Source organism: Xenopus laevis, chromosome 1L, assembly GCF_017654675.1.
Source record: "Xenopus laevis strain J_2021 chromosome 1L, Xenopus_laevis_v10.1, whole genome shotgun sequence".
Classification (NCBI taxonomy): Eukaryota; Metazoa; Chordata; class Amphibia; order Anura; family Pipidae; genus Xenopus; species Xenopus laevis.
The window spans coordinates 69,278,794-69,350,882 of NC_054371.1; the positions used below are offsets into that span (position 1 = coordinate 69,278,794).

General features: G+C 37.5%; 1 protein-coding gene across 3 annotated transcripts; it reads left to right on the forward strand.

The window, feature by feature from the left end:
- Nucleotides 1-7,435: 7,435 nt before the first annotated feature.
- On the forward strand, nt 7,436-42,525 carry ankrd50.L (ankyrin repeat domain 50 L homeolog). 3 transcript variants are annotated; one of them, XM_041589960.1, is made up of 6 exons: nt 7,436-7,623; nt 8,329-8,443; nt 10,932-11,792; nt 21,751-21,980; nt 29,527-33,068; nt 39,592-42,525. In XM_041589960.1, the coding sequence occupies exons 3-5, from the start codon at nt 11,248-11,250 to the stop codon at nt 33,063-33,065; spliced, it is 4,314 nt and encodes a 1,437-aa protein (XP_041445894.1). In that variant the 5' UTR covers nt 7,436-7,623; nt 8,329-8,443; nt 10,932-11,247; the 3' UTR covers nt 33,066-33,068; nt 39,592-42,525. The 3 variants fall into 3 exon arrangements, with proteins under 3 accessions (XP_041445894.1, XP_018106646.1, XP_041445897.1); XM_018251157.2 differs by lacking the exon at nt 8,329-8,443; XM_041589963.1 differs by lacking the exons at nt 7,436-7,623; nt 8,329-8,443 and adding an exon at nt 7,692-8,189.
- The last annotated feature ends 29,564 nt before the right edge of the window (nt 42,526-72,089 follow it).

Below are 72,089 nucleotides of genomic sequence, written 5' to 3' on the forward strand. Positions count from 1 at the left end.
ATAGGTACAAAATAAAAGATTTTCATTCTATTGCTTTTAAGAAACAACACAAACAAAAACAGAGATGATACATATTATATATATAATCAATCATATAATACATTACATAATATATAATATGATATAATACATATTGATCCTGAAATATAGGGAATTCTTCAGTGCCTTTGTAGAACAGTTATGCTATATGTTCTTTTTTTCTCCGTTGTGCCATGTGCAATCTATGGCTTGTACTATGTTGTGAAAAATTGTGATTTGGAGGGAGGTTATCCAAGTGAAGTTACAGATCACCACAGTTCAGCAGGGGAACTGTGACCATTATCAAAACCGTGAAAACAGAATTGATGGATTCTTTAATAAATATGCTTCTTTGCTGTCCATCATTTTTGTATACTTAAGGGGGTAATTAGAAGATTGCTTGTTCCACTAGCAGTTCTCGACATATTTCAAGTAAGCAAAGGGGACAAATGTATTCATTTTAAATTTTGCCATGACAAAATCTTGATTCTTGCAATACAGTTTTTTACACTTTGCTGTCAGAGACATAAGGGTAATTTACAGCTGCAACTGCTGTTTACTCTAAAATGGCCACAGTGGTTGTTCAAATTAACGACATTCATTACAGAGACTTGTGTCCATGCTTGCTCCTTGCACCTTCACACAGTGCTATTGTGTCCATCTCCTGTTCTGAACTGAGCACAAGTAAAAGTTCTAGAATCTACCTTAAACAATGTATATCAACCTAGTGGCTCTGGTTTCAACCCCTAATAGCAAAGCCTTTTGAAACGTCAATTTGTTGGTGCCCCCCCCCCTGCGGCCCACTCCTGCATTGCTCACATTTGTAATCCCCCCTGCATTGCCTGCCCTATGCTCTTTGTGTGTGCCATTCTCTGCCTGCCCTATGCTCCATGTGTATGCCATAATCTGTTTGCCCTATGCTCATTTTGTGTGCTATATTCAGCCTGCCCTATGCTCCGTGTGTGCCATGCTCTGTCTGCCCTATGCTTCCTGTGTGCCATACTGTGCCTGCCCTATGCTCCCTGTGTATGCCATACTGTGCCTGCCATATGCCCCCTGTTTGCACCATACTCTGCCTGCCCTATGCTCCTTGTGTGTGCACCACAATCTGCATGCCCTATGCTCCCTGTGTGTGGCATACTCTGCCTGCCCTATGCTCCTTGTGTGTGCACCATACTTTGCCTGTCCTTTGCTCCCTGTGTCATACTGTGCCTGCCCTATGCTCCCTGTGTATGCCAAATGCCCCCTGTTTGCGCCATACTCTGACTGCCCTATGCTCCCTGTGTGTGCCATACTTTGCCTGCCCTATGCTCCTTGTGTGTGCCATACTCTGCCTGCACTATGCTCCCTGGGTGTGCCATACTCTGCCTGCCCTATGCTCTGTGTGTGCCATAGTCTGCCTGCCCTGTGCTCCCTGTGTGTGCCATACTCTATCTGCCCTGTGGTCCGTGTGTGTCATACTCTGCCCGCCCAATGATACCTGGGTGTGTCATACTCTGCCTGCCCTATGCTCCTTGTGTGTGCCATACTCTGTCTGCCCTATGCTCTGTGTGTGCCATACTCTGCCTGCCCTGTGCTCCTTGTGTGTGCCATACTTTGCCTGCCCTGTGCTCCATGTGTGCCATACTCTGCCTGACCTGCTTGATAGGATTTGTTCTGGGGGGTTTGTTAGCATTTGCAAATTGTTGTTAGGGGCCCCTAAGTGCTGGGGGAGGGCATATGGATTTAAGGGTATGTTTTGATATCATTTAAATTTCTCGCATATGAGGAATGAGAGATATCTCTGCAGTGAGCACCGACCATTTGGTTTTTTGGTGTGCTATAATCATTAACAAGGTACTGTTTTATTATTACAGAGAAAAAGGAAATCGTTTTTAACGGGTTTCCAGATAATGGATCCCTTACCTGTACTAAGTCATACTGTTTGCTAGGAGACGATTTTAAGTACATTACAGACTAAAAATGTGAAAAGGCAGTGTAAGAACAATGTACAATAATGGGCCTTGGCGTGGCACATGAGTTTACATATTTTGGCCTAATTTTTTGAAACAATTATCTATAAAGGCAAACTGCGCGTTCATAATCCTTCTCCTTTTCATATAGGTGGGGTTATAAAAGGTAGAGTCTTTTGGCAAACTAACAAAGAGAGGCAAAAGTAAGAAGGTAGACTACCCTTGTGTAGTATAAAAAAATGATCACACAGAAAACAAAAAAAAAATGATTTGGTGTAGTGCGGACTGCAGGACCAAAAGAGGAGTGTTTGCAGTAGAAAGGAATGATCAGTATTGTTGACAGAGCAAAAAATAAATAAATAAATAAATAAAAAAGCCTAGCAGAAACAAGAAATAAAGTAGTCTGGATTTAACAGCAAGTATATTATTGGCTGCTTTAGTAATAGCTGTGTCTATAGAATAATGAGAGCTGACACCATAACAAGGAGAGAGAGATAAGGTGATGTCTGTATACATGCTGTTCCAGTAGCTTGGAAAGGATTGGCCAAAGGCATACTGGGTGATGGCATGAAAGGAATGTTGGCTCTGTGCCACTGAACTGAATTCTAACGGTTCTGCATTGGCTGGGAACAAAGGCTGAAGAAATTCTAATTCAATTCCTACTCCTTCTATCCTTGCTCTGCTCTGCTTAGTTTAAAGTAAATATTTCTTTGTGCTGCTGAGAACATTCTATAAAGTTAAGAACCTTTCTCTGGTACCTTGAGATCTAAATGGTCATCAGTAATTAAAAGCATAAAAGGTTAAACAAATTCTAAACTAAATTCAGATTTTTTTCCTGATGTTCATCTTCAAAGAAAGCATCTTCAGAAATATTAGGAGCATATAAACTTCTATCCTGATGGTCTATAATGTTTTATATTGCTCTTTTTACTGCTCTATTGTTCAGTGACAACCGTGTGTTTTTTTGTAATGGCAGCATTATTCTGCTTTATAAATGCCATGGGGTCAATATAACTATGCTTAGCCCCGTGTTCAGAAGGCATTATAGAACCTGCTGCTAAGACAATAAATATCATAACCACCAGAGAGATGGGTGTAAAGCTTCTTCTTTATTACACAGCCATAGAGCAAGCAACCATGTTATCAGGACAGATTAATAACAATAATATTTGTATGGCTCTTTTTGCCTGTAATACTCAAGCCACTTAAAAATTGCTAATTTATGAGGTACTTCTTACAGAACTCGAAAAGCCTGGGTGATTGATATAATCTGAAAAGCTTTTAAAAACGCCCAAGCAAGATGCCTCTTTGACTATGCAGATAGTATGAGTACTGTGTGATAGAAAGCATGAAATCCAAAAGAGGTTAGTGAGAATCTAAGTACCTTGAATTCTCCTCGCTATAAAAAATGAGAAAAAAAAACGTATTGTGAATATGACGTAACAGCAGTTCTTCCAGGTAATTAGGGCATTTAAAACCAAGATAGATGATTTTAAAGATATCCCTCCATTCAATTTGGAGCCAGTGAAGGTAAATTAGAATTGATGACATGTTTCTGAGATGGAAAAGTTGTGTCTTCCATCAAAAATTCGACTTTTCGAGGTGATTTTTGGTAAAAAAAAATCATTTTTAATCGTGTTTATTAAAAAAAAAAAAAAAAAAAAACATTTTCAAGATTTATTATACCCTGACCCTGGAAATAGCTCGAATCAGAAAATGCACCATCCAAAACCTGTCTAGGGCATGTAAAAGTATATGGTAGAGATCCCTTGAACCATTTGAACATGTTAATAGCCTTCATGATGTTCGAGTTTCTTTTGGTGGGTTTTGCACGAAAACGTTATCAATTCAAGCGTTTCGAGTTTTTTCCCCACGGGAAAATCGATTAATTCGAGTTTTCGGGTTGTTAACCCCGAATTCGCTGATTCTGGGTTTTTTCCCCCATTCAAGTTTTTTCGTAAATTAGAAACCATTTAAGTTGTGATTTCATTCAGGTTTAAAAAAAGCTCACATAGCTCTAAAATTCAACTTTTGATAAATAAGCCCCCTAATGTTTAAAGCAGAGATCACTTTTTGGAAACACCCAGGCTGTGCATTTGTTCTGACAAATCTAGAATTATGCCCCCAAGTTTTGACTGACTGTGCTTTCTTGTGCTTTGCTCTCCAATTACTAGTACATCTGCTTTGTCTGGGTTCAGTGACCAAAAAGGATTAGGATTGAGAATTCTCCCTTGTTTCAGCAGCCTGGCTTCGAACCTAACAGCGACCACCTTTTCCATTAGCTTTCCTAGAAAGGAAAGGTTAAAAAATCACCTCCTCCAGATCAAATGATGTCAAAATTTAGGCCTATGGCACAGGTGAAAAACAGCAGCGGTCAAAATATGTAATATTAGTCTAAAATCACCCTGGCTGATGCACAGAGAACAATGACAGGATACACAAATGCAAAGGCAGGTTTTAATGAAGGCATGGGAAAGCGAAGACTTCCTAAATCAACACCAATGCATTTTCAGCAAACTAAACTGAGGTGTTATATACAGTATGAAGCTGGCAGTGCATGTATCCTGCTGTGTGTTTTTGGACATTATACATGAAGCTGCCATGTGTTCCAGGATGTATGACATTAGCACCATATTTATCTTGTCCTGTGTTCTTGGGTATAATACAATATACATGACGCTGTGTAACATTTACATTTATAATGAAAGGTGTTCCAGTGTTTACATGAAATCTCCAATGCATTTATCCGTTCACGTGTTCTGTGTTTTCTTAGCCTGCCTAAATGCTTTTCATTACATAAAGTGTGACAATAGGACATACCTCCCAACTGTCCTGTTTTTAGAGGGACAGTCCCTCTTTTGACAATGCAACCTGCAGTCCCTCGTTTGTACTGGAAAGACCCGATTTTCTCTGCACTGAACAGACAGAAAAGGAAACAATGTTTTTAATTTGATTGCCTTTTGGCAGAGTGCCCAGAACAGCCACAGCTGCAGATAAGATACTTTTGTAACAATTTTGAGATACGCAAATAAGTAATTGTAACAATATAAGATTACCGGTCTTTTGGATGAAGTTAGACTCACAGCTTAAAGGATCAGTAACATAAATTAAAAGAAAAAAAAATTGTTAGTATAGAACTTAAAAAAAAACCACAAAAACAAATTAAACATTTAAACTGCTAAGTCTTTATTAAGAAATAACTTACCGAAACTCCGCTCCTCTTCAGAAAAGGCGATGATCCATCATGCGGCGCTCGATTTCTCCTCCTTGGCTATCTCCTATAAGGAAAGCAGGGAGGAGAAATCGAGCGTCGCACGATAGATCACCTTTTCTGAAGAGGAGCGCAAGCAGAGTTTCGGTAAGTTATTTCTTAATAAACACATAGCGATTTAAAATTTTAATTTGTCCTTGTGGGTTTTTTTTTTCATACTATACTAATGAATTTTTTTGAAAAAATTATGTTACTGGTCCTTTAAAAACCTTTTTAACGGGATCTCTCATAGTTAAATAACATACCATAATATAGAAAACTATTGGGTGTTTTGGTTAGTGTTTTTTCCTACACCTATCTAAATGGACTCACTACTCTTGCATAATAATATTGGTACATCTTAAAACAATTCTGGCCAGACATAGTTTATGAACAGATAGGATCAGTCTTTCTTAGTTTCATTATTCAACAGTAAAAGGGCAATTCACCTTCATTAGTAAAACTGTAATAACTAAAAAAAAAAAACACAGAAATATGTTCAGACTTTCATAAACTGCCAAATTTTGTAAAATGAACATGGTAATTAGGCAACTTTTTTGTCCCTCTTTTTATTTCCAAAATGTTGGGAGGTATTCAATAGGATAGGGGTAGGCAACCCACGGCTCCGAAGCCTCCTGTGGCTCGTCCCGTCACGTTGTCTATACAGCTCTCACACCTGCTGGCGACTTCTTAAGTGTGCGACCGCGGTTGTGCGAGGGCTGTATAGATGTCCCAGGAGTGACAGGCAAGACCGAGCCGCAGCAAGATGATATGTCATGGTCCTTACTGCGGTCACACACTAGACAAGAGAGGGAAGATCAGCATGGAGCTTCAGAAACAGAAGTCACATTTAACAGATGAGAACACTAGCATTTAATAGGGCTATTCAGTGTTTAATTTATTTCAAAGTAGGCCTGCACATACACACTGCACTTCTGTTTGTTATAGGGATGCACCGAATCCGGGATTCTGCCTTTTTCAGCAGGATTCGGCTGAATCCTTCTGCCTGGCCGAACCGAATGCAAATTAGGGGCGGGGAGGTAAATCGTGTGACTTTTGGTCACAAAACAAGGAAGTAAACAATGTTTTCCCCTTCCCAGCCCTAATTTGCATATGCAAATTAGGATTCGGTTCGGTATTCGGACGAATCTTTCTCGAAGGATTCGGGGGTTCGGCCGAATCCAAAATAGTGGATTCGGTGCATCCCTAGTTTGTTATATTCTGTTGTTGTAACAGTTAGAATTAAAGAAAGGTTAAAACTTTTAAACGTTTATAAACTGTGTTATGTTTTGCGGCTCCGGACTATTTTTCTTTAGTGGAAGAGGAGCAAAATGGCTGTTTTGATAGTAAAGGTTGCTGAGCCCTGCAATAGGAGGACATGGCTGTTTTGTCTCCCTCCGTTTTCCATTTGAAGGCAGAACGGGGAAAATGTACCACAGATAGTGGTTTCCTTCGCCCTTTTCACTCACCTGCAGAGGTTTAAAGGGGGAGATTCATCTTCAATTAATCCTAATATACAATAAAACCCCCATTTTACATTTTTTCTTAGAAAACGAAAAAATTGGAGTAAAATCCAGGGAAATTCATTATGCATTATCTATTGATGGGACCGCGAAAAACAAAAATGTTAAACGATGGGAAACTTGTAAAAAAAGAAGACCAACTGCAAATTTCTCCGAATATCCATGTCTACAGCATGTTAATGTGAATTTACTGGTGATGGCCTATCCACTAGAAGGAAGGAGAGTGCTGGGGGAGCCAAGCATGTATTGCACTGTTTGCTATGAAAAAATGTCTTCTTCCCAAAGTTTAGGGGGGGGCTAAAATATTTTGCTGTGAGGCCTTGCCTTGCTAAGTACATCTACCTAGTAGGTTTGCTCTCGTACAGAGTATAACAGAGAGAAGAGCGAGGCGAGCCTATTCCATACACAGACACAGCAATAACACCTGTAGCTAAATGTAGTACAGACATTCTGCTGACTTAGCGGCCACTTGCACTCAAGCAAGGTTACCTCAGGTCGCCAGGTCACGTGACGGCGACTATCATCGAAGGACAAAACTACAACTCCCGTGATACCAGACGAATGGGAGCTGCCAGTCGTTACAACCCGCACCTTGGCTGGAATCGTCGTGTTATGACGTCATCTGCGCCTCTGAAGCTCCGCCTTCTCCACGCTGCGTGTCCTTCTCCCCCTCCTCTTTCTGTTTGAAGGCGGAGAGGGGAGGAGTAGCTGAGGCTGCACTGGCAGACAGAGGACTGAGAAAAGAAGGGGAGACAAAGGCTCAGAGAGCCCCACATAGGGAGGGGACCGAGGACACCTAGGGAGCAATCGGACTCCGACCCTACGCGACACTATTTCGGCGCTGTACCTGGCTCTGAGGCGCATCTCGGGCTGTGAAGAGGTGGGCGAATTCACAGCGGACATGCTTAAACATGTATAGGCAAAGGGAGAGAGGGAGGGGGGTCTTTAGCCTGGGGCTCTCCAGATGTCCAGACCTCCAACTTCTTGCTTTCACAAGTAGCTCATGGGTGCTGCCGGGAATTGCAGTCTATCCAGTCTGTAGGAATAGTTGTGTGTCTGGGGCTCTCGGTTACTTCCTCCTGAGCAGCACTTTGTTTGCTAGCAGCTCAACGTCCAGCCTGAATATGTACCTCTAGGAGGATGAGGGAGGAAGCTCGGGACACTGTGTGTGTGACATTCTCTTACTGGGAGCCATGCTTCACTCTGGAGATGTATTTAAAACAGATCTTGTGTGCCCCGGTGCATGATGGGACCTACATACCCCTTGTCGCCTATAGATCCTCTTGCTGTCTGGGTGCACACAGGGATGGGGAGCTGGCAATTCAATTCATACAAGAGGCTGCCAGACTGCTTGTCTTATAGGGGGGAATCCAGCTGTGCTGAGTTAAATCCTTAGCTATCTTCTTTGCTGGAAGTTGCAGTTTAACAAGAGCCGGAGGGCTGCAGGTTGGATTTCCACTACACTTCATAGTGCTTCTCTTTTCTGGGGTGGGGTCTTTGGCCTTGTACTGCATGTTAGGGGCTGTCTCTTATTGTATGGCTTTATAAACCCCCCCCCCCCCTGTGTTTCTCTGTGTATGTGCAGGACACGGATGGCTGGAGCTGGCCGGTCTCTGGGCTCGTGGAGGAGGAAGGGTGCTGCTTGGGATTGTACAGCAGCAATGCAGCACAAAGACTAGGGCTGTACTGGGGAGGAGGAGGTAGAGGGTCATAAATACCCAGAGCAATGTGCAAAAATCCTGATTTAGAAACCACTTCCACCCCATGCAGAGAGGAAAGAAACCGGCAATCCTCTGTATCTTAATGTTATCAAACTATATTTGCCATGGGATTTGTAGTTCTAAACAGCTGGCTGCTTTTGATCTGCATTATGTTATAAATAAATGGCTGGGGGGGGGGGTGATGTATACCAAACTGGTGGCTTGTAAGGCTTTGTGATTTTATGCTTACATTATTTTCTATTTGTGATTAGACTTCAGGTTAGCCAACAAGTACTACAGCTTATGCCATTTGTACATAACCTGTGATGTAATAAGTAAGGTTCATGTATAAACTTCTAAAGACACTTGTTTTGCTTAGCTATATATAGTGTGTCATCTGCATTTTTATTAAGTTCTAAAAGGAGACACCACAGTTTAACATGATGTAGTCTAAAGGTAACTTGCCATCCTTTAGAACTGCAGTTCCCTATGTCAAGAATTCAATGCTAAGATTGGTAGTTTACCTTTGGAGCGCCTATTGATATTTTTCCTTTTTCTAGGCCAATATACAGTAGCATGGCTTTTTGCACAAAGCCTTGTATATTGTAACACCTCACAAGGTCAATAAATTATTCTCAGTAGGGGTTGTAGTACATGAAATGCAGCTTTTAGGGTTTTCTTTCTGGAAAATTCATGGATCTAATGATGTATTGATTCTTATTGATTCTCTAAAAGCGTGTTCTATAAAGGCATTCTTCCTTAAAGGTGCAGTACAGTATCAATTTAAATTATAAGTCTTTATATTGTGTTGACATATTCCTCTATACTTAGACTATACATCATTCACATCAGATGTTAATACATTTATATGTTCATGTTTATTCATTGTTTCTTAACCTTGGGTCACTAGATTGCATAATAAGCAATTCTTACATCCTCCCACGTAGAATCAAGGTACCCTGGAATTTGTAGTTTTGCAACATCTCGGTACCCAAGGTTAAGAAGCAGGCCTGCATATAATGTAAGGCACAAAGGTTGCAGTAACCCATAGCAACCAGTAAAATGTGTGCTATTAACTAGGAGGCCAATAAATGCTACCTGCTGATTGGGTGCTATTGGTGACTAGACCTGTAGCAAATGTTTGCACCTTTTTCATGACATAAGCCAAAGGGTTTTAATTGAACATTATTATTTACTTGACAGATAAGTACATTGTTGTTTTTTACATAATCCTTTTTTTGTGCTGTACTTTATATTTATATTAGCAGCTTTCAAATATACAGTGCCTGACTGTTTATATTTTCTACACTACTGATTTTGACAGAGTTAAACCACTTGCACCTGAAAAATAAATAACAGCATGTGGGGCTTCTCCCTATTTCAGTGGATCTCCAATGCTTTTTTTTCAAGGCCAACAGTAGTACAGTTATTAAGGATTTTAGGGGGTTTGCGTGCATGGATCTGGGAAACGATTGTGTCAAATCAGTGAAAACATATCTTGGGGCATATATATATATATATATATATATATATATATATATATATATATATATATATATATATATATATATATATATATATATATATATATATATATATATTGACCAGCAACACATAGATGTATTTAAATGTTACATGAAAAGCTGACGTGACGTTTCGGTCCACACGGGTCTTTCTCAAGGCAACCATGTTAAACCCCACACTTGTTTATATAAACAATGCCAGGAATTGTTAGCCACATATGTGGTATATTAACTTCAGTAAGTTTAATAATAGTGTGATTTTAGGCTTTAGTCACTGTGCAAAAAGCACGCACTTTTATAAATTCAGGTATGGTATTTGTTATCCAGAAACCCATAGACTCCATTTTTTTCAAATAATCCACATCTTTACAAATTATTTCCTTTTTCTCTGAAATAAGAAGACAGTAGCTTGTGCTTGATCAAAACCAAGATATAAGTAACCCTTATTGAAGGTAAAACACTTTTATTGGGTTTGATTCATGTTTAAATGATTTTTTTAGTAGCCTTAAGGTACGGCGATCCAAATAACAGAAAGACCCTTAATCCAAAAGCCCCAGGTCCCAAGCATTCTTGATAACAGATCCTATACCTATACACCAATAAGCTCTTTACTTTTGTCATTGTGCCTCCTTGTGTAGGTGCAAAGGGTTAAAGGTCCAGTGTAAATAAAAGGCTTTATATACAGACATATACTTTATGTCTGAACCTGCAGCTGAAATCTTTTTGACACATTTGTATGATTCAAATGCAAGTATTTAACTGATATAGCGGCTGCACTCCAGCCAACGTTCATTCCCTTTCTGTAAATAGTCATTGTATTTACTGCACAACCAAGATGTGGCAGCCACGCATGTTGAACAACAGCAAAAATGTCATAAGATAGACTAAATGTGTCTTCTTGTATGTGATTGTCATTTGAAATAATGTCATCTTTGTTGCTTACTAACTTGGCTATCCCTTTTTAGTTTTTCCAGATGTGCTGTGCTCTGCTTGTTCTGAAAGAATGCAGTTATATGGAATCCAGATGCAGTCATGAGAGTGCTTGACTTTTTTAGCCATCTGAAAAGCATTACAATTGGATGCAGGCAAGATATCACTATCTCAGCTACAGATTTCTCTTTTGAGTACGCTTTCATTCGTCATCGTTAAATGGGGAAGAACATTCAGAGTCCTATTCAAAATAACTAAAGATTGACGTGTACAAGAAGGATTAAATGGACCCTGCATTCTACATCCGCTTCTTTTTTAGAATATGTCACTACTGGAAATTAAAACCATCCTATGCTTCAACGTTTCACTGGTTTCAGATCATTTTCTTGTGAGTTCACAAGTTGGCAACCTATAGCCAACATGGCTCAGACCAGTTTACTGCAAGGGAAACCTTTCTACTGCAGGGAATGGATTTTCCATAAACTTCAGCACTGCCTGCAGGAAAAAATAAACTGCAGCAGTAGCACAGCCAACAAACATTCACTTGTGGCTAATTCTGGGAGCAATGGCGGCAGTACAGGAAAAGGCACAGCATGGGGTTTATTATTTGTTGGGGGCCCTGGAAGTGGAAAAACAGCACTTTGTACAGAGCTGCTGTGGCCAAGTTCACCTGCAGGTTTGCAGAGAGGAGTACACCGTCATGCTCTTGCTTATCATTTTTGCAGAGCGCAGGACTCTGACACACTGTGCGTTGGAAGCTTTATTAGGAGTTTGGTTGATCAGATCAGTCAAGGTGGACTCATGCCAGATTATGAAGACAAGTTAAATGACCCTTCTGTTCAGAGCCTGTTGCAGCCAGGAGAATGTGAACGGAACCCTTCAGAGGCCTTTAAAAGGTATACTATTTGAAATTTTCAAAAAGACATGTTAAACCTTCCTTATTCTTTGAAATATGCACCTCCTACATTTACATATTTAACTTGAGCATCACAAAAAAAAATCAAAAACCCAGTTATAGACAGAGTTTTAAAGTTAATCATCCATTTTATTTGAGTTAAATACTTTGGGTAACCTGGTAGAATATAACATGGGATAGCTTAATTGGTATTTATTTTGTAGAACATTTGCAGACACATGAAATGCAATGAGAGGTTCAATAATGCAGAAAGAAGCAAATGGTTTGGTTTAATATTCATTCCCTTTGAACCAGTTAGAATCTGAGAATTAGCCCGGGGTGAAGATGATGTAAAAAAATGTACTTTTTGACAAAATCCTCCCAAAATGGTTGGAAAAGTGCAATTAGTAATTAAAGTAGCCACTTATCGGGATATATAGGGATACTATCATGGGAAAACATGTTTTTTTCAAAATGCATCAGTTAGTAATGCTGCTCCAGCAGACTTCTGTACTGAAATCCGTTTTTCAAAGGAGCAAACTGATTTTTTTTTATATATTTAATTTTGAAATCTGACATGTGGGTAGACAAATTGTCAGTTTCCCAGCAGCCATCAGTCATGTGACTTGTGCTCTCATAAACTTCAGTTTATATCACCCCCATTCCCCCCCAGCAGCCCATCAGCAGAACAATGAGAAGGTAATCAGATAACAGCTCCCTGTCATATATTAGAACAGCACTCAATAGTAAAAGCCATGTCCCACTGCGACCCCATTCCATTACATTGCGTTGGAGAAACAATAACCTGCCAGAAAATTCCATAGTGCCTAGCACTGGCTCTTTCTGAAAGCACATGACCAAGCAAAATGATCCGATATGGCTGCCTACACACCAATATTACAACCAAAAAAATACACTTGTTGTGTTAAGAATTACTTTTTAAATGGTAGTAAATTATTTGCAGTGTAAACAGCGTAATTAAGAAATAAATTAAATTATCCCCCCCCCCATAAGATATATTGGATCTAACTGTCAATGAGATCCAAAAAATGAACACCCAGCTGCTGCAAGAAGCCAGAATGAAGAGCAACAGATGCTGAGAGGGAGATAGTGAAAATAAATTTGATTATTTGAGAATTGTTATTTGATTGTATTTAGAAAGTTTCTTATTTCAGTATGATGAAGCTTAGATTACATTTTTGTGATAGTTCCCCTTTAAGCCTTACTGCATATGCCCATTCTTTTTGTCACTTTTTTGCATATCATTAATCCTTTTGGCATCCAATAGGATCAATGTTATGCAGGTGAATGAGGGCGGTATGGGCATGCGTACTAGTGCATAAAGCCCCTCTGTCCTTACAGGTGTCTCACCAGCTGCTGATCTGTGCATCTGCTCTTCATCCTGAGAATTGGTTAGTGCAGATTCAAACATGTAATGTGTGCATATACACAATACATACACCTGCTGGACATTTACATACAAATGTTCACATTTTCAGCTGTGAAAAGACCATAATAACCAGTTTGACTTTCTTTTTTTTTTTTTAGCCTAGGCAGAACAAAGTAAATTGCTTATTGGTTGCTGTGGGTTACCAGACTGTAGGAAAACGGTTCTATTTTTGTGATTTCTTTTTGTGACTCTTTCTCAAGAGTCTGCATTATTTTTAGAAAGGATGATAGCTTTTTTTTTATCCCACTTTCACTTTGAATGTCTGTTAGCCCCATTGATATATATTATAAAGCTTAACTAAAACATTGGTTCTTAGACTGTATATGCACGGCCCTAAATGCATATTACATGTAACTTAATTACAGTGCAAACAAGAAGTGAAATTACAATAAAGAAGACTTGAGTTTGACCTGTTACAAAACATCAGAGCAGCCAGTGATTAAAAACTGTTCAGCAGTATGATAGCAACAATTTATTAAAGATGTGGCAAATTCATAGTTTAGATTGACCAAAAAGATTTGTCTGAATACAAAACCAAATAGTAATTTGCATATGCAACATTGATGAAAATGAAAACACTTCCACTGTTTATAAATGATATTGTAACACTTCCAGAGCTTTAATTCATCTGGCTTTAATGTTTTTGGTTCAGTTCTGTTGAACATACAGGATTTGGAAAATACAGTTAGGTCCATAAATATTTGGACAGAGACCACTTTTTTTTCTTCTAATTTTGGATCTGTACATTACCACAATGAATTTTATAAGAAACAACTCAGATGCAGTGGAACTGCAGACTTTCAGCTTTAATTCAGTGGGTTGAACAAAAAGATTGCATAAGAATGTGAGGAACTAAAACCTTTTTTTTTACACAATCACTTCATTTCAGGGGCTCAAAAGTAATTGGACAAATTAAAAAACTGAAAATAAAATGTTCATTTCTAATACTTGGTTGAAAACCCTTTGCTGCCAATGACAAGCCTGAAGTCTAGAACTCATGGACATCACCAGATTCTGGGTTTCCTCCTTTTTAATGCTCTGCCAGGCCTTTACTGCAGCGGTTTTCAGTTGCTGTTTGTTTGTGGGCGTTTCTGTCCGAAGTTTAGTCTCCAACAAGTGAAATGCATGCTCCATTGGGTTCAGATCAGGTGACTGACTTGGCCATTCAAGAATATTCCACTTCTTTGCTTTAATAAACTCCTGGGTTGCTTTGGCTGTGTTTTAGGTCATTGTCCGTCTTTATTATGAAACGTCTCCCAATCAGTTTGACTGGATTGAGCTGGATTTGAGCAGACAGTGTCTCTGAACACCTCAGAATTTATTCAGCTGCTTCTGTCCTGTGTCACATCATAGATAAACACTAGTGTCCCATTGCCACTGGCAGCCATGCACGCCCAAGCCATGACACTGCCTCCTCCATGTTTTATAGAAAGAGATGATGTGGTATGCTTTGGATCATGAGCTGTTCACTGAATTAAAGCTGAAAGTCTGCAGTTCAACTGCATCTGAGTTGTTTCATTTAAAATTCATTGTGGTAATGGACAGAACCAAAATTTGAAAAAAAAAGTTGTCTGTCCAAATATATATGGACCTAACTGTATACACCTCTTTTTGACATAATCATAATCTCATTCAGTTAGGACTATGTAGAAAAGGTACACAAACAATATCTGAACTGCTAGATAAATGTTTATTTTGTATACAATATAAATGTATGATTTTTAATTTTTTTTTTTACACAAATGTACCTGATTCCACAGACTGAAGGGAACCGTGAAAACGCCAATAAGCTATTTCTCAAGATCATTTATGCTGAGAGTGTAATGCATCCCTCTCCGTCAGTTTGAGGAATTCTGGAATTTGAAGTCCCCTTGCTTCCATAGTGGATGGTGCACAGATTCTCAGGGAAGCAGTAGAACTTCAACTGCCAAAATTAGGGATGCACCGAATCCAGGATTTGGTTCGCACTTCGGCCAGGCTTTGGCCTTTTTCAGCAGGGTTCAGATTCGGACGAATCCTTGTGCCTGGCTGAACTGAAACCCTAAAAGGTCATGAAAATTAAAATTTAATATAATCTTCATCATATTGAAATAAGAAACTTTTTAAGTACAATCAATTAGATATTCTGCATTGTTTCTGAAACAATCAAGTTTATCTTCACTATCCCTCTCTCAGCATCTGTTTATCTTCATTCTGTCTTCATCCAGCAGTTGGGTGTCAGATATATTCTCTTTTCCTAGCAGATGAATTCGAGCTCACTCAAATAACTGATTCCAGTACAAACAAAATCTAACAAAATAACTGCCTTTTGCACAAATCCTGCATGTAGAGAGACATGATTTCTGGTGATTTTAATAGAGTGAGCTCTTATACATCTTCTAGGCAAAAGGAGCCCCCCTATAAGATTTATTGGATCTAACTGTCAATGAATATCTGACACCCAACTCCTGCATGAAGAGAGAATGAAGAGAAACAGATGCTGAAGGAGGGATAGTGAAAATTAACTTGATTATCCAGCCGTAGTGTCAAATGTAAGCCTTGTTAGTGTGTCCATGTTGTACCACTGGGATGGCAGACAGGAATTGTTGGATTTATTTTTTGCTGGAAAAGAGGATAAAGGGAAATCAAATGTATGCCTGCTTGTTAGTGTTCTGGTAGCTGCTTTAGGGCATGGACACACATGCGTGGTTTTTTAAAAAGCCAATAGCCGCGTAATTATGCTAACCTAGTGTGCCATTGTCTAAACTTGAAACCACTTAGTGTATCTACGCAGTGGTCGGCTTTTTAAAAACCGTGCCGCATTTCCACGCTGTAAAACCGCAGTGTGTGTCCGGGCCCTTAGCAGGCAGTATTGGCTGACAACCATGAGTGGAGAGACAGACTTGGTCTGGTTTTTTTGTCCCTTGAAGGAGAGTCTGAACCCTTTGAAGTCAGGGTATAAGTGTCCATCTTAAAAGCACAAGATACTGTATGTAAGTTAGACTAGGTAGGTGAGTAGCCTTTAGAGCAGGAGCGCCCATACTTTACTAATGTGGGGTCTACTTTTAGTGATGATGTCCCATTATGATCTACATCCATAAAAGCATTGTTAGCACTCTGCTCCATGGGAAATATTACTGAAATATATTGATTTATGATAGAATTTATATTACTATATTTAAGAAATAACTATTTCTTATGTTACAATAAATATCTGAATAAAAAGCATAAAGCAGGAGGGTGATTTAGACAAGCTGTTGACAGTGTCTTGAGATCTACTGACCACCAACTAAAGGTCTACTGGTAGATCCCGATCTACCTTTTGGACACCCTTTTTTAGAGCAGGCGCCCCCAACTTTTTTTCACCCATGAGCTACATTCAGAGGAAAAAACAGTTGGGGAGCAACACAAGCATGAAAATGTTCCTGGGTGGCACTAAATAAGGGCTGAGATTTGGAAGCCCCTATGTGGACTGGCAGCCTACAGGAGGTTCTGTTTGGCAGTACACCTGGTTTTTATGCAACAAAAACTTGCCTCCAAGCCAGAAATTCAAAAATAAGCACCTGCTTTGAGGACACTGGGAGCAACATCCAAGGGGGTTGGTGAGTAACACGTTGTTCATGACCCACTGGTTGGGGATCACTGCTTTAGAGACTGTTCAGTAACCCAGTACCCAGAAATCCGGTACAGTGTTTTTTTCTATGGACTACCCGATGAGTACGGTTATATTATAATAATGTTACTAATATTGTTTCATAAAGCGCCACTATTTAAGAATCTTTAGCACCCATCATTTATTCATAAATTATTGTTCTAGTTTTACATCTGATTGATTTACACATGCAGGTATCCATAGCAAAAAATCAAAAGATCTTATCTTTTATATATAGCACCAACATATGCCACAGTGCTTCGTGTCGATCAGACTCCTGTAAGGTAAAAATGAAAACAAATACAGTAGAACCCCCATTTTACATTTTTCAAATCCAGGGAAATGTATTATGCATAATATATAGTTGGGACCACAAAACAACAATGTTAAATGAGGGAAAACTAAATATCGGGATGTAAAATGGGGATTCTACTGTAATTGATTTAATTGATGATATAACGTCTGGAAATATGTCTTCACAAGTATTATATTTGCACTTCTGAACTGGTGCTTGAGTACCATGTTCAAAGTAAAGTAAAAAAAAAAAAATACTGAGGGATGCCCTGTGGTCCAGATGGTTACCTGTATACCCTAGACCACCGGCACTACTTTCCTTTAACCCATTCCGTGCCAGGAATTTTCCACCGATTGCTTTAAGAGTTTCAGGTAGCCTAGTTTAAAACCTGGTAATGGAGATTCTTTGTAGTTGGCAATCTGATGTCTTGCTTGCTGATGACATATAACCAATATTGCTGGCAGGGAAAGGATTCAGGACTAAACTAAGCTGAGGGCACTTACAGCCATTTTATTGTGCTTTTGGGTGTCCCTTGGAGCAGCTTGGGTGCAGTACAGGTATGGGATCTGTTGTCTGGAAACCCATTATCCAGAAAGCTCAGAATTATGGAAAGCCCATCTCCCATAGACTCCATAATAATCAAATGATCCAAATTTTTAAAACGGATTTCCTTTTTTGCTGTAATAATAAAACAGTAGCTTTTACTTGATCCCAACTAAGATATAATTAATCCTTATTGGAAGCAAAACCAGCCTATTGGGGTTATTTAATGTTTACATGATTTTCTAGTAGACTTCAGGTATGAAGATCCAAATTACAGAAAGATACCTTATCCGGAAAACCCCAGGTCCAGAACATTCTGGATAACAGGTCCCATACCGGTATAGTACTGTACTTAATTGTCTGATGAAGGGGCCTGCCCCCAAAATGTTACATTTTTGGTGATCAACATAAAGGGATACTGCCAGACAGTTGGGTTTAATAGATTGTCTGTTTGTTTTCTCATGCTAGATGATGTGTTTGAGCTAGGTGTCATTTTATTTATTTTTTTATTCAAGCTGGCCAACTACCTCAAAGTCATCCCATATCTGGCCAGTCCTACGCTCAAATTGCGTCTGATTCAGTAAGAATTCTAGCGCTTCATTATACATTTTACACAGGGACTAAGCTTTGTGCGCAACTTACTTGCTGCTTTCAAGGTTAAAACTCCCGAGCATGGTTTCCAATAAAGGGGAAATTAGCCTGTTGATTTTGTCCCACCGTGTGACCCTAGCCTAACTCTTTCACTCTCAGTGGTAAGCCACCCATAGATTTTTCAGACAGCTGTACAGTAAATGTTTATAAACTATTCAGACAATAGTTGAAGGCACTGCCATTTTTCAGCTGGTGAAAGAGCAATCAACCCATTCTGTACAGCATTTGTTTTAATGCAATGGCCTGTCATCACAGACAATATGACCTGTCACCATTGCACAAGCTTAATTGATTGATTATGGCTTTCACATTTTGTGATCAGCATATGTGTGAATTTCAAGTCCAATTTTAATGTCAGACAAAATGCTGATCAGAACTAAATATAACCACCAGCACAACTGACTGAGGCTTATTCAACATGGTTGGATCCTGTTCTGTTCTGGCCTTGTCAGTTTGGTCTGGCTGACTCTTGGCTGATGGAATTTTACATCTCTTATGTATTTTCTCTTAAGTATCACTGTATAAACTAAAGCTTAAAGGGGTGGTTCACCTTTAAAGGAGAACTAAATGTTAAAAATGCCATGTTTTATATAATGAACTTGTTGCACCAGCATAAAGTTTCAGCTTGTCAATAGCAGCAATGATCCAGGATTTCAAACTTGCCACAGGGGTCACCATCTTGGAAAGTGTCTGTGACACTCACATGCTCAGTGGGCTCTGAGCAGCTGTTGAGAAGATAAGCTTAGGGGTCATCACTAATTATCCAGCAGCGAATGAGGTTTGTCTGTAATATAAGCTGATGCTACAGGGCTGATTATTAAATTGTGATGCTAATTGCACTGGTTTCTGTGCTGCTACTAATCAGCCTTATCAGCTGGGGCAGTTTTCTGCTGATAGGAGCATTGGCCCAGGGTATCCGAGAAAACATTCATACATGACTGAATTCAGAATCCCAGCACTTATATGTATCCGTGCTAACCAATGAGCCATAGGTTAGTTTATACTAGTGGTGCACATGCTTTCCCAAAACCTACAGGTTGGGCAAGTTTGGGACAACAATGTACTCTTCTGGTGGGTGGAGGGCTCTCTATGGTGACTCCACTCTCCTGTCCTATCCCCAGTGACGTCATTTTTCCTACCCATGACCCAAACCCCTCTGGTGAAGTGTCTGCAATGCTATGTCCATCTGATATCAACAGAGGTGACAGATGTATAAATCATGAGTTGGATTTAAGTACGAAAATTTGCACAACCATATATTGATGGTAAAGTCAAATCACTAAATTGCATAGCTTTGTTATATTGTTGTTATAGATTTACTTTGCTTCAATACAGACCTTTTATGAACACGTGTAGCAGTTTTCTACAATTAGGTTATTGGTTCCCCAATACTTTGTCAGTCTAGTAATCTTTAGGGGTTATGTAATAAAAGGTACAATTTTTTCCCTGGTGCATACAGCCCAAGATTTGCCACGCTCCGTGTGGTGAATTTTTTGGGCCCTGTATAATTTTGTTGCCACACCCCTTAATTACCATGTGCATTTTACAAAATTTGGCAGGTTATGAAAGTTTGAACATATTTCTGTGTTTTTTATGTGTTATTAGTTTTGCTAATAAAGGTAAATTGCCTTTTAAGATGCAAGTTACAGTTTCTCTAAGAGACCTGCTTAACTTAAATTGTTACAATTGCTTCTTTACTTATCTAAAATTATTACAAAATTATATATAAGTGCACCTGCCATGTATTATGGGCTCTCTGCAAAAGCTACTTAAGTTTTAAAAACTTTTTCTGGCTGTTTAGTGCAGATGATCAAAGAGAAAGTCCAGGACATTTCAGTAACATTCGGGAGGTTGAGCTGTCAAAATCGGGATTGGGAGGTATGCAGGTGCAGTAATCCATAGCCACTGGTTATGTGCGGGCCGGCCCCATTCACCTTACTTTGCCGGCTTCCAACTCCATTGAGAGTTTTTTATAGACTCATGGTCGTCTGGTTCTATGACGTCATAGCTGGCCGGGCGCAGGTCTATAAATATGGACACATGCAGGGTTAGTGTTGGGTGTATGTGGTGGCCGGGGGAAAGGTTAGGTTCAGGCGCGGATCGACTTTTTGTGAACTCGCACATCACTAACCGCAACCAATCAGCAGTTAGCATTTACTGGTCACCTATTTGAACGCAAACATTTTATTGGGTTATAGGTAACTACACCTGGGCAAATAGTGTCTTTTATAACATCTCCATTTATTTCTTATTTCATATGGTTTTTGTTGCTGCAAATACATTAGAACATCCGGTGAATAAGGCTGGTTAGCACACCTGCCTTGACAGTTTATGCTTGCTGCTTATTTTAAAAAAAAATACTTGTGGTTAGCATTGCTGAAGTAAAGAAACCAGTTAGACCTGCATTTTTCAGAAACTTTTTTTTTTTTTTTTTTGTCTTTACATCTTCGGAGGCCCTAACATTAGGCAGCAGTTTGCATATGGTGTAAAGTAAAAGAATCACAGTAGTCCATGCATATGGTCTCTCTCAGGGATTTACACCAAATATGACCTGGTAAAGAAGAGATTCCAAATTGAGTGGCAAAGCCCCTCTTTCATGTATTTTATCGTAAAGATTTAGGCTGTGGCTACACTTGGTTATTCTCTCTGTGCAGGCACACAGTGCGGCCGAAATCTACTACATGTGCCTGACACTAGGCCAATGCAGTGGCTGCTATGGGTTGCTGCCCAGGTGCAAGTTTGCCCATTCTTGATAAATGACCCTAACCCCCCTTTGTACTAATAGGCACAGAGTTTGCCCAGGAGGCAGAGCAGTAACCCAATAATATGCTTACGTTTAAACAGATGACCAGTTAATGCTACTTGCTGATTGGTTGCTATAGGTGATAAGAAATGTACCAGAATTTGCTCCTGATATTACATAACCCCACTTGTCTTTTAACATGTCAAATTGTGGGCATCTCCTTGATATAACCATGTCTCTTGATGCATCTTTATGATTGTTAAAGCAAACTCGTCTCAGTTTGAGCTTCCCATAGATTCATTTGATGTGTATATTTAAACCACTTTTGTACCACCCCTTGTGCACTTTGTTTGATTTTACCGAATTTTGTTACCTCATGGACAACTGATTTTCTACACAACCGAGAGATTATTAAGGATTTATAATATATTGGGGTAAGGGCACACGTTTAGTTAATTTAGTCGCCTCTTCTTTGGGCCGTCCTGCTGCACTGAGCACTTTGTTTTCCTAAGTCGCCCGAAGTTTCCTCATGAGGTAACGCCGGGCGACTAAATCTCCCCAAATCTTAGCATGGGCCCTTACCCTTATATTACATGGCTTAAGTGAACATGATAGAAAATAAGTTCTGCCTCTTTTTCCTCCACAGGTGTGTTCTTCTACCTCTTCTGGCCATGAAAGCCCCTGCTCAAAGTCTTTTCATGGTTGTTGACTCTGTTGATGAAGGCTGTAACGTTGTTGAAGGAGAACACAGACCCTCAGGTTTATCTGGAACAATAGCAGATCTTTTAGCAACTCACCATGAGTTTTTTCCGCCATGGCTACTTCTCATCTGTTCAGCACGCAAGCAAAGTAGAACAGTGACAAAAATGTTTACAGGTAAGTACAGTTGCAGTTAATAACCACTAGATTAGAAGTTTTTAACCTTTGTGCCAGGACCCAAAAGTGAATCACCATGCTTTTTATTAGGTATGGATCATTAGCATGAGCATTATCTTCCTCTTGAAATTACTTTTATCTACAACCTAAACCGATATAAATAGAAGAAAATGTCACATATTTCAATGCGATACAACATTAACCCTAAACGAAACTTGTTAAAGGAACAGTAACATCAAAAAATTAAAGTGTTTTAAAGTAATGAAACTATAATGCAGTGTTGCTCTGCACTGGTAAAACTTGCTTGCTTCAGAAACACTACTATTGTATTTTCATTACTTTAAAACACTTATTTCTTTGGTGATCCTTAATCTGGTCCTATTAAGAAACACTGTGCTAAATTAATCTTAAAGGGCATCTTTCACCTGAAAATTGTTACCTCCGCTGTTGGAGCAAGACTAATAGAGACCCCACTTCGGTTAGGGAAACAATATTTTTTTTTTCCCCCCAGAAGGGATCTGATGTTACAGACAGCCATGTTTAGAGGCACACCAGTCATTGTTTGCAGAGGATAATCTAGTGAAATAAGTTGCCAACACAGATAAACCCTATGTTTAGCAATAATCAGCTGCTCCTTATTTTAAAACATAGCAAAAGCTGTAGATTTAGGTTTGTTTCTATAGAGCTAATTATTTTCCTTTAAACAAATTACCCTGTTTTACAGGCGTGGAGCAAGTTGAGGGAAAACTAAGCGATTTTGCTTTTTAATAGTAAACATTTGGAAAGTAGGGCCTTTTAATGAAAATATTCTCTTTAATTCCAGACATTTTCACGTGATTATGTAAACAATTTACAATTTTGAATTTGGCAATTTTCACAGTCAGGAATATGAATGTATTTTAGGTCATCTTGTCACTCAAAAGGAGCCAATTTCATGTGTGCAACAGAATGTCCTGCGTGCCTTACGCAGTACACTATACTATATTTAAATACATTGAAATGTTTTATTACATTCAGACACGAAGTAGAAAGAAATGCATTGAAACTGAAGATGCAAATTTCATTTAACGGTCAGGCTGCACCAGTGTTTCTCTGCTGTCTGAAAAACAAACCGAGGATACAACCCCAGTGCCATGGTAGTTGGGCAAATGTCAGATATGGCCTTTGCTGAATCATTTCTCAGATTTGAAGCATTTGTAATAGAACAGGGGTAATAGAAAATGAGAAATGTACTTATGTGCCTGATGTACAGAAAATCAGACATTCCATGCTTTTATTTAGGTTTTTGGTGGTGAGGCTTGAAAGTAAAAATTGCATTATGTGGACAAGCTTTAGATTTGAATATATTGATTTTAATAGAATCTGTATTGATTTTTTTTCATTAGCTTAGTAAAACAGGGGTATTTCCAAATTGTTGCTCAGTAAAACCAAAAAAGTTTCTTCCATGATCTTTCATTTCAGTAACATTGGTGATTATTAAAGTTTGAAATTGGTGATTATTAGTTTGTATTGCCAAAGGATACATAAATTCTCTTCAGAAAAATATTTTGGATTGCTGTAAAAGATATTTGAATGTATCTGAATGTCATATGTGAAGTTACTGACCCTTTAATACCCTTATGCTCCCATTGAAAAAAAAAATCAGACATAGTTGAGTTCAGTGTTTTGTTTTTCTTTTTTCCTCATGCATATTGTTGTATTTTAGTTACAAAATAAAGGCACGGTCTGTCTGGAGAAAACCAGATGACATGTGAATCCTGCAGAGCTATGTAAAATATGTATTGTAACAAAGCAGCCCGTAGCTCACTCAAAGGCTCCTTTGGTATAACTGAAATGCCTTGGGCTGTGCTTTTTTTGGTTACTTTCTATAGTGGGCAAAGGTCACTAGTCAAGTTTTGCAGAGGAATGAAAGTGCTCAGTTGTAAGTCTGTGTGTTGTAGAAGAAGGAAAAATGGCTAGAATTAAACTTGTGCCATTTTTTCATCAAGGATTTACAAATGAATGGAACCAATGTTTTAGCTGTAATTTTTCTTACAGTACTTCCTGTAGACATTTTCTCACAAACTGGCATAATTGCTTTCTGAAAGATTGAATGTCACATGTCTGTCTCACTTTATTTCTCTCTCTTATTACCTTTGTCTTTTGTTTATTGGTGTCCACTTGGGCTGATAAGTCTTCTCCTTTGGATAATGACATACATCAGGGCTGTCTAGCTGAGGGCCCGTGGGCTGGATGTGGCCCTCCAAACAATTTATATAGCCGCCAGTCTGCTCAAAGACTCTATTGACATCATTGTATGACATCATCATTTTAATTTAATCTGGCCACTGAGCATGCTAAATGAGAAATCTTCTACTACATGTAACGGGTGGTCAGCACTGCCATGGAGGTATTATTATTATTTTCCTGTGGCATTGTTGCTATTTGATCCCCAAATCAACCAATAAATGCAAAAAAAGATTGCACAACTGCCTACTTGTTATCCAGATAAATGCCTCCAATGACTCACCAAGACTGTGCTCTCCAGTCTTTTTTTTTTTTTTTTTTTTTTTTTTTTTTGCTTTGTTTTAATTTGTGGTTTGCCATCATCACATTTGCATTGAAGTGTCACTATGATAATAAATTAACAAATCACCACATTACCCTTAAGTGCTTAAACTCATTGTTCCCTTGCAAAACTGCCAGATTAGAAGTGTTGAAACGTTACAGAATGAGCTTGAATGCTTTCCCAAAAAGCACATATTGCGTGTATAGGTTTATGTGTTTGGACCAAGAAGAAATGGTAAATCTCTACAGCTCAATGTGCAAAAAGGGGTGATTTCTTTTGTGAAATGTAAAACTGACTCTCAAGAAGCCAACAGAGCAGTTCTTAATTAACCTATGTCCACCTTTTCATCTTTAGAAACTGCTTAATCATTGCGACATTTTAAAAAAAAGAAAACCATATGTTTGTTGTGAATATAGTTAAATACCCAGTAGTTGTGTGGATCTGGTCAGCAGTAAGTCAATCTAATTGCTGCCTACTAGGGAACAAAAGTCAACTCCCTTATTTATATTTAGAAATCTTTTTTTTTTTTTTTTTTTGGCATGATGGTTTTGTTACCACAGACAGACTAGGGGCATGTTTACTACCATTAGAGATAAATACCTCCAGAGATCTCCGGAGATGATGCCCATAGCAACCAAACAGATCTTTGCTTTTGTTTTCTAACTTGTAGGTCACTGTTTAACTCTAATTGCTGCTTGGCTACCATGGAGAACATCTCCGGTGATATTTATCTCTATTGTTAGTAAATACGCCCCTTTTAAAATTATCAAGTATTTTTGGAGTGCAAACATATCGCGCAGCACTGCTTAGAATCGATGCACAATTGCTACTTTCTTTACCAGTCCAAATCTGCAACCAAAGTCCCCCGTGGCAGGTTTTTTAGCCTGCACCAGGGCTGATCCCCTCTGATAACCTTACAAATGGACTCTGTTGGACTGGTGACATCATTGAGGGGAAGGGGGTTTGTGAGAATGCCTCATCAACAGGGTGGGTCCTACGTTTTTTGCACCAGCAGCTGAAAACCACTCCTAGAGCTTAGGCTGAACCCACCTGAGAGGTTTCCTAGATTTAAGCTCCAACTCCAGTTTTTTTCTTTTTGGAGACATTATGTAACTTCTCAAGATTGCAGCCTTTCCAAGTATCTTGAATCTGTGAATATAATGAAACAAAACCAAGTGGCTCTTCCAGAGAGTTCTAAGGCCATTGCAGTTCCCATAGTGCCACAAACCTTAGCTGGTATAAAGTTTATACAGTGAAACAACATCTTTTCCAGTTGTAATAACTTCAAACAACTTAAAAAAGTGCAGAGAACAAACATCTGCCTGGTTGCTATAAAATTCTGCACCTTTTATGTGCACCTGTAATGAAAGTCATTCTCCAAAGAGCCATTTGGGCTAATGTGTGAACAGCTTGATTTCGTATGGCCATTTTTTTAGCTGGGTTACAACATGGAAATATGCATTAGCCCAGCACAGTGCAGGCTTCTGTAACTCCGTTGTATTTACAAATACTTGCCTCAAATTCTACAGAAGTTGTGAGTGATGTTGCCACTCTATAAGTTGTAAACAATTAAACTGTACTTTGAGGGGCATGTTAACTGTAATGTAAATACACCGTAAAGTAGGTCTTGTGATATGCAGTGGATTTGGGACAAGTTGGTGCTGGAGTTTTCCTTGAAATATATTTGTGGAATTTGTTTTTTTTTTTGTAGCCCATCAGAATTATTCACTGACACACATAAGTGAAGAATGCTTCTGTAAATGAGTTGTGACTTTTTAGCATATTACTGTTTTTTTCTCATGCTCTTAATAGTTGCCAGTTTTCCACAAAAATGTATAGAAAAGTCAGTATATATTATTTCTTCTTTAGGCTGGTGTTCATAAAATTGTGTCCCAGTATGCCAGTATTCTCAGTTTCTACCAGGGTGGAGTAATGAATTAAACGGCCACTGACCTGACCAAAATTGCATAATAATCTTCCCTTTGAGCTGAATTAGGGTGTTTTAGCCTCAGCCCTTCTTGAGATTGCTTTCTGGTTACATGCGTGAGACATTTATCTAATTTATGTTGTGTATTGGTTTTCCCTTTGTGAACATGATGACCTTTCATTTAGTATTCCATGTGAAAAGGTAGATGAAAGGGTAAGTTAAAATGGAATGCTCCCAATGGAATGCTCTTGTTTTCAAGAAAGGTTAGACAAAAGACTTTGTGGTAATAAAAAACGGCTAATAGTTAGCTTGGCATTGGGTAATATTTTAAAGGGACAAAATACCCCAAAAAGTGACACAAGTTAAACCCAGTGATTATAAGTTTGTTGTTCTAAATGTACATTTTTATAATATAAAACCTGTGGTTCCGGAGTAAGTGAAAAAAGTAAACTAGTAGAATCCTGCGCGGGTCCTTTTTTTTTTTTTTTTTTTGAAAACCGACCCGTACACGCAACCCAAAATTTGACCCGCATGTTCCCGCTACACGACCCGCGACAGACCAACTAACCTTCCGACACTGGGGGCATGCGAAACCGGAAGTAATATCACATTTGCCCAGAAGTGCCATCACTTCGGTGTCGAATCTTCCTAAAAAAATTTTTAAAAACTGGAAGAACGACAAGGGTGGGTGGGAGAGATTAAGCCCTCACCTTTGTTGAGTACCCAGCCGGGTTACCTGCGGATTGCCCACACAGCCAAGGATTCTGGTATTTTTGCTTGAAACCCGACCACTTTACAGGTGTTCTAGCATGTAGTTTCTAGATTGCTTTCTAAGAACTGTTGGGGAATGAAAACTAGTGAGATGATGTTAAATTATATCTCCCAACATCCCACCAAAAGGCATGGGTGATCACACAAGGAGCAACTTTTGGCACAAAAATACAACAATGTATATGTTTTTGAAATTTGCTTCTTCTGTCTGCCTCCATTGCCTCTGTGTTGTTTAATGGAAAATACAAACTCATACCATAAAGATGGTGTGCGAACTGAAGTTTCTTCTAAACGTGTCAATCACCAGTAATGGGGCAAAGAGGGGAGAGGAGTAGGTAGTAAATATGCTTTTTATTACAGTCCTGGATAATAAACAGTAATTTAATGCTAATCAATTTTTCATAAACATATTTGCAAAGTAACTGCTACAGAAAACCCTATTCATTTTGCTGCCTTGCAATGCCTTGCACATTCTGTTACGAACAAACCTGTAAATAATATTCTTTACTATTGAGGATGACTGGATGCTGCTGCTGCAAAAAAAAAATTCCTTTAAAATAATTCAAAACAAATAAACATTTTTTTTGCTCTTTAGTATAGTTTGATAAAACATTGTTTAATTATATTAACTTTAAAGGGATCCTGTCATCGGAAAACGTATTTTTTTCAAAACGCATCAGTTTATAGTGCTACTCCAGCAGAATTCTGCACTGAAATCCATTTCTCAAAAAAGCAAACAGATTTTTTTATATTCAATTTTGAAATATGACATGGGGCTAGACATTTTGTCAATTTCCCAGCTGCCCCTGGTCATGTGAATTGTGCCTGCACTTTAGGAGAGAAATGATTTCTGGCAGGCTGCTGTTTTTCCTTCTCACTGTAACTGAATGTGTCTCAGTGAGACATGGGTTTTTACTATTGAATGTTGTTCTTAGATGTACCAGGCAGCTGTTATCTTGCGTTAGGGAGCTGCTATCTGGTTACCTTCCCATTGTTCTTTTCTTTGGCTGCTGGGGGGAAAAGGGAGGGGGTGATATCACTCCAACTTGCAGTAAAGAGTGATTGAAGTTTATTAGAGCACAAGTCACATGACTTGGGGCAGCTGGGAAATTGACAATGTCTAGCCCCATGTCAGATTTCAAAATTGAATATAAAAAAATCAGTTTGCTCTTTTGAGAAATGGATTTCAGTGCAGAGTTCTGCTGGAGCAGCACTATTAACTGATTCATTTTGAAAAAAATGTTTTTCCCATGACAGTATCCCTTTAACTAAATTTGTAAATGTATTTCCTACTGAAAGAAGTAGAGTGAAACTTCCAATTTCACATACTCTTATTTTAAGTTTTCCTGCATTTTATACTTTTTTTGTGGTCCACCAATGGGTAATGCTTTTCCCTGATTTTAAACCATGTTTCCTTGTATTTTACATACACATTTTGTAGAAAATGTGTTTTTGGATAATCTAGATCAGGACTGTCCAACTGCAGGCCCAGAGACTAGATTTTTCCAACTTTGTGCCCTCTATCCTGCAGTTTCAAATTCAACAGCCATAAATGTAACTAATATGCAATATATTTTTTTGAACTATTGGAAAAAATATAAATTAACTGCAAATATTTCTAAACTGCTTTAAGAGCCCTTTCCTGGAAAACCGGTTTATAGACTTTCCCTGTAAAGTGGTAGTAAATATACCGCTTATTACAATCCTGGATAATGTGTGATGGTACATGATTAATTTTTGGATGATTTATCCAAGTAGTCCATGAAGTTTGTTCTATGATAAAATTATTTGTGACGGAGGCTGTACTTTAAAAGAGATTACTTGCCAAAGATGTATCTCTCTACTAACTGTGCTTGCAATCATAAGCATTTTGTGTGGATGTAGTTTGATGTATTGTAAGGATTGTTTAAACTAATAAGGAATTCAGAATACAGTAAGGTTTCCTGTGAGGAGTGGCTGCACACTGCAGTATTAATGGTATTTCCTGAAAAATAAACACCAGGAACTGTTTGCCATGTTATTGTATTTCTTACATGCAAAAACAACTTAAGAATTTCTTAGTGAGTTATTTTAACAACAACTAAATTATTATATTAAAATATCTTTTAAACGGAAGAGAATCTTAAAGCATGATTTCTACAATAACTTAAATACCTATATTTACGCTTTTCTAAGTGCTGCTTAGCTCATTAGCCTCTTAACGTTACACAAAAATGTTAGTCTCCTTATATTTAAAGATTTTTTATAAACTTCTGTTCTTCTTATGCGATATGTAATATCTTTTACAATTTATTTTACAGGTTTCCGAAAAATAAGTCTGGATGACCTCCGCAAAGCTTACATAGTAAAAGATGTTCAACAATATATTCTTCATCGTTTGGACCAAGAAGAGGCATTGAGGCAACACCTGACAAAAGAAACTGCAGAAATGTTAAATCAACTGCACATTAAAAGCAGTGGGTGCTTTCTGTACCTGGAACGTGTTTTAGATGGAGTTGTAGAAAACTTCATCATGCTTCGAGAGATCCGTGATATTCCTGGAACCCTGAATGGCTTATACCTCTGGTTGTGTCAAAGACTTTTTGTTAGAAAACAATTTGCGAAGGTCCAACCAATTCTAAATGTTATCCTGGCTGCTTGTAAGCCTTTAACAACTCTTGAACTCTTTCATGCAGTTTGGACCAAAAACATGTTGTTAACAATGGAAGATTTTCAAAGGAAATTGGATGTTCTGTCAAAAGTCTTGGTAGAGGGATTGGGGAATACTAAAATTTTATTCCATTATAGTTTTGCAGAATGGCTGCTAGACGTAAAACATTGCACACAGAAATATTTGTGTAATGCAGCCGAAGGACACCGAATGCTTGCTATGAGTTACACATGTCGATCTAAGGAGCTTACACCAATAGAAGTACAGGAGTTTGCTTTTCATCTTATACATTCAAATTTACAGTTAACCAATTCAGAGTTGGCTTTATGGATGATCTGGAATGGGACGTGTGTGAAAGACTCACTGTGCACCTTAATACCAAAGGAACAAGAAGTGCTACAGTTGTTGGTTAAAGCAGGAGCACATGTTGATAGTGAGGATGATCGAACATGCTGTATTGTTCGACAAGCATTGGAGCGAGAAGATTCTATTCGTACATTGCTGGATAATGGTGCTTCAGTTAATCAATGCGATTCAAATGGAAGAACTTTGCTGGCCAACACTGCTTATAGTGGAAATCTTGATGTGGTTAACCTTCTTGTTTCAAGAGGATCTGATCTTGAAATAGAAGATGCCAATGGGCAGACAGCACTTACTTTAGCTGCCCGCCAAGGACATGTAAAGGTTGTGAATTGTTTAATTGGATGTGGTGCAAATATAAATCATTGTGATCATGATGGATGGACTGCACTCAGATCTGCAGCCTGGGGTGGGCACACTGAAGTAGTATCTGCACTTTTGTATGCAGGTGCAAAGGTAGATTGTGCTGATGCAGATAGTAGAACAGCTTTAAGAGCAGCAGCCTGGGGTGGGCATGAAGATATCGTTCTGAATTTACTGCAGCATGGAGCAGAGGTGAATAAAGCTGACAACGAGGGCCGAACTGCTTTAATTGCTGCAGCATATATGGGACACAGAGAAATTGTGGAGCACCTTTTAAGCCATGGTGCAGAGATAAACCACGAGGATGTGGATGCAAGGACTGCTTTATCAGTTGCAGCACTTTGTGTACCTGCCAGCAAAGGACATGCATCAGTTGTTAGTCTCTTAATTGAGCAAGGTGCTGAAGTGGATCATTGTGATAAGGATGGAATGACTCCACTACTTGTTGCAGCATATGAAGGACATGTAGATGTAGTTGACTTGCTTCTAGAGGGTGGAGCAGATGTTGATCATACTGATAACAATGGACGTACTCCTCTACTTGCTGCTGCTTCAATGGGGCATGCAGCAGTTGTCAACACACTTCTGTTTTGGGGTGCAGCTGTTGATAGCATTGATAGTGAAGGTAGAACTGTGCTTAGTATAGCTTCAGCTCAAGGCAATGTTGAAGTTGTGCGGACACTTTTAGACCGGGGCCTTGATGAAAATCATAGAGATGATGCTGGATGGACACCTCTACATATGGCTGCTTTTGAGGGTCATAGATTAATCTGTGAAGCATTAATTGAACAAGGGGCTAGAACAACTGAAATTGATAATGATGGACGAATACCACTGATTCTGGCAGCACAAGAAGGGCACTATGATTGTGTGCAAATACTTCTAGAGAATAAATCTGCAGTGGATCAGAAAGGCTATGATGGTCGAAATGCCTTGAGAGTTGCAGCACTGGAGGGACACCGAGACATAGTTGAATTGCTTCTCAGTAATGAAGCAGATCTTAATGCCAAAGATGCTGATGGTCGACCAACACTATACATACTAGCACTAGAAAATCAGCTATCAATGGCTGAGTATTTTTTAGAAAATGGGGCAAATGTAGAAGCTAGTGATACTGAGGGAAGGACAGCTCTTCATGTTTCCTGCTGGCAGGGACATTTAGAAATGGTTCAGAGTCTAATATCCTATCGGGCTGATGTCAATTCCTCAGACAATGAAAAAAGATCTTCCTTACAGTCCGCAGCATGGCAAGGTCATGTGAAAGTGGTTCAGCTCTTAATTGAACATGGAGCTGTGGTTGACAATACATGCAACCAGGGTGCTACTGCTCTTTGTATTTCAGCACAGGAAGGTCACACTGACGTTGTCCAAATTTTGTTAGAAAATGGAGCAGACCCAAATCATGCAGATCAGTTCGGACGTACAGCAATGAGAGTTGCAGCAAAAAATGGGCACAGTGAAATAGTTAAACTACTAGAAAAATATGGTGCTTCAATACCAAGTGGATGCAGTCCATCACCTGTTCATACTATGGAGCAAAAAGTCTTAAATCTATCCTCAAAAGTACAGTCGTCAACAAATAAATCAAACAGTTCTTCTAGCACAGGAGGTGGTGATGTGCATCCCACTATGCGTGGTTTGTGTAATGGGCCTGCTCATGCCTTTAGCTCTCCGTCAGAATCTCCAGATTCTACAGTGGATCGGCACAAGTCCTCTTTATCAAATAATTCCTTAAAAAGTTCTAAGAATTCTTCTCTTCGTACAACGTCCTCTACAGCAACTGCCCAAACTGTGCCTATAGATAGTTTTCATTGCCTTTCATTTACAGAGCAAATTCAGCAGCATTCTCTACCGCGAAGTAGAAGTCGGCAGTCAATCGTTTCTCCCTCATCTACAACACATTCCTTGGGGCAAAATTATTCACCAACTAGTGAATTTGAATGGAGTCAGGTAAAACCCTGTTTAAAATCAACAAAAACAAATAAAAGCGGCAAAGGAGAATCATCAAGCAAATCAAACTCTGTTGCAAAGAAAACAAAACAAAATAGCTGCTCTCAGCCAAAAGTTTTAGAATATGAAATGACTCAGTTTGACAAACGAGTGCACGCTCAAGATTCTGTAAACATTAATTTACCACTTAAACACATCCCTGTAGACGGTAAAATCCAAATTCCATCAGTCCAACAGGAAGTTGGTCGCTCTCAACAGCAGTTTCTTATTCAACAGCAAAATTCAGAACAAAAGAAAAGAAATGGGATCCTGACTAATCCTAATTATCACCTTCAAGGAAATCAAGTTTTTCTTGGGAGAGTTTCTGTGCCACGTGCAGTACAAAGTCGAGGACTGCAGGAGGTTTTAGAAGGTTTTCCTTCAGCTGACACAGAATTGGGCCTTAAGCAATCACTAAAGCTACAAATTGAAGGATCTGATCCAAGCTTTAATTATAAAAAGGAAACTCCATTATAAATGGTAAGCAATAACGTTACCATGTTTCATTGTGTACGGAATGGTAGAGATATTTGATATGCATTCATTTAATGGACATTGCAAGATGTAAGTATAAGATCATATTCCTTCTGAGGGTTTTGTTGACATCATTAGAAGTAGTAGAAGTAACCTGGCTTACCATAGTGAGCAACTGTGTGTCCATGTTTTAATAAAAAAGTATTCATATACAGGTATCTATAAAATATAACATTTGTACTGCAAATGCCAAATCACAATCAGGATTCTTGTTTTGTTTTTTTTAAAGGAGACATATGTCCGCCTCATCTCCTAATATTATATTACCCTTCTTTTAATTGTATAATAGCAAAGAGATTAAAATGGTTTCAAATTACATTATATAAGAGCTGCAGAGAGATCCTCTGAGCTGTGTGTCCAGGTTGAGATGAAAGCAACTGGGCATGTCCTTTTATTCTCCCACAGGAAGTGGTCATAACTGTGAGTAACAGCAGAACTCTGCCGTCCCCATGAAATTCTGGGTGCACTTTTTTAACTTGGAGTCCAGCTGTCACAGAACAACTGACCAGCTTTGAATAGAAGCAGTTATAGGTGTGTGAGATGGAGGGCCACCTGCTTGCATGTAGAAATATACTTTCTACTCATTATTCAATAGCATATTCAGAGATGTTCCAGCTGTTTAATTAAGAACTGCCTGCACTATTGCCCGAAAGATATCTCATCAAGGACAACTTCTGATATGCGTTGCTAGATACCACCCCAGCAGTTACAGAACTGCATGCACCTTTGGCTGGAAGTTGTTAATTGGGGGCAGCTGGAGCGACACTGTCTTAATATATGCTGTTGGATAAGTATATAAAAAAAAAAAAAGTTCCTCCATGTGAGTGGTGCCCCTCCAAATGTTGCAGCTGTTGAAGAACTGCATGTGCCCTTGGCTGGAGCTAATGTTTCTGGGAGACTGAGACACATAGTTAAAATTCTACATCAGGAGGCCCTCCAGCTCTTTGCTTAATCTAAAGTAGAAGGGAGTTATTGCTGGCAGCAGGATGGCCACACCATATTATACAAGAGCTACTACTTTAATGGAGATTGGTATACACAGTATAAGATGAGCAAATAAAAGTGCTGGGAATTAGTCTTAAAGGGCAAGTCAACCCCAAAATAAAATTTAGCCCAATTACAGAAAACATAATTCTAAGCAATGTTGCAATATACATTCATTACACATTTCCTATGGTCTTTAAGTTGTATGTTTATGGATAACTATTGAAAGCAGTGTTTGTCTGTCCCTTTCTATTCTCTAGTCTACAGACTGTTGATACAATGTAAGGCTGATGAACAGACCTGTCTTTGCCAGGAAACTAAGATTTTTCCAATATTGTTTAAAAAGTTGAGCAAATGCTCAATTGTTTTTACAAATAACTTTAAAAGCAACTTTAAAAAGATATTTTTATGTAATTTATACTGGAAATTTATTAATTGTTTTCTTTTATTAGGCACATTTTTATTTTGCCCTTTAACAGACTATCATGGTGTACAATAGAACTTTAGCTTTCTACTTTTTTCTAAATTGGGATTGTGGTATAATGGTATAATTTGTTTGTTTTTCCAAAAATTGGTGTTGAAGCTGTCTACAATGTACAGACTCAATTCAGTCAGGAGCGCTAAAAGTTGGGTTACTGCCTGAGTGAGTTGGTCTAGGAATTTCTCATGTAAAAATGGGCCTTTTGGGGAAAAAATGTCATTCCTGTTAAATATTGGCTATGGGTATAGACATGTCCCTTAAGAGGACTTGTCATATCCATATTCATGTAACAGATTGAGGCAGATTCTCTATAGCTTCATTCAGGGCAATATGGTAGAAAGTGGAAAACTTGCTCAGATCTGGTAGCCCATAGAAATCAATTAGATTTTAGTTTTACAACAACTGAATAGTAAGTACTATCTGCTTATGATTGCTATGGGTCAGTTGACCAGTAATAAACTATGAACCTTTTGTTACCCCTGTGGTTTCCATTGGGAGTAGAAAAGACTAGTTTTGACTTAGGAAATAATGAAACCATCTTCTAGACCAGTGCTGTCCAACTTCTGTGGTACCAAGGGCCAAAATTTTACTGGCCTATGTGGTGGAGTGCCGATAATAGAGGTCAGTGTCGGCCACTCCCCCTTTTAAACCACACCCACTGTAAACCACACCCATGTTACCACAAGAACTTTTAAGATCATATCCACATTAACGGTGGTAGCACACCAAAAAAACACTGCAGGGAAATCCCTTATCACTCAAATGTGAAAAATTGAAGTCATGTTAAAACCTACCCTTAAATCCATATGCCTCATCCTCCCCTATGGATAATACAACAACCCCCCAACACATGATTAATCACCTTAGGGGCCCTTAAGAACAATTTCCAAATGCTAACAAACCCCAAGAACAAACCCCTAACAGGCTTACATTCCACAGGTAGCGTAGGGCAAGCAGAGAATGGCACATCCAAGCAGCACTGGGCAAGCAGAGAATGGCACACACAAGCAGCACTGGGCAAGCAGACAATGGCACACACAAGCAGCACTGGGCAAGCAGACAATGGCACACACAAGCAGCACTGGGCAAGCAGACAATGGCACACAGGCAGCACTGGGCAAGCAGACAATGGCACACACAAGCAGCACTGGGCAAGCAGACAATGGCACACACAAGCAGCACTGGGCAAGCAGACAATGGCACACACAAGCAGCACTGGGCAAGCAGAGAATGGCACACACAAGCAGCACTGGACAAGCAGAGAATGGCACACACAAGCAGCACTGGACAAGCAGAGAATGGCACACACACACGGAGGGAAGGCAGAACAGAGCAGGAGACAGGGAAAGCTATCATTCTAATGTACTACATACAGTGACAGTGCAGATGCCCCATTAGCATTTTGAATAAAGTGTGAACAATGTGGGCAGTTTCAGTCTGGGTCTCGGGTGTGAACAATAGAGGTGTCACAAGTGTAAACAATGCAGGGGGATTACAGGTGTGAAAAATACAGGGGATTCATCTGAATTTGAGGTTTAAACAATGCAGGAGCCAGTTAGGGCAGGACTACATGACCCGCTTGGACCCGACGTGTCACAATGCAACGTGTCTGATGTTTTACATAAAATGGAAGTGAAGGAGAAATCGCATGTTACAACTACATTGATCCGATTGACGGATGAAAACGCAGCGCATTGCGACATGTCGGGTCCAAGCGCGTCATGTAGTCCTGCCCTTAATCTCTGTAGTGATACATTTTAAAGTTTACATATGGTAAGCTAACACAGCAGGTAGGTGGGGGGCCACAGAAGGGGGGACAGCATGCAGGCCACCAGTTGGACAGCCCTGTTCTAGAAAGATACTAAAGCTCTGTGGGATAAAAATCTTTCCAGAGATGGAAACAGAAATCTATGAACTGTACATTTTCTAGCAGAAAATCAATTAAGCACTAGATTTCCTTAACCTAAAACTGGAATGTTTAGTTTGCATTACGTCAAGGTAAACTGAAGGATTCCATTCCTTTGCTTTTCAGACCACTTTCTTCTTCAACAGAGGCAAACACTCCAAATTGTCTAGAAAAACTTTTTCTAGATCTAAAAACCACCTGAAAACAGGTGTATTCTGAAATTTTGTTTTGTCAACAGCAGTTAATGGGTGTGATGCGGAGACTAAGGGGGTTATTTATTGAAGCTCTATTTTTTCTGGGCGGGCTTTTAAAAGGGAAAATCTAATTATTCTAGGGGAAAAAAAATTATACACGAAGTTGCTAAAAGAGTGCATTTAACAAGACTGCTTTATATCCATTCGACTTCCCTTCTAGAATAAGACCCTGATTGAGATAGTTGGGCTAATTCACTGGATGCACCAGCTTGTAACACTTAGGGCCTTATTTATCAAAGTCCGAATTATTTTAATCAAAAAAGTCTGAGCAAATTAGAATCCACAACTGGACCTTTTTTATTAATGAAAAAGCACAATTTAATTGGATCAGGGATAAACCCGAAATTTTTTTGTGAAAATCCGCATTGTATGAGTTTTTCCCCGAACACAAACTTCCAAATATGATAGTAGGATAGAGACCTCTCCCATTGACTTTTATACAACCTCGGATTCTGACTTTTTCCATCCTCAGGATATAAGAAATCTCAAAAAATTTGAGGTTTTTGTTTCCACTAAAATAACCCCCTTTAGTGAATATTTTCAAAGTTCTGAAGTGAAAGCTATAGACACTGATTTTAACTTGATTAAAGAAGAGTTGCAATTTTAGGCTAATAAATCACAAGGTTATTTCTCCACCTTCATACAAAGGCAGGCAGAAAAAGGCGATCCACATCTATCTGCTCCTTGTGTTTTAAGTGCACTGACAGCCACTGCTTTGGCCTGAGTGTACACAGAACAGGTTTCAGCCCAGAAATGCCAAATGTGCACCAGAGTCCTTTCCTATGTCCACACAGGCCAGCACAGTGGTTGTCTGTTCATTTAATTTAAAGAATGTCTGCAGATACCTTGTCATTTTCTGTTTGCCTTCCTACACAGGCAGAGAAACTGCATAATGTGCCATAAGCCTAAGGAACATATTTACTAATAAACATCAACAACTGTTTCCGCCATGGAAAGTAATTATCTTTCCCACACAGTATACAATTATTGATACATTTTTGATGCTTGAAAAATAAAGAAAATATTTTCCACCCCTAGAGAGAATGTCCCATAAACCGACATGCAACTTTAAAGTTTTTGGTGACTTTTCATATAAAACTTAAAATTTAAATTTTGATTGAAAGCAACTTGGAAAATTTTAAAATTTGATTGACAAACAAAATTATCACTTTCCATCCTAAATGTATTTTTATAAATATGAAAAATAACCATATGAATGAAATTTTCACACACATACATTAGAAATAATTAGAGGTGTTTTCTTTGCTTAAGACAAGCAGGGCTGTTATTCATTAAAACAAAGTATCCCATGAGGAGATACAGTAGAACTCGGATTTTACATTTTCCCAGAATTGCGCTGTGTAGTTGCAGTCCCATTCAGGCAAGCTTTTTTTGCTTTCCTGGAATTCACTCTGGTTTTTATGTGGTCCCCTGGGGTACTACTGTATTATAGGAGCAACTGTCTTGCAGAGAAAAAAAACATGTGAAACCGTGAACTTTTTATTGTGGACAATTTGAGTAGTCTTTCTTGGAATATCAGAAAATACTGGCACAACTCCTAGAATTAGCTTAAAGGGATACTGTCATGGGAAAAAAAAAATTTTTCTAAATGAATCAGTTAATAGTGCTGCTCCAACAGAATTCTGCACTGAAATCCGTTTCTCAAAAGAGCAAACAGATTTTTTTATATTCAATTTTGAAATCTGACATGGGGCTAGATATTTTGTCAATTTCCCAGCTGCCCCATGTCATGTGACTTGTGCCTGCACTTCAGGAGAGAAATGCTTTCTGGCAGGCTTCTGTTTTTCCTTCTCAATGTAACTGAATGTGTCTCAGTGAGACATGGGTTTTTACTATTGAGTGTTGTTCTTAGATCTACCAGGCAGCTGGTATCTTGTGTTAGGGAGCTGTTATCAAGTTACCTTCCCATTGTTCTTTTATTTGGCTGCTGGGGGGGAAAAGGGAGGGGGTGATAATCACTCCAACTTGCAGTACAGCAGTAAAGAGTGATTGAAGTTTATCAGAGCACCAGTCACATGACATGGGGCAGCTGGGAAATTGACAAAATGTCTAGCCCCATGTCAGATTTCAAAATTGAATATAAAAAAATCTGTTTGCTCTTTTGAGAAATGGATTTCAGTGCAGAATTCTGCTGGAGCAGCACTATTAACTCATTCATTTTGAAAAAAAAAATTTTCCCCATGACAGTATCCCTTTAAGATTTTATTTTAATATGATAATATCCCTTCTTAAAGCAGAAGGAATCCTAGTCCGCGCAAAAACCCTTCCCCCTCCCGTGTGTTGCCCCCCCTCCCTCCTCCCCCCTGGCCTACCTGTCCCGCTGGGCAAATGTCCCTAACTTGTTACTTACCCTTCTGCGCAGGTCCAGTCCACGGAGTTCACAGGCACCATCTTCTTCCACGCGATCTTCTTCCTGCTTTGACCGGCGTTTTGTCGCATGCGCAGTAGGAGCATTTCGCCGGTACGGATCTACTGCGCATGCGGCAAAAGTCACAAAGTTTTCCGATTTCACTTTGTGACTTTTGGCGCATGCGCAGTAGATCGTACCGGCGAAATGCTCCTACTGTGCATGCGCCGGTCACAGCAGGAAGAAGATCGCTTGGAAGAAGATGGTGTCGGTGAACTCCATAGACTGGACCTGCGCAGAAGGGTAAGTAACAAGTTAGGGGCATTTGCCCAGCGGGACAGGTAGGCCAGGGGGAGGGTGGGCAACACACGGGAGGGGGGGAGGTTTTTTGCGCCGACTAGGTTTCCTTCTCCTTTAAATATGAGAACAAGTGACTAATTACTAATACTTTGTCTTGTTTTGTTGCTTTCCCTCAGGTTTCAGAAGCACAAGCGCAGAATATGTATTACTGGAAGAATACATCATTTGTGATGAAGATCTATTTGCAATTTAGGTCTTTAAAAAAAAAATGGCAACTGTGATGTTATAAATAAAAAGATGACTTGAAAATTGCTTTAATGTGCCTAGTTAGGCTACTCTTAATAAGCATACGTGCTTAAATGGAACTATATCTGTAGGAATAAATGTCTTTTAAAGGGCAATATACGCCTATGTTTAAAATGAATCCATTAGCAGAACTCCATTCTGCCTATTTATATGCAACACTTTCATTTTACACTTGACCCAGCCATTTCTTGGGAGCAATTTTGGTAGGGGAAGAACATTTAAGAACTGATACTGTATAATAAACGTTAGCAGTTAGAGTAAGGCTAATGGCAAACACAGCATTATCTTCCAAGCCATGTTTCTAATGGAAAAGAAATGCATATTGCCTCCAAGGCTGCCTGCCATTGACATTAATAGCATTAAGCCAATGTTAAATTGTTTGTTATAAAGGAAAATATGCCTGTACAAATGTACAGATGATGGTCGACACTTGCCATTTAAATCAATAGCATGTGGCAGGATTGTTCCATTAGCCTTACAGGAAGGAAGAAATTCATAGACATTTTCACCTTCCTTTCAGACCTCTACTGCTTCCAGGGGAAGGAAGTACAGTGGCACCAATGTGTTCTGTAAATCGCCTATCATTGCTTCTCATAGTATGTTCACAGCACACGCTTGCTCTGTACAGAAATTGTTGTTTCACCATTTCTGAGCAGAGACTAATTTGCCATGGACAGATGTATAAAATATTGTGCAGTTGGCTGCATGCGTTATTTCTGATTCTCTTCTCTGCAAGAGCACAGTAGCAGTGAAAATTACATCTGCCATAGATGTAAAGGTAAATAGAAAACAATGATAAGTAAGCACTTTATTCTAAAAATATAGAATGTATTGCATTAAAAAGCAGAACAGCTGTTCAGTACAAACCTTATTCAATTTCCTCATGTTGCACCTAGATGTATATTGGCCCATTGTCCCTTTAAGGTAAAACTTGCATAGGCAAGGACTTGCTATTGCGGTCCAATATATTTTCATATGTTGTTTCTGCATTGAAAGGTAGCAGCTGTCTGTAGCTGTCATACTGTATATTCCTTCTCACAGTTTCAGTGAACTACACAAATTCCACACAAATACTATTTTTTTACACTACCAACCCAAATAGTAAAATTCAAGAATAGAAAAAAGCAGGAGCTATAGGCAAACAAACAAAGAATCATAGTAATGCAGTCAATGTGTTGGGAAAAAATGGGGGACTATTTTTATATTCTGCATAGAGTGGAATGTCATCTCAAAGCCTAGATAGCACCTGCTGCAGTTTGTGCCTAGCAGTATTTTCTACTTTTCCCCAATATGTTCTACTGCTGTGAGAGACGGTTGCTTTTGTTCCATTAAACGTCATGTATTCCTATAGTTATAGCTTTAATTTAAACTGTATGGTGCACAAGAACCTGCAGGCTTATGTCCTTTTCCCTTTAACAGAACCTAGTATTCATGGTGCCCTGCACGGAGATCCATCATCCACTCCCACAATGCAAAATGTGGATTGTATTGAAAATCCCAAGTGGCTTCAGCCTTTTTTTATCTGCAGTATTTTCTTTTTGTATTGTATTATTGTTGGTTAAGCCAAACTTTTACATTGCGCAGCACACAGACATTTTCCCAAACTGGAGTTAAATGTATCAGGCTCAGTTTTTCTAGAAGCATATGTATCCATCACTGAAGAGCTCAGTGTTCTATATTTTCCGTGTGGTTATCAGTAATTATTTAATTAGACTATGTATCTTGTTATGTTGTCTTTGTCCTGTTATGAGAATAACTATGTAGTCTACCTGTTGTGTCAAACGTGGACATGTACAAACACACCACCTGAAACGGCCGTGGATCCTCAAAATTTGTTGTAGTAAAGTTAATACCATGTATTTATTTTCCATGCAAAGCACTAGTAGTTGAAGCGGCCTCTGCTGAGGATTCATGTCATGTTAGAAAAGTTGTGAATATCTTGTCCCTGTGGGACATATACTTAAATACATTAAGTTCTTAAATTAAAGAGCCTTAAGAATGCTAACTGCTAGTTAAATGATATGTTACAGAATATGAAAAAGAGAGTACGATGTATTTTGTCGTACTGTTTAGTCACAGATTTCTGGTTTAAGTGCTTTTTTTGACCACCACCCCTCCCTTTTTTATAAATTGTAAAAATGATCTGCCATTTCTACTGATAGATTATATTAGGATATTTATTTATTTTGATTTTTTTGTTTTTTTTTAAAGTACCTTGTGTTTTGTGGATGTCCAGTTGCACAAGAGAGAATTTTTTCATTCCCATTAAATAACTTTAAGTACCAATTTTTGGCATTTTATTTCAAATGCAGAGTGAAAAAAGCAAATATTTTTTATAACAGCAAATGAGTTGTTTTTCCATTCTTAAAAAGAAAATGACCAGTTCACATTTACTGGTACTTTTTTTGTCTCTTTTTTTCTCTCCTTTCACAAACCACTATCGGTATTTTAAGCAACTGCAATAATATTTCAGCAAACGTGGATAAAAAGCAGATCTGAATATTTAGACCCAAGTGCATGATTGCTTGTAATAACATTTGCTCATTGATTGTTTGGTATTGTTCTACTTTATTCAGTGTTTATCATTTATTTGTAAAATGATATTTCTCAATCACTTACTCTGCTATGCAAATGTATTTTGCTCAGAACATCCTCAATGATAACTTCATTTGATATTTTGTTATTGTAAATAGCCAATGTAAATGGAATTAAACATTGTAAATGTTTTATTTTATTCCTTGTATTATATTCAGCACAGGGCTCCTATGTATATTAAAGTGCATAATAAATATATTTGCTTTTCATCAGTTATCTTGTCTTTTATTCTTTTTTTTTTTTCATTTCATCGTGTGTGATTAAAAAAATATTTGTTTTTGTGTACGTTTTTATTTAATCTTGTGCGATTCAGATTTTAATTCTGCAAATTTATGAAAACTAGTGTTCATTCTAAAGTCAACCCCGATTTTACCATGGGACCAGAAAAGAAAAAAGTACATTCTTGGAAAGTAAAAAAAACTTAAAATTTGGGAAAACGAACATTCATAAAGGATATACATGGGTTTTAATGAAAAAGGGCCAAAATTTGCACTAGAACATCAAAGGACTGTAAAAAATAAATAATGGGATATAAAATTGGGGTTGACTAGTTGGTGCTTCAAATGTTGCATTCATATAAACTCACCTTATTATTTAATTTAGACCCCCTTACCCTAGTAATGCTCTCTGCATTTGTCTAATGGAAGTTTAGGAAATTAATGCATAATTATATTGTTGCAGGGCCTTTCCTTGCTTCTATATATGAGGGAACACTTTTCACAGAGCACCAAAGACACAACTTTTTAAAATAAAATTACACTTGTATTCAGTATATGAAAGTGTCCATAATAAAATACTATTCAAAGGAACCATGCATCATGCCACTTCCTCAGAAACAAAGGCGCTATCCCATAAATATATATAAATTAGTTTGTTTTGCACTAAAACTTATGATTTCAAATTAGTTTACAAAACTTGAATTTCAGAGATGTATTCAGAGATGTATTAAAGCAAAAAAATTGAATGTAAATATTCTGCATTTAAAAGCTGGCAAATTCATGTAAAAATCAACTGGGTAAAATTTAGGGGCAGATTTATCAAGGGTCAAATTAAAAAATTGTCTTTTTATGGTCAAATTTGACTAGGGAGTTATTCAAATTCGATTCAAGAGTTTTTTTTAAAAAAATTTGAATTCGAGATTTCTCTGGCCCTTTAAGAACTCAAATTCGACTATTTTTAAAAACTCGCATGAATTCGAAATACGACCTTTGATAAATGTGTGCCTCTTAATAGTCTTCACATTTTTGTTTGGAATTTTTTTCATAAATAACACATGTTCAAGTGTGCCATTTTTCAAGTTTACTTGAAAAAAAAATACTAATTCAAAAATTAGAATTTTGATAAGCCTCTCCATCTTTCAATAATGTACATATATAGAACCATTCCAATATAAATAGTGGAAGAAAAATAGATATATAGATATATATAGATATGTTATGTGCTAAGTACCAATAACTTAGAATGAATGATTTGGGGGAGGAGGTAGAATGAGGTATTTGGACTAAAGCCAGAGATAGTTAAGGCAAAGAACAGTCAGCAACAATAGGTGGATTAAGCCTTTGGCACACTCACCTACACAATCATCTGCAGTTCAAAAGTTTAATAAAAATTTAATAATTGAAAGGAAAATGTCAGATAGATTAGAGGATATCTCATATAAAATTGTTTTATTGCACTGGACTTTTCTCACAGTCAGAGATAAAGTGACCCAGTTAGTTTTGCCTTTACATGTTTCTGTACATTTCTGGTGAACTATATTGTTGCTTGCAGTACTCCTATAAATTCACATTTTTGGCATTTATTTTGCATTTTATTGTGGTGTCCCGACAAGAGTTCACATTCTTTTTTACTATTATGTATTTGGATTACAGAGCCAAGGTTTCATTCGGGTATTTTAGTGTATTCTAATGGTTTAGGAGCTCAGATTTGAAGGTTTTCTAATACTATAGAAAAAAATGATTTTCACAGAATCAGAATAAAATGTGAGTTTATTTGTGTTAAAAAAAAACAAATAAGAATTTATATTTATTGCCAAAAAAAAACTCATGACTTTCTAAATCTACCTGAATTTTTGTTTAATTCTACTTCTGTAACAAGAGTATATACTCTATACATAACTTTTTAAAAAAAAAAAAGTTAAAAATTACGTATTTTTCATAATACGGGTATGAGACCTATTATCCAGAATGCTCAGGACCAGGGGTTTTTCCCATATAAGGGCTCTTTCTGTAATTTGGATCTCCTTACCTTAAGTCTACTAACAAATCATTTAAGATCCAATAGAATTGTTTTGCCTCCAATAAGGCGTAATTATATTTTAGGATCAAGTTCAAGGTACTGTTTTATTACTACAGAGAAAAGGGAAATTGTTCTTAAAAAATTGAATTATTTTATGAAAATGGAGTCTATGCGAGATGGCCTCCCATAATAAATCTTTCTGGATAACGAGTTTCCAAATAACGGATCCCATATCTGTATAGAAACACATATGACAAATATTATTATTGTACGGGCACTGACTTGTCAAAAAAAAACCCTTGCTATTGATTGAATGGGAAAGAATTCCAGTAGCAGTAAGTTTACCTCCAGAAAGCAAGTACACATTTAGTTGAATTTAAAATGGGTAAAAAAAATTTTTCTTTTGCTAGTGGGTTTCATGACATTTTGAAAAGGCGTTCACTTTTCAGTATCTTATGTCTCATGTCCTATGATTCATACATAAAACCTCCCATATAGGGGGATCTTAGAATGCAATATGCAGCGGGTTATGTTTCAAAAAAGAAAATAGTGAAGGCAACACTGTCTGTTTTATGTGTAGTAAAACTCACCAACAGTAAGTGGATATTACAAAGCCATTTATTTTTGTAAAGCGCATATTTGGAAAATTCCACTATGGGGAAAGATTGCAACTCTTGCCATCTAGTAAATGTCCTTGTTTACTAAAATATATCTTTGGTTACCAAAAATAAACAGTGCCGAAAGATAAGCCAACTTCCAAAAAAATCATATAATATATAATGTGCCAGATTCAATTCTATAAGAAAAAATTATCACAGTTTATCACATGAAAAGTCATATACAAAATTCAATTAGAGGATAAAAAACGTTTCCCTAATTCAGATCCGGTTTTTTCCCATTGACGTCCGTGATAAACTGTGAGATACATTTTTCTGAATTCAATTGCATCTCAAATTGAATTTTGTCCGTGATTTTTTTAACCTTTTTCACACTTTATTGAATTTGACTCATTGCACCAGATTCAATTCAGTGAGAAAAAGTTTATCAGTGAAAAGTCAAGGACGAGATTCAATTTGAGGAGAAAATACTTTTCACGAAATTCAGTTCCATTTTTTTCCCATAAACTTCAATAGAGTCTTCACGTGATAAACCATGAGATAAGTTTTTTTCTGAATTGAAGATCGAATCTCAAATTTAATCTTTTCTTTTTTTCGTGATAGACTTTTTTTTCACTGAATTGAATCTGGCCCATTGTTGGAAAGAATTCATGCTAATAAACTCAAAATAAAGTATCTCTCCACTCCCAAATAGCAAATGATTCCTTGAAAAACAATTCAGATTGCATTTTTATAGCCTCTTCCTCTACCCCCATATGTCCATACATGAAAATAAATCATATGCTAAAAACAAGAGTTACATTTAAACAGTTTCATTCCCAGTTTGGGTTCACAAAACTATGTTGCTTTGCTGAGGTCCCAAAAAATCCTACAAACCAAATTTTGTATAGCAAATAAAGCAATAGAAAAATGCAGAATTAAATATCTCTAAATCTAATTAAACCGACCAAAGCAAGAAAAATTATACAGTGACCTAAAACTTCATCTGATTTTTAAACAAGTCCTACAAGTAGATGAAGAAAACCTAGTTAAACAAATGAAACACAAATTATTATATTTGGTTGTGTATTTATTGGAAAAAAATAACCAATAACGTATCTGCTTGTGGCAAAAGTGAATTATGCTCTTAGACCTCATTGTGTAGCAATAACTGCAACTAAATGTTTGCGGTAACTGTTGCTCAATCTTGCACATCAACTTGGAGGACTTTAACTCACTCCTTCGTACAGAACGGCTTCAGCTCTTGGATGTTGGTGGGTTTCCTCAAATGAACCGCTAGCTATAAGTCTTTCCATTACATGTCAACTGTATTAAGGTTAGGACTTTGACTTGGCCATTCCACAACATTCACTTTATTTATCTGTAACCATTCTATGGTGTGTTTAGCATCGTTGTCTTGCTGCACGACCCACTGTCTCTTGAGATTCAATTCATGGACAGATTTCTTGATATTTTCTTTTAGAATTCTCTGGTATAGTTCAGAATTTATTGTTCCATCAATTATGGTAAAACTTGTTTGAATCTTGTTAGACCTCATAAGTCCAGAAATAGAGCATATCTGCTGCAGTCTAGAGGCCTGTCTAAAGGGCCATAGTTGTTGGGATAAAGCCCCCAGTTCAAAGGGCACATATTTGTTGGGATATATTTTTGTGCTAGACCTCATAAGTACCAAATACTGGTTAATGATTTCTCAGAACGTCACTAGGCAGCACAGGGCACCGAAGGGTTAATACACTCTCCAGGAGAAATAAGACTAAACTTCCCCGAAGGGACCACCTCTTAAATGTATAAACCCCTCCTTTATTAATTCTTTTCCATCCTGCTCCCTGGTGGTAGGATATCAGGAAGCTTACCTACCTTCCAATATACTTATTTTATTTTACTTTTTTTTTTCTTCTGAAGTCAGCAATACAGGGGATTGCTACAGCACTACCTCCACACACTACCAAAGTGGCATGCTCCAGCACTGCCATAAATCCTCTCTAACACGACATGCTCCAGCACTGCCTTCATCTGCAAAAATTAGCATGATCCAGAGCTGCCAAACAGCTTGTAGTTGTTGGGAGACATTGGGGCAGATTTACTAAAGGGTGAAGTGAGTAATGCTGGCGATGATTCATATGCCTAAATTGGCCATACATGTAAAGATCCTTGCCAAATGAACAGATCTTTCCCAATATGCACACATTGAGCTTGGTGATATCAATTGCTTGTAATGCAGGCTATCAGGGCGTATCAAAGAGTCAATACGGTCCATACCCCCATGGAATTTTTACACCTGCCCAATCAATATCTGGGTGATTTGCAGCAAAATATTTGTCAGGCAGGCCTGTTGGTGCGCCCCATGCATGGGCCAATAAGCTGCTGACGTGGTTCGGAAGAAATATGTTTCACCAATTAAATTTGTGTCACTGAAGTGCTAATGCGTCACAAACACCTGATTAATTGATATATATATATATATATATATATATATATATAGGTTAGCCCTGATTGTTTCTGCAGAATCGTGACTGTGCTGTGCAAAGACACGTTTGCATTGGTAGAATAACCATTTCTAAATTAGGATTGAATATAACTTTCCCTCCTAGAGCGTGTCCTTGTCTGTCCTAAAATGCATAGAGAAATACACAAAAGGGAAGGGGGGTCCAAATGAAAGTCAAATAACTCACCACAAAAGGGAAGAGGCCCAGGTGTACCACCCTGAGTCTTCAGCTAAGGGAGCGGGTCCATCAGTATGGTAGTGGTGCGGGCACTCAAAAGACCAAGCTTCCCTACAGGCATGTCTTAAGCAGGCCAAAGACGTGCACATTTTATTAACTGTATGACGAACGTTCGTATATCGATTATTCGTTTCAATATAACAATCTACAACTAACCATTCAGATTAAATAAAGAAGGAAATCTAACAATCGTATAACCAGTCCGACTAAATGACTTATTGCCATGGTACGAAAAACGTTAGGACTCGTATTATGACTCCACACATGGTCCAAAAATCATACATATCTTTGCTTCGTACGACTATTTCACCTTTGGGTCTATGGCCAGTTCACAAACACATAATCATAGTCTAATCCCATTTACTCAGCACAGGATGATCAATCATGATCAGGGTTACATTACACCAATCACAAATGTCCGTACAAAACACCAAGTAGCTTCATGTTGGTAATAATACATAAAATACATAATATATAAAATCCACACACAAAATACAAAATTAAATAAACTAAACAAAAAAAACGGGTATCTATAAAGAGCAATTGGTTAGAAATAACAAGATACAGTACATCATATTCGTTGGTCATACCCAAGGGAAACCTTGTTGCCAACACAAAAATCCATCTAGTTTCCAGACGTAATCATCTCTAAATCCTCCTCCTCTCTGATTAAGGGTTACTCTCTCTCTGTGGGGCAAAAAATTTGAAATTGCGCCAGTGACGTCTTCACTGACAACACTTTGCCAGGCGTAGATTCGTCAGGACAATGCTAATTCACGAAAATCCGAAGATGCGTCCAGGGTTCCGAACACTTGCGAAGATGCGCTAGTGATAATACGATAAGCAGTTCGAAGTTATGCTAGCGATGCCTAATTAGCATACGGCGTGAAGTTAAAGTAGAATGGACGTATGTGATGCAGTAAGTGACTTTCACCAGCGTTAGTCACTTCGCCCTTTAGTAAATTTGCCCCTTAGTATCTGTCAGGAGATTTATGCTATAGATCATCCTATCAGACATCCTGTGGGCCAGTGATTATGTATATCATATATATAGACAAAAACCATACAGAAATACCATTTTCACACCAATTCTGGCAGTGATTATATAATGAGTTATCTCTGTATACATTTTTTATATTCTACAGTTTGCATTCTTGAAATGTTCTTGTGCCCACGAGTAGTGATGGGCAAATCTCACCCGTTTTGCTTCAGGCGAAAATACACTGAAATGCATTGAAGTCTATGGGCATCAATATTTTTTTTGGACACACAACAAATTGTGAGACAATTTTTCCTCCCATTAGAGTCTATGGACATCATTTTTTGCTGCGAAACTCTGCGAAAAATTTAGCTCATCTCTACCAACGAGGGTCTGAAAAGCAAAATAAAATGTTGCTGCTTTACCGGTTTTATGATGCATTGCTGGGAAAAGCTAACAGACTCTGCCCCACATAATATACCACTTTACTGAGCGGTCTGGGTGTTTGCACATATCACCAGCTGATTGCTTTATCTTCCCAGAACAACAACGGATACCATTTTAGTAAATTATACAAGTGAGATCTGATTGTGGCTTCTCTGAGTTATATTTGTGTTCTGTGGTGCACAGAAATCCAACATGGTTACCACATTATTGCTATGTTATTTTATAACTCTGTGGAAAATAGAAAATATAACCTTTTCCATTTTATCCTTGGGGCCACTTTGTAATTACCTACCTCATTATGGTTACATTATTTGTGAAAAATCTTAAATATAATGAGTAATTTCTATAATTTGACTTCTTATAGATGGCCAAATATATATATATATATATATATATATATATGTATGTATAGGATCCCTTATCCGGAAACCGGATATCCAGAAAGCTCAGAATTACGGAATGGCTGTATCCCATAGACTCCATTTTATCCAAATAATCCAAATTTTTACAAATAATTTCCTTTTTCTCTGTAATAATAAAACAGTACCTTGTACTTGATCCCATCTAAGATATAATTAATCCTTATTGGAAGCAAAACCAGCCTATTGCGTTTATTTAATGTTTAAATGAATTTATAGTGGACTTAAGGCATGAAGACCCAAATTACGGAAAGATCCAGAAAACCCCAGGTCCCGAGTATTCTGGATAACAGGTCCCATACCTGTATATATATATATATATATATATATATATATATATATATATATATATATATATATATATATATATATATATATATATATATATATATATATATATATATATATATTTTAGAATATAGAGAAATGTATCATATTATATAAGCAGAATCACAACAGATTTGAAAAGCCTTGTGTCTCCATTATGGAGATTCCCATATTCTATAGATCATTAATGCAAAAGAATCATTTCTTTACATTGGAAAGCGCAATTCATTAATGGGAGAAAATCATATATTTTTTTGAAAGCACGTTGTGACTAATTCATAATGGGTAAATGTGTCTTTCTACTTCAGATTACTATACTGCAAAGTTTGGCAAAATCAGAGGTTATTATGAAATTTCTACATTACTAATAGGTCAGTTTTCGATCGAATAGGTCCGTATTCGGCTGAATTCGATTCGTACGTATCGAAGTAATAGTGCATTAGATCGAATTCAAATCAAACTTTTTCCCCAAAAAACCTTAGATTTTTCAAAGTTTGCCAATTGACTCGAAGTCTAATTTTTAAAGAGACAGTACATGATAAATTTCGATATTTGAATTTTTTTTATTTCAACATTTTTTTAAATTTCAAATCGAATTTGGACTATTCCCTAGTCGAAGTACACAAAAAAAAATTCACCTCGACCTTTGATAAATCTGCCCCTTAGTGTCTCTGTGCATTAAACATTTTTCAGGCATAAGTTCCCAATACACTTTGCAATTTGGAACTGGAAAATGCAATAAAATTACTACAAATGCAATCAAATCTAAAAAAAAATTAAATACTTACATTACAAATGAAATAAACTGCCTTTAGGTTGTTTTTCTTAGTATGTAAATATTATGTAAATACCCTGCACATAATGACCTTAATGCATCCAGTGGATTACCATTAGCATGAGAAGTGCTAAACCTTTTAACTGGCTTAAAGTGCTTGGCTTTTCATATTATTAAATGACTAGGTATGTAGATAGGTGATTGTTACTGATAATGCTCCTATTCAATATGAAGACTTTCTACAATCATGAAAAACCAACATATTGTTCTTCGACTTCAGCTTATTCTTCCGAATATTCTTCTTCTTTTTATTCTTAGTACCCCAACTCCGAACACCCCAATCTTTCCATTGACTTTGACAGGGAGGATTTTCTAACTGCTGCCACTCTTACAGTTTTGAAGCCACATTTACCAAACTTAAAACACAGAGTCATGGGGTCACCCTGAATGAAACAGTGTCATTTCTTGGATGCCCCAAAATGGGAAGAGCCAACAACAGCCATCAAATTTTACCCATTGACTTTCAAAGTGGAAATTTAAACTGCTGCCACTTGTGCAGCTCTGAGGCTGCACCAAACTTGAATCACATATTTATGGGGTGAACCCAAATGAAAAGACCATATTGGTTCGACGCCCTAAAGTGGGAGGAGCCAACACCAGCATTGACTGTGAATGGGGGATTTAAATTACTGCCACTCACAGCTTTGAGGCCGCACTCACCAAACTCGAACCACGTAAAGGTGATATTGGTTGAATGCTCAAAAGTGGGAAGAGCCTACAACAGCATTGGCTGTGAATGTGGAATTAAAATTGCTGCTACTAGAAAATCTGGGTGGAGCTAACAACAGCCACTCAGATTTCATTTAGTGAGCTTACATTTTTTTTCAAACCAAGATGAAGTTTGTTCTCAAACATCCCTTTCTAGTTCAAGAACGATGTTCATAGGTGATACATACTGTAGCAATGTCATATATATTTGTTTTCATGATGCTCCAAATGGGTATTTGGTGTTGTCTGCATATTATTAACACTGTAGTTGAATATTTCCAGCCTTTCATTTCCTTTCTTGTGGGTGATTGTTCTGACCCTGTTGGATTCCACTTTCAGTCTGGATTCTCCAGACTTAAGCATTTGGGCCAAATATAAAGCCTCATATTTCAGTAATGGTAGAATAGAAAGTAATCAGGCAGTGGCCTCTTGTTGAGCATTTGTTAGCAGCGATGTATAAATAGCAACAAAGTTCTAGCATCTGTATCTATTGCTCAGTAGGGGCACAGAAACCCCAAGCAGTTTCAGACAATATTATGCTGTATGGAAGCACACTAGAGGGAAACAAGACCAAAGGTAATGAAGCATGCTGCATAGCAATATATGTGTAAATGAGCTCTGGCAATGGGGATGAATTACATTTTTGTTAATATTCACTAATATAACAAAACTGTTTTTTTTATTTGCATTTGGCATTCACATGATAATCAGTTTTGCCACAAAATGAGATTATTATTACTATTATAAATGGTATACAATGTATATTAATGCTCTGAATGGTAATGTAAAGTACTTGTATTCCAGAAAAGCAAGAGTAACACAGAAATAAATGGAGTATGGCAAACTACTCTGATTTGTTTCATGTGTTTAGTTATCATATTTTCTTCATTGCATTGCTATTGTTATGAGATACCACCCCCCAAAGAATGATTGTTATGAAGCAATTCATTTTGATCAATCCATAGCGATCAGTGGAATTTCCTCATGCAAATATTGATTCAGAATAAGTATATGCAGTCTTAAGCAAGTGCATTTTGATGGAAGGTGTACGCTACAAGGAAAGTAGATTTAATTCGTTTTGATACTGACTGATTGCACTGTAAAGGAAATGTTTCAGACTATCATTGCCCGTAGTCTTCTATAGGATTCTACATCTTTAATTAGTCTGCTCTGGGTTAATTAATCCTAAAGGTTTGAAAAATGATAGATATTTATATTGAACAATGTCACATAGACTCCATTTAAACAAATAACTCACATTTAAAAAAAAAAAATAATAATATAGTAATAATAAAACTGTGCCTTATACTTGATCCCAACTAAGATATAAATAATCTTTACTGGAAGAAGAACAGTCCCATTGGGTTTATTTAATGTTTAAATTATGTTTTAGTAATTTTAAGGTATGGAGGTCAAAATTACAGAAAAACCCACCGGGGCTGCAAAAGAAAGGGCCCTCCTGGCAGTTCCCATCCGCCCTTCAAACCTCCAATGTGCTGTACTCATGCGCAAATACAGTGGCGGTGCAGGATGCGATGTTTGCGGTGCAATTGGAGGCCGATGAGGCCCGGGGCCCACCAGTAGGGTTGCCACCTTTTCTGGAAAACAAATACCGGCCTTTCCTATTTATTTATCTTTTATCCCTATTAATAGCATTGGGATCATTCAGAATGAGAGTGGTCCCAGAACCTGAATCAACCATCAGGGTAACCTGTTTCCCATAGACCACAACCCTTATCACAGGGGAACACAGACTTGCTCCTCCAGCTCTCCTGCTGCTCCTTCTCTCCTCTGGCTCTTACCTGCTCCTGTGGCTCCCCCGCTCCTCTGATACCATGCTTCGCCTCTCCTTTGGCGCCCCCACTCCTCTGCTCCCCTGCTACCCCTCTCCTCTGGCTCCTCTGCTCCCCCCGCTCCTTCAACTCCCCATCTCGTCTGCTCCCCTCTACTCCTCTCCTATGGCTCTCACCTGCTCCTCTGGCTCCCTAGCTCCTCACTCCATGTCTTCCACCTGCCTGGTCTTTGAACTATGAGCAAGCGTCTGTGAGCTCTGCTTTTCCTCCTCCACCTCTTTCACTTCATATCACTACAGATGACATAACGGAGGCAAGTTAATTATGTTAGTTATGTTATTGGTGGAGGAAAGATCATATACAAGTTTGGAGAAATTATGGATTGGCTTTTTTGGGTCCGGGAACGTGTACTTAGTAGTGAAGTGGGAAGATGGCTGCCTCATTAAAGTACTTTAGAATCACATCCTTCTGGTAATGGAGCTTATATTTTACAATTTTTTACTACACAGTTTAAAAGCAAATAGCAATACCAACACAATAGAAGATTAAAATATGTTTATTAGGTGTTAGAATTATTTTAACATCAAAATGGCATTTATTTGTTATACTAGTTAAACAGGACTGATATATTTTTAAGAAAGAAAAACGTGATGGGGAAAAAAATGTGACAAAAATAATTGACAAATGTTTGGCATTTTATGCCTCAATAATTGTGATTATTCACACTATTAAATATTTTCAAATATATTCACACTTCTTGAATCTTGATAAATCAACTCCTTAGAGCCCTATATATCAAAGTCCAATGTGGCTAACTTCTCTAAAAAACAAAACTTTGTGTCCTTTTTTTTTCCTATTATTTATCAAATTACAATTATGCAATTATAATGCTGATGCATAATGTTTATGCTCTAAAGTAAAATAACATTCACTGCAGAAGAAGTCTATGCAAGGCAGCTGCCTGTTTAATGTAGAGCCGTAGTTCATATTGGGTAAGATTTCTGTAAAAGTCTATTTAATATCCTAGTTATTGTTGGAACTATGGCTGAATGGCTGATACTATTATGTTTCAAATGTAATATAGTTGAGCTAAAGGCAACATGTTGGACCTTAATGGGATGTACCTATAGAGACTGAAAGCCTCTGTAAAAATTAACAGATCAGCTGAAAACAAAGGGAAGAAGCAAAAAGTAACTGCTTTGTTGCTGTAGAGCAATGGAGCTGCGTAAGTTAAATGTGATCAGGTGAATTCACACTATTAGGTTCCCCCTGAAACATAGCTGCTTTCTTGGTATCTCATAGACTCCTCCAATTTCTCAGCATCTTATAACCTTGATGGGGTCTGATTAAGTTAAGTAGTTTGGATCCCTTGGTAAAATATTTTCTTCCCTAAATGAGAAAGGAGGTTGAAGAAAGAATGGACTATCCCTATCTCTAATATACACTGTTACTAGTAAGTAAGGTTGGTACTTGTATGTGTATAATATCCTAGCCTATTTTTGTAGTGATATTGAATGATTTCCTAGCATAGACATTACTAACAGAATCTTACCATCTTGAAGCTTTTTAAAAAATATCCCTGGCAATCTTGAACCTGGTACAAAGTCCATATGAAATTGTCAGTCTTTTTGTATTGCATAAGTATGTTGCTTTTTCTTTGTCTGCTGAAAGCTACTTGTCTTGCTTATAAAATTCAGAAAAGTCCACTGGTAAGTCTTCCACTGTCAACTATTTATCTAGTAATTGCCCCCAATCTCTCACAGATGCTCCAAAAAGCAGAAACATTTTTGAACTTGCAATCACTGCCTTGATTTAGGGCTATACTGATTACCATTCAACATGAGTGCAGTTTCAACAGATCACTGTGGAATTGCACTAGATCATATGTGTGAATGGATAGGAAATCCAGTTTGCTGATGCCTTCATTTTGAAGGTTAATGGCTTAGCTTGCAGGACAAAGAGCAGTTCACTTCCATTGAGCTCAGCAATCAGAGTACGAGTATCAATGCAATTAGACCATCTGCATGCGTGAGCAAATCAGAAAAATTAAAATAGGCCAATATGCAGGCAGAGCTCATGCCTCTGAGGATTGTAGAAATAGGACATGGATAACCTATTAGTTCATCAAACCACAGACGTTCTAGGCTGTCATAAAACCTACAGCAAAATATCCTACTCCAGCCATCCCTCACTTTCCACCTCCTCTAAAGTTTTTGTAAAAAAGAGAAGCAGGGAGTACTTATTCAAATGTTGCCTATGCTCAAAGCATAATAATAAAAAGCTTATTTACCTATTGTTTGCCTTTTTAAAGCAGAGAGACAAAGCACATGTTGCCATTCCAAGGCTAAAACATTGCTTGGCAAAATAAACTTAAATATTTATTAAACACACAGTAGATATTTCAATGTTTCACCAATCCCTTTTGGAACATAAGATTCCTTAGCGCCCTAGGCCCCCCCCCCACCGCATGCTTGTGCAACCGGGGGTGTTGCAATAAGAGCCGGCAGTAAGAGGACAATGGTCAGGACTAGGGGTAGGTGATGGAAGAGGTACATGCCTGGCACCCACCCACCACTGCACCCAGGGCACATTCCTCTTCTGCTTACCCCTAGTTCCAGCCCTGTTCCCAATCCTGTGAGACATTGCACCCTTCTACTACCACTTCTACTTACAATAAAAATCAATTTCCATCAGCTCTGCAAGAAGTATTATAAAAAGCAACCGTTTAAATTGATTACACTGGCTGAATGAGCTACAGTCGAGTGAAACACAAATAAGGCAGTGCAGTCAAACGATCTGCAACTCATTTATTCATGTGGAAAGCCAGGTACAGTATATCTGACAACATTTCAAGCTGCCAAGCAACTGCTAAAAATTCTCTGGGTGACTTCAAATGTTGACAGAGGTACACTTGCTCTCAGTATAAAAACTGAGAAATACAGAACACCTTATTATGCATTAGTATATTGGTAATTTCTTTTTATGTGGTTTAGAAATGCTTCTACTTTCCTGTCTTGTTTCAATGTCTGTATACTGTAAATATATAGTTTGATTTGTATTATATCCAGACAATGCTTTTAATAGGGCAGTTCACCTATAATTTAAGTTAATCGCTAGGTTATCAAACAGATTACTGAATGACTGCCAGTCAGACAGACACATATTGTCTACATTGTCTACATTTATGGCGTTGCATACAGAATATAACACCAGCCAATAGCAAGTTGCACATAACATACAAGATCCTACTTGGAACAGGAGTCTTTAATCAAAGCATAGGCACACAAATGGGTGAGTAATATTAGTACTTTTATAAAAAAAAAAAAGGTGTTAGTATATCATTTACCAAAATTCTACAGAAGCAAGTAATATGAAGGTAATAATTCAATATGGAAATTCCACAGCATCAGCTAGGCAGAGGCAAGATTTTAAAGATGAATACAAAATACACAATGGCAAATTGTCTCCAAATTTCAAAATACTAAGGGGGTTATTTACTAAACTCTGGTCGGTCGTTTTGGAGCAAAACTCTAATTTTTTAAGGTTTTTTAAAAATTGTAAATTAGACCAAATAGCTAAATGATGATTCGGGTTTCACCTCGATTTTATCCAGTTTTTACCTGAACTGATTCAATTGAGCTTTTCAAATAATAGGGTAAAATCGGTTATAGGACTTTGGTTGTGGTTTTCTTATTGAAAAAATGAGATCAATTTGGATTTTTTTAGTAAATAACCCTCTAAATGTTATATAACCATGAATTCGCCTTTCACGTCATATTGGAATTCATTTCAGCAATTTGGAGGAAACAGGCAAAATATTGCTGTTATGAAATATATGGTTATACCGTAGAATCAGCACAGGGCCTAGTTACAATACCCCACGCAGTGTGCAAAATTGCCCCTTTTCTTTTGCACTTTACCCACTGGAAGCAATGTGCCAATATTTACATGTCCCTGCTCTTCAAATTGGAGCACAAAGACCTGCGGAATGTGCTTTGAAGGAATTGCTGCATGCGTAAGCGTCCTTCGCTTACAAACTCTACCCACCCCTACCTTGTACGTCATTCTGAGGGAGAAGGAAGGAGGCATTGGTCCTTTTCAAGGCTGAGCTCATGCTGCCTCTACACTGAGCACCAATCCCTGGGGCTCAGTACAGAACACTGCACTAAAATGACCCCTCATACTTCAATATTCACTTACTAAGCAGTACACAGTATTTTGAGTGTTTAAGAAACATGCATACAGTTAACTGCATATGGCTACATCACGTCAATGCATTAACATCAAGTCAAATTATTATGGCATCTCAAGCCCACCTTTTTTCTTATTTGCATTGCCATAGTGTGTGCATTACAGTTCGTATTTACTTAGACATTTAGATAATATTTATGGAGCTGTGAAGCCTCTACGGCTTTATTTCACAAATACTATGAAACATTTTCCGCAGACATTACTCAGCTGTTTGGCACTAATCTATGTTTTTAGAAACAAATCCTTTTGATTCGACCAATTCCTCGAGGAGACTTAAGCATCCCTTACAGCTGTACGTAGCAGTTTAGTCCCCTTACCATTACTCTCTCAGCGCTAGATGATGTATAAAATATTTTTTGCAGATATTGATTGCTCTGTAATGCCTGTAAAATAACCCTTTGCTACTTAACTGTGCCAAATATACTTTGGCGAAGCTTTTCATTGCATTCTTTTCTGAGTGTAGTTTCTTTTTCATACAACGCAGAAAACTTTCCATTTTCTCCTTGTGTTTAATTTCATGGTAAATTCTTGTATTAAGGAATCTAACGTCTTTCATAAAACAGCTGTTAATGTTTGCAAGTAGTTATGCCAGGCTTGAACACTTGGCTACACAATAGAGGCAATAGAGATATATATAGTATTTAAAGAGACTTTAGGCCTATGTTTATGGAGGGTTTATGGTATAACTAATACATGGCACAATGGAACAATTGAAGTTGGTCAGCTTTGGTTTATCAAGAGTCAAATAGATGACAAAACATGTTTTCTAGAGGCAAAAACAATTAGCTTGAAGCCTCTGCTTTATTTCTTTAAGGACACAAAATAGAAATTAGAGAAATGGTCTATAAATACATTTTGAAAATGGAGTAAGCTAATTTCTCAAAACATGAAAAACAAATTTGCCAGAAGCATTGCCTGAAAAATATAGTAAATACATTTACTTGTTTGGGGCAACATTTATACTTTTTTGGCACATTTTGCGACATTTTTATAAGCTCTGCATCTTATTGCCATAGTCAGAAAATGTCTCTTATAACTCACGACTATTTAACCCCATATATACTGAAAACAATATCACACCCAGCAATGATTGTGTTGTGAATAATCTATGTATTTTTTTAAGGGGTGGTTCATCTTTAAGTTCATTTTAGTATGTAATAGAATGGCTAATTCTAAGCAACGTTTCAAATGTTTTTTTTTTTAGTTTTTGAATTATTTGCCTTCTTCTTCTGACTCTTTCCAGCTTTCAAATGGGGGTCACTGACCCCATCTTAAAAACAATTGTAAGGCTACAAATGTATTGTCAATGCTACTTTTTATTACACATCTTTCTATTCAGGCCTCTCCTTTCCATAAGACAGTTTCTAATTCAATGTAATACATGGTTGCTAGGGTAATTTGGACCCAAGATACAAGATTGCTGAAATTGCAAACTGGAGAGCGGCTGAATAAAAAGCTAAATAACTGCATATTGTCTCAGAATATCACTCTCTACATCATTCTAAAAGTTAATTTAAGGTGAACAATCCCTTTAATGTATAACAATAATCCAAGCAAAATTGTAGCACTATAAAAGAATCAGTAGAAATGAAGCAAAATAATGCTGTTTGAGTAAGTGTGACAGCCATGGAGTATTGAATAGTGCCAGGGCTTCTACTCTTTAATATAATTCTGATTGATAGAACTGCCTTTTGGCTGTTTACCCTATGGAAGAGTTTTTCCAGGTTAAGACATCCAGTTTAAACATGCAATCTTACAGAAAGTGTGTGTTACTTGTGAGTCCTGATTAATCAAAAAGATGAGAATGACAAAATGGAATGTCAGACATCTCCATTATGCCCTACTCTTTAAGCTTCATTTTAGATTAATAGGTTTTATCGTTAATTTTCAATAACTTTAAAATGTAAATTAGCTTTGATACACAAAGTATTTTTCACTTGGTTTGACAACCAAGTTAAAAAGGATCTTGATTTTTTTATTAAGAACTGACTACAGGTATGATGCCTGTTATCCAGAATGCTCAGCTGGGGTTTTCTGCATAACAGATCTTTCTATAATTTTAATCTTCATACCTTAAGTCTACTAGAAATTCATGTAAACATTAAATAAACCCAATAGGCTGATTTTGCCTCCAATAAGTCTTAATTAATAATTATATCTTAGATTGGATCAATTACATGTAATGGTTCATTATTAAAGAGAAAGAGATCATTATTAAAAATTTGGATAAAATTGAGTCTATGGGAGGCGGCCTTTCCGTAGTTGTGAGCTTTCTGGATAACGGGTTGCTGGTCAAATGCAATTTTTATAATCAGCACTCACCCACTTATCCACCTCTTAATTGTTTAGGTGGTGCACATGTCCAGTGGCCCACAGTCCAACCAGCTTCATATACTCCAATATATGACACAGCTCCATTCATTCATACAATGGGTTGCCAGATCCCACACCTGTAATACCATTTTTTGGGATGCTGCTGTTCTACAGGTTAGAAAGCTGTAATAGAGAAGTTGAAGATACAGTAGTGACCTATTAAAAACATAGATGTTTCTAGGAGCATAAAATAACATAGACAAATGAGCTATCAAAATGGCAAGCACTTATTTAGCAGCTATATTCATAAAGTGGGCCACAGGTACTTTTATATTTATGGCTTATCCTTGAAAGTATTGTACTAATTAACATGGAGTTTTATATAATTGTTAAGCTCAGTCATGATTCCATTGCTTTTTATTTGAATCATTGGTCCCAGGTAGTACACTTAAGTGTTTAGCTTGATGAAAAATTGATTTTTTCAGTCTCAATAATCTATTGCATGGTTTGTGTTGTGTTTGAGTGCTATGGTATCCTATACACATGCCTCCCACAGAGCCCAATGCAAGCAGCTGGTGAGACAGCCAGTGTTGGGGGGGGGACTCTTAGACACATATAGTGCATTACTAGTAGAAAAAGAGTCATTCAGTATCAAGTCACTCTCTAAAGTTAGAATCCTTAGGCATAACATTAGGGAGTATTAAATTACTGAACTGGTGGTAGACAGCTGACTGAACTTGTAGCAGATCTCTAACTAATGTAAATAATATTTTGAAAGTAGCTTCATGAAGTTCTTCTCTTAGGGGAAACTAAAACTAATTAATGCCTTTAAAAACATTACTAAGTTGGTGACTTGAATGAGACAACTGGTCTTTATCTGTTGCCTCTGTGTTAATGTGCTTGTGTTATTATGTTTCATTGCGTTGGTTAGAAGGAAGCCTTTGGGTTTGTTTAAGAAATCTATTTACCATGGAATTGAAAGAACAGGTTAACAACTGTTGGCAGCTGGAAATTGTTCTTTCCTGTTTATGGCTGATATAATATGCAGTGTTAAATTACTGAACTGTAAATATGCTTACTGGATATGTCAAATTATTCATGCAAACATTGTACATCTGTCGCGTGTTACATATGTCCTTGATCCACAAACGTAAAGACCAGCCATTGTGTATATCTGTGGAACTACATTTTCTTTTTTCACTGCAGAATGTATCTGCTCTACTGTGATATTTACAGAAATGTCTGTTTAATGTTGTACCAAAAAAGTGTAACATTTGCTTTAAATACTCTTGTGGAGTTAGCTTGAATGCCCGGTTTCCACTAAGCAGCAGGTGTATATGGTATGGGACCTGTTATCCAGAATGCATGGGACCTGGAGTTTTCCAGATAAGGGAGTCTTTCCATTATTTGGATCTCCATACATTTAGGGGCAGAGTTTCATTTTCCATGAAAACTGAAAATTTTCTAGATTTATTATACCTGGACCATAGAAATAGTTAGAATCCGAAAATGCACCATCTAAAACCTGTCAAGGTATCAATCGAGAAGTCAATGGCAGAGGACCCTTGAACCATTTTAAGATATTAATAGCCTTCATGATGATCGGGGTTTCTTTGGAGGGTTTTGCCCAAAAACTCGATCAATTAGAGTGATTTGAGTTATTTCCCTTTGAAAAATCGATTAATTAGATAGGGATCGAACTGTGCCTGGCCCTTTTGAAGATTTTTTTGCAGGGGGCCCAGTGTACTCTAGTTACACCACTGTACACAACTATTTTCATTGAAATATGGCCCTTTAGCTCACATCTAGGAACTAACAGCAACAAAGAAGATATTTGCTTTCAAGCTGCATAAATGGTGGACTGAACAGAAATGGAGCAGAATTTGCTCTTTATTTTATGATTCTGAAACAGTGTAGTTTGGCAAGCCATTCTTTTGTACTAACATAATATAGATCATATGATCAAATCGTAATTTTGAGTATTAAAATAAATAAACATCTTGAGTGCAAATGTTAACTGTCATGCTTGAAAAGCTTTTAAATGTATATCCAGATATTGATGATGTAAATGAATACTTTGGTGTTGCAAAGCTATTATAAGCAAGTGACCACCGGCAGAGATGGAAAGAAAACAGCTGCCCACGTCCCCACTACATTCAGTATTCAATCTGGGATAGCATATGGTGTTTGCCAAGAGCAATTTGTGTATAGAGAAAGAGAGGTGGTGGGTGTCATCAAATATTGTGTGTGTCTGAATGTTTGAGTTGCGTCTTTACTTACAGTGTCTGCAAGTTACAGATGCATATACTGTAGATAAAGATATGACTTTATAGCCAGTATGGTTTTATGTGCCAAATGTTATAGCGATCTTGCAGCACAAAAAAAACAATTGGTATAAAAATGACATCTGTAATGTCTAACAAAAAATAGCATTCCATTGCAAGTGTTGGGCCAATACCGACCCCTGGTTAAAGTAAATCACTGCAAATGAAACAAGGATTATTTATACAATTACAAATCTAGAATATTTTAAAAATTATAAAGTTTGCAAATTATAATAATAATATGTTCAGTGACAGGTAGAATAGATGTAGGTAAAAGATAAGACAAATGGACATAAAATACTTTGGCATTTTCAACATAAATAGAACATTTTTCAGTAAGTTCTAAAGCTAGACAATGAGAACCAATTTACAATTGAGAAGAATTAACAGTTAAAACCAATTAATGAAATGAGTCAAAACATTTATACTTGTATAAGAAATATATTTTACATATATATTTACATATTTGTGTGTGACAAAAGTATGCAAACCTCTAGGATTCTCAGTACATTGAAGGGGAAATAGGATGATATGTGAGGTGTGAGCGTGGGAGGCCCTGCCTTATTTAAAGAACAGACATCTAGGTCTTTACTATTCTAGTTTGTCATCGCTCTAACAAAGGATATTTCTGAGGACCTTCCAGAAAACAGTTATTGATGCCCACCAGGTTAGAAAAGGTTACAAAACTATATCTAAAGAGTTTTGACTCCATCAGTCCACTGTCAGAAAAATTGTGTTCAGTATCTTCTCTAGGACTGATCTTCCAGCAAAGATCCAGGAGATATCAGCGAAAGCCGGGCTAATGTCTAAGGAACTAAGGGCTTTCTTTTATAGGCAAGTGCACCATAAGAAGAACATTGAACAACAATGGCATGCATGGCAGGGGTGCAAGAAAAACACCACTCTATCCAAAAAGTAACATTGATGCCCATATAGAATTTGCTAAATTCCATGTGGATTGGTCAGAAGACTATTAGAAGAATATCCTGGGGAAGTTGAGATCACAATAGAACTTTTAAGCGTTATATTTCATAAAAATGTAAATACTGCATTCCAGCAAAAGAACCTTATTCCATCTGTGAAACATGGTGGTGGCAGTATCCTGTTTGGGCCTGCTTACAGAAAACTAATTGGTCCTCCTTTCATTCCTTTAGGTCTATACACCTATAATCTAGGGAAGCTTTTTATTAAAGGGGACCTGTCACCCAGACATAAAACAATGTATAATAAAAGTCCTTCTTTTAAATTAAACATGAAACCCAAATTCTTTTTTTTTTTTTTTTATTAAAACATATTAAGACATACCTGTTATAAACTTGTTTAAAAATCTCAGCTGTTACTCACATCTTGCTTTCCCCTTCTCTATGCCTTAGTCTTAGAGCCGGGGCAGGCAATTACTTTCACTTTTGATCCTGCACTTCCTAAATGTCACTGCCAACTACGTCAAAGTGATTTTTCATTCACTCCATATCTTAACCCAATATTTAGGAATACAATATATAATTGTAACCACCCAGATTGCGAATTTGTCAAAGTCACAGAGGAACTGTGCTGCAACTATTGACACAGAAAACTGTGGGAACCTTGGAGCAACCACCTAGTTTGAAGGTGGTGGTAGCCCCAGGCTTCTCCTGTGTCAATAGGCACAATTGTTCTTGATTTGGAACAGGAGGCATGAAGGGCTGAGCAGTGCAGTATGCAACTAGAAGCTAGTGTGAGGAGCACCTTTTGATGCAAGTACCTTTAACGAATCAGATTTTTGACACAACTGACTATAGGGAAATTTGCATGACCAAAACTGCAATAGCACTTGTAAATTAATTGGTTGAAAATATAAGTACCATATCCTGTGTCAGCCACTAACTGCTTGTTTGAGCTGAGCAATTGGTACCACTACAGAGTGGGTTCTGAAACTCTTTTTCATAGTCCTTTGGAACCTAAATATATTCATCTTTTAATGGAGCCACATTCACAATATGTTTTTTGCAACACACATAATAGATGACATAATAATAATAGGATGACATAGTCATAGTCTTTATGCAAAACCATTAATATCAAAAGATATATGTCCCAAGGCTTTTCAATAGTAAAAATAAATTATTTATTCAAATTCACATTAAAAATTGGATACATACTGAGCCCACATGGCCCACCTTACGCATTTCGTAACCTCCGGCACTTAGTCATAGGTGTCTCTATTAACATCATGTTCAATCCCAGAATTTAAACCCTGGTAATCCCACCCATTTTTATTGAAACCAATTTAGAGTCAAAAGGGATTAACCCTGTTTTCTTTTTTGCAGTCCCAAAATTACCTTTATGGGGCATTTGTATCCTCTCTCTTTGTAACATACATTGTAAATTCTAATATATTAAAGAGTAGTAGTAAAGTTATTATACAACATAGTAAAGCACATAATATTAAAACATTTTTTTTATAGTTATCAAAAGCATCAAACCAATTTGCGACCATTCCTTTTTCAAGTATGAAAGCCGTCACTATTTCACTTTATTAATAAAATTTATTTCCGAAAGACTTTTCTAAAAACTAAGAGATGATCGGCTTTTATCGATAATCAGGTTTCTGTGGTTCTTGGTTAAAAATAGCATTATTATTGTAGTGGTGTTATAATCACATTGTGTTCTAAGTCTATATCCATCTTGCAAAAGAAGGCAATGCACCCAAAGGAAAGTCCACCCATATTCTAATTCATTGAACATTTTCAACGATTTAAGAGGTATATGCTGTTGAAAGCAGTATTTGTCTGTCCTTAAAACATTTAACAGAAGCTAGCCTTTGAAGAAGTCTGCAAGGCACAGCAGGAATTGTTTGAAAGAGAGCTAATGTTTGCTATGTTGTAACAAGAATCTTTTTTCTTAAATAAGGTAGTGCTTGTGTGAAAAAAAACAAATTGCAGAAAAAAGCGACAGAGAAAGAGTGTTGCACTTTTTTTCTCACAATCAGGTTTTTTTCTTGACCTCAAAAGTTAATAAATCAGCCTCTCTGTTTATGACATGAAAGCTCCTATGTGTATGTGGAATCTGGAATTGAAGTACGACCATCCACAAGAGTAGGGTGGGATGGATTCTCAGATCCGTAGACCAGGTTTTCAGGAGGCCCCAGGCCTATTTAGTAGACCTAATGCTGAGCAGCAGGTGTTGTTGTGTGTTTGAGTGAGACAGACCGCTGGAGTGCTCAGTGTCAGAAGGAAAGAAAAGCATTTTATTTTGTGTTAGCCAGGAGGCTGGACTGCTACTTCTTCTTTGGTTACATTCCCCCTGCGAGGGGAAATTCTGCAGCCCCTGGAAAATAAATGCGGGCAAGAAGCCCTAAAACCAATCCTGGTGTGTGGAGTCGCCTACCATCGAGTGAACCCTCACACTCTGAATACAAAAACAGCTAGAATTCTAAGACAACAAATTAAGTATTTACCTCTGATTTTCAACTTGTTCACCATCAGTCTGGGCTTCCAGTGCTGCCTAAGATATTAAGCTTTAAGCTGGGCCCCCACATGAGACTGGACTAAATCAAATTCTCAATACCAGGTTCTTGCAAAAGAGAATTCTCAGGTTTTCTCAAACACCAGAAGGTGGGAGTTCCCATTAATCAATACATTGAGAGTTCATTTCCCCCATTGATTATACTGAGTCACCTCTAAAAACTAGCTGCAAACATCTGGGTTTCCATGCTTGTTAGTCTTTTATTCTTTGTGTATAATCTTCTGTTATTTACTTAAAGGGGACCTATCACTTTAAGAATGAATTCCAGATCCTTTTCTATAATGCTAATTGAGCAGAACAAACATTATTTACACAATATAAATTATTTAAATCTTGCTTCCGCAGAATGGAAAGGGAAAGTATCCTTGCATCTTAAAAATAACCATCCTTCATATAACTCTATCCCATTTGTGTTTTCATGACAGTTTTTGGGAATATGAGTTGAAAGTAAGAAATAGTTACTTTGGGAAACAAATGTAGTAAACAACAGGAACAAAAAAACAAATGTAATTACATAGCAGAAAAATAAAGGCTGTAAAATAAAGAATAAGAAAGTATAGTAAGGCTTAATAACCCTAGAAGAACCCTTGACTTAATAACCCAAGAAGCATGAAAGCCTTTATATAGATAAAATATAAATGTATTTATTTAATAAAGATGAGCATTGATGTTGAGTGGTTAAAAAAAACTGCTAGGTAAAGAAAAAATGTTTAAGATGGATTTTATGCTATAGAAGCAGCATATATGTATTTCCAGCTGGAACATTCACTGGTATTATCAGCAATATAACCTTTCATTGTATTCATTAGTAGACTATACTGTATTTGCTAAATAGTATGCCTTTGTTTTATTTGCTGCTTCCTAACTGCTTAACCACCTTCTATGTATCAACAAAAATGTATGAGAAGGAGCAATGTGCTGTATTTTGGCAAATTACGGTTATACTAATCTTACACTGTATTTATATTACATAATCAGCTGTAACTAGGGAAGAACTGAGTAATATCCCTTCATGAGCAGGAAAAATCTTGTAGAAGAAAAGTGCTAACATGGTGTAACGCTTTCTTGCACACACAAGAAGTTTTAGGCAACGCACTCTTCGGATCACCCAAGGAATCGCTCAGTCTCTGATGAAGTGCAGTGACACGAAACGCGTCAGACCTCATGGCGCAGGATTACACAGTTTGTTAAAATGTTAAATCTTCAATAAAACTAAAGTCTTTTACCAGCAATTTGAAGACTGAGCGATTCCTTGGGTGATCCGAAGAGTGCGTTGCCTAAAACTTCTTGTGTGTGCAACTTTGCGTTCTCCCTTAGCGACAGACTCAGGGCGGCTGCACCTGGGTCACAACGGAGTCCGGGTAAGATCTCACATTTCTAATCCTTTTGGGAATTGTATCCAGTGAACTAGCGAGGGGTCCGGGGCATGGTGCACCCGGACCAACGATCCTTAAGGGTGAGCTGGAATTGGCATTTTGAATGGAAACATGAAATAGTTTAATTTATAATGCCTTCCCGTATCTGTTGATTTACCATAGGACCCGTAGTGTGAATTATTTCTAAGATTCCAAAAAGTGACGCTGGAAAATTGTTTGGTGTAACGCTTTCTTGGCCTAATCTGCCAATTAGAAGTTAAGGGTGACCAGCTAGGTAGTGAGCATGGGTTACATTGCGAATCTTCACCCAGGGCAGAGCCTTCGCCAAATGGAAGCTTCCCCTTTAAACTGTAGTTGAACTACAACTCACAGGCATATAAGTGCAAATAGAATAATGGACGCCAGGAGGTTCTTTAAAAAGGTAAAACAGGAGCACAGATTTATTATGCCAGAGGCAAATGACCACAGGTTTACTTACAAATATACTGAGGGCACAGCAGGTGGAATCACTTTGGACAGTACAAGGTTCACAGTCAAACAGGTGCGACTCCCAAAAGATATTGCAGATAGGTGTACATCAATTCCCAGTTCAACCGACGTTACCAGTGAGGGGATCGGGATCTATCAGGTAGGGTACAGGTAGTCCTTTGCTCACCTAGATGCCTCAACTGAGTTCCCTGCTCTAAAGGCAAACAGGCCTTGTGGGAAGCTACTCCCTACTACAATCCTCGTTGGAGCGACAGCTGCTCTTTCTGCTACACCTCTCTGTCTTTCTCTCCTAGAGAGAACTATAACAGTATCTTACTATTTTAGCTGGTCCTCGTTCACGGGGTTACCTGGTCCCCGACTTAGCACCAAAGGTGTCAGGTCCCTCTGGGGTAAATGCTTACTGGGGCCTATGGTGATCCCAGGCTCAGTGGAGATTCACCTAGCAGCAGCACCAGGAGCCAAAGAGGAAGAGGACACTCCCTGCACAGCACTATATAGCAGTGTGGCAGGGGAGTGTCATTACACTCTTTGTCCAATAGGTGTGGGTATTACACTTTACCAGTTACAAGGGCTTGGCCCAATAACAAGGGAAAAGAGAACTACATACAAAAGGTAGGGGATTAACTCTATAGGGATAGGATATCCTATAGGTCCCTACAATGGCATGACATAAATTTATAATATGCTTACTAAAGATAGGTGCAAACTTTCAAGTCTCATGGACCCCTGCTCTCTCTGCCTTTCTAGGTGCCAAGTTGTATCAGTTCAAGTGAATCCCTAGTGTGGAAGAGTATATATAAATGGATTATATAGAAAGTATATACAGTGAAACCTTAATTTTACATCCCCTGATTTTATGTTTTCCCTCATTCTACACAGTTTTTTTGTGGTCCCAGCAACTCCCACCAATATAAAAGGCATAATGCATTTCCATGATTTTACATTTTCCAGGCAGTTTAATGGTCCCCTGAAAAACATTAAATGGTAGTTCCACTGTATTAGAAATCATTAAATAAACATCCTTCAAATAACTCTATGAAATAAAGCCCAATTAGGTGTTTTCTTTTCAGTTTTACGGAATATAAATTGAAAGTAAGAAAAGGGTACAAATGCAGTAAACATGATCAAAAACAAATTAGCTGTAATTACATTGCATTCAGATTTCATTTACTGTAAGTTATTTAAAAAACATTGAATACGGCATTTACACTGTAATAGTTTAGAAAAGATGAAAGCATCTTTAGGAATCAGCTGAGGATTCCTCTTCATATACACCAATGTTCAAAAGTTGGGATCATTAAGATGTTTTCATGTTATTGGTACTTTTATTCACCCAAAGCAGAATTACACTGATCAAAAAATAGTCAATATAGACAGTTATTGATGTTATTTTATTTCATATAACTGTACTATTCATGAAACATTGCATTCATATTTTTGGGCTGGTAGGACATTTTCTGTGACCTTGGAGTGAAGCTTTTCCCTTAAAAGCTTAGTAGGGTTGAGGAGTGATCATTGTGCCAGTCAGTTTATAAAACACAGTATTCCGGCTTCCTTTTCTTCCCCAAATAAGTTTTGTAGATAATAGATTTACGTTTTGGATCATCGTCATGCTGTATGATGACCATTGCATCAATAAAGTGCCGGCCACTGGGAATGGGGGGGGAGACGGTTAGGGATGTTATGACACCGTAAAAAAAACAACAACACTTTGGAACAATTTTGTTTTTCTTGCATTGATGTTGAAAAACTGGAAATTATGAATTTCTCTCAAATCAGGTTTCAAGAATTGCTCTTTGGATTGGCTACTTTAGACTATTCAATTCTCAGCTTTAAAGAAAAAAATTTAATTATTTTTTATATAATACGTAATACAGCTATAGGATCCCTTATCCAGAAACCTGATATCCAGAAAGCTCCGAATTATGGAATGGCTGTCTCCCATAGACTCCATTTTATTCAAATAATCCAAATATTTAAAAATGATTTCCTTTTTCTCTGTAATAATAAAACAATAGCTTGTACTTGATCCCAACTAAGATATAATTAATCCTTGTTGGAAGTAAAACAGCCTATTGGGTTTATTTAATGTTTAAATGAATTTCTAGTAGACATAAGGCATGAAGACCCAAATTACGGAAAGATCCGTTATCCGGAAAACCCCAGGTCCCGAGCATTCTGGATAACAGGTCCTATACCTGTATACACATTTTTCAAAAAGGAAGCCATCTAAGAACAGATTCCTGGTTACCTGAAAGATTTTTCAAGGTTAATTGCATTGAGCCTTTATAACAATTGACGGATATTTAACCAGTTCTTGATGTTTGAACAGTCTACTGTTTGATCTTGGGAGCTCAGATGTGAGGGTTGTTCCTCTGATGTTTCTGATATTGATGTGGCTTTTGGTTACCCACAGAACATGGATTCCTTGGAATAATATTGATTAGGAAGTCAGCAAACATCCTTAATGACATAAACCATCATCATTTTTGGATGCAAATGTTTTTCTAACCACAATGTAACTTCTTTTCAGAATTCCTTTGTAAAATCAGAGTTGGGATGACATCACTTCTGGTGTGCCAGTGTACAATATATTAATAATGGTGTGAGCATTATAAAAAATTTGTATTGTCTATTGCCTTGGAACTTCCATTAATTTCAAGGTCCCCTGTGTCGCTTTTTGATCAGAACAGGCTAGGTGGGTGCTTTGGTTCTCCTCATAAATGCAAAAAGCATGCATGGGTGCAAAGTACTTTTTATGAATGATGCCATTGCAAGCTCAAATTCAGTACAGGGGTGATTCGAGTATACCTGTAATTGTTTTCTGATATACCGGTATCAAAAATCTGTCACAAATCGGTATTGCTCACTAGGCTTCCAACAGTACACACTGAGGTCTAACAGTTAGGGCACATTTACTATGGGTCGAATATCTAGGGTTAATTAACCCTCAATATTCAACCATCGAAGTTAAATACTTCGACGTCGAAGTCTAAGGATTTACCGCAATACGTTCGATCGAACAATCGAAGGAAAAATCGTTCGATCGAACGATTAAGTCCTTTGAATCAAAAGATTCGAAGGATTTTAATCCATCGATCGAACTATTTTCCTTCGATCAGAAATTGCTAGGAAACCCTATGGCGAAGTTCCCCATAGGCTAATATTGGTGCTTGGTAGGTTTTAGGTAGTCAAAGTTTTTTTTAAAGAGACGGTACTTCGACTATCGAATAGTCGATTGATTTTAAGTTCAAAACGTTTGATTCAAAGTCGTAGGCGAAGGTCGAAGTTGCCAAAAAATTCAAAGTTTTTTTCCTTCTAATCCTTCACTTGAGCTAAGTAAATGTGCCCCTAAAAATCATTTAAACATTTAGGGGGTTATTCATCAGAAGTTGAGTGTTAAAGTATTTTATACCACGCATGAACTCGAATTAACTCACAACTCGAATGGTGTCTTATTTAAGAAAAAACTCAAATGGGAAAAAACAGATTCTGCGAGTTTGAGTCTCAAATCCCGAAAACTTAAATTAATTGAGTTTTCCATGGGGGAAATCTCGAATTTTTCGAGTTTTTGGGCAAAACCCTCTGAAAAAAACTCAAACATCATGCATGCTGTTAACATCCATTTTTAACCAAAAAATATAACTCAAAAACTCGAATTTTTGTGAAAAACACAGCTCAAACCTTAATAAATCTGCCCCTGAATAAACTCAACAGGATTGCCTCTAATAAGAAATACACATAGCTTCGTTTGGATTAAGTGCAAGGTAAGGTTTTATTACAGAGAAAAAGGAAACCATTTTTAAAAATTTGAATTATTTGGATAAAATGGAGTCTATGGAGACAACCCTCCTAAAATTCAGAGCTTTCTGGATCACAGGTTTCTGGATAATGGATCCCATATGAATCCTATATGTACTGTATGTTTACTGAATGCATCTATGCGAGCATCCATTTTTTAGGACTGCAACTGTACTTGCTGTTATTAAATAGCCCTTTTATCTCTTCTTTTTTTTTGTGCCTACATTTTTACAAAAATGTAAAAAAAACATTGTTTTATCTGATTTTCCTTACGTGACCTAAAACTTTGGAACAGCTCTTTACAGAGAAAGTGAAATGTATTTTCTGTAGAACTGCATAAAATGATATGTCTTCATTGTTACCACTAACCAAACCTCTTAAGACCATATTTCACATTTTCATGTGCCCACTCAGATATGGCTCTTTAAAAAGTAGGAGCATTGGAATGTTTAAAGCCTATTTTAAACTATTTGCATCCTTGAGGGATGAGTATCTATTGCAGCTAGAGAACAGGCTGCGTTCCAGAAATAACATCTAAACAAACACATAAGACGTTTATGGGCCATACACAGAACAAAAGAAATACAGTTTTCCATTAGTTGCAATATTTCTATTTTGGTTTCTTAGGG

Bases quoted from the DNA above. Each gene is read 5' to 3' on its own strand.
- ankrd50.L (XM_041589960.1), top strand. From the start codon at position 11,248: ATGCTTCAACGTTTCACTGGTTTCAGATCATTTTCTTGTGAGTTCACA. The intron at 11,793-21,750 runs GTATACTATTTG...TTTCCTCCACAG, and splicing joins CCTTCAGAGGCCTTTAAAAG to GTGTGTTCTTCTACCTCTTC. The intron at 21,981-29,526 runs GTAAGTACAGTT...TTTATTTTACAG, and splicing joins AGTGACAAAAATGTTTACAG to GTTTCCGAAAAATAAGTCTG.